The sequence below is a fragment of the Cherax quadricarinatus genome, chromosome 24 (assembly GCF_038502225.1).
Source record: "Cherax quadricarinatus isolate ZL_2023a chromosome 24, ASM3850222v1, whole genome shotgun sequence".
Lineage (NCBI taxonomy): Eukaryota > Metazoa > Arthropoda > Malacostraca > Decapoda > Parastacidae > Cherax > Cherax quadricarinatus.
In genome coordinates, this window is record NC_091315.1 from 9,917,477 (window position 1) to 9,989,565 (window position 72,089).

The 72,089-nt window shown below is 40.9% G+C and overlaps 1 protein-coding gene across 2 annotated transcripts; it reads left to right on the top strand.

Moving 5' to 3' along the window:
- The first annotated feature begins 26,863 nt into the window (after positions 1-26,863).
- Positions 26,864-53,096, top strand: LOC128690822 (transcription factor E3). 2 transcript variants are annotated; one of them, XM_053779555.2, is made up of 3 exons: positions 26,864-27,068; positions 28,679-29,431; positions 50,713-53,096. In XM_053779555.2, the coding sequence occupies exons 1-2, from the start codon at positions 26,947-26,949 to the stop codon at positions 29,358-29,360; spliced, it is 804 nt and encodes a 267-aa protein (XP_053635530.1). In that variant the 5' UTR covers positions 26,864-26,946; the 3' UTR covers positions 29,361-29,431; positions 50,713-53,096. The 2 variants fall into 2 exon arrangements, with proteins under 2 accessions (XP_053635530.1, XP_053635528.1); XM_053779553.2 differs by having other exon boundaries at positions 26,871-27,068; positions 28,661-29,431.
- Positions 53,097-72,089: the final 18,993 nt, after the last annotated feature.

Genomic DNA, 72,089 nt, shown 5'->3' on the forward strand with positions numbered 1-72,089 from the left:
CACCTCGGGAAAACAGAAACCATACTCTTTGGCACGAAACATAAACTGAGAAGGGTAAATAATTTTAACGTCCGGTGTAATGGGGAACCCATCACTTCAGTTTCCTCAGTAAAATATATGGGAATCCCTTTCGATCCATGCATGTCAGGAGAACTGATAGGGAACAGTGTAGCAAAGAAAGCGAATGCAAGATTGAAGTTCCTGTACAGACAAGCACAGTGTCCACCTACTGAGGCTCGCAGGACCCTATGTCTAGCCCTTATACAATGTCATATAGGCTACGCTTGCTTTTCATGGTACTCTGCCTTGACAAAAAAAAAAAAAAAAAAAACTGAAAGATAGACTGCAAATCACCCAGAACAAAATGGTAAGATTCATCCTGGACCTGAGTCCAAGAGAACATGTAGGCCAGGATGAATTACAACAATCGGATATGCTGAAAGTTGAAGACAGAGTAAAACAACTGAAGTTTATAAAATTGCTTACAAACAGTGTCCAGAATATCTTGCTGCCAATTTTGTCAAGACTGAGAACCGGAGCAATCATAGTACTAGGGGAAGAGCATAACTTTGTAGTACCCACAGTCAGTGGCCAGGCGTCAAACACCTTTTATTGTACAGCAATAAAGAGATGGAATAGACTGCCTACACATGTCAAAGTCAATCATAGCATGAACCAGTTCAAGAAGAGAGACAAAAGGTGCCTAATGAATGTAGCGACAGAAAGAGAGGAGAATGATTTTTTACTTTTTATCTAACACACATGTAAATATAAATAATTAATTTTTGCCTTATACCTAGTATGTCTCCTTTATAATATAATAATAAGATATTATCTCCCTTACAGTATAATAATAAGGTATTAAAAGGACCCCACTGGAAATAAGTCACTTTGTCTGACTTTTTTGGGTTATCCTAGGTTCTCTACACATACCCTGCTATGTATGATAATCTATGTAACTGTATTTGTGTATACCTGAATAAACTCACTCACTTGCTATAGCGGCACAACATACGTTTCTCATGTCCTTTTTGTATTTGAAGTGAATAAGGTCTCAGGACCGAAACATATCTATTATATAACGTTGTGAGTGTTGTATTGTATCTGTTTCAGCATGATACAAGATCTAACATTTTCCATAGTACATAAACCCAAACCTGAACCCTAGCAAGACTCATAACTGTACCTCACGCCACACTACAGGCACAGTAACTGTACCTCACGCCACACTACAGGTACAGTAACTGTATCTCACACCACTGTATCTGCACAAAATTCAATTTAAACCAGCAAATAATAGAGCCTACTAGACTGGAGAATACACTAGACCTCATATTCACTAACAATGATGATCTGATAAGAAATGTCACCATATCAAAAACAATATACTCAGATCACAACATAATTGAGGTTCAGACATGTATGCGAGGAGCCCCAGACCGACAAAATGAGACTAGTCACGAGGGAGCATTCACCAAATTCAACTTCAATAACAAAAACATAAAGTGGGACCAAGTAAACCAAGTCCTAACCGATATAAGCTGGGAAGATATACTAAGCAACACAGACCCAAACTTATGCCTAGAACAGATTAACTCGGTGGCACTCGATGTATGCACAAGGCTTATTCCTCTAAGAAAAAGGAGGAGTAGATGTAAAATAGAAAGAGACAGGCGCTCCCTTTACAGGCGACGGAAAAGAATAACAGAGCGGCTAAAAGAGGTCAATATATCTGAAATGCGCAGGGAGACACTGGTCAGAGAAATAGCAAGCATCGAACTTAAGCTAAAAGAATCCTTTAGGAGTCAGGAATCGCGGGAAGAACTAAAAGCTATAAATGAAATCGAAAGAAACCCAAAGTATTTCTTCTCCTATGCCAAATCAAAATCGAGAACAACGCCCAGTATTGGGCCCCTACTTAAACAAGATGGGTCCTACACAGATGACAGCAAGGAAATGAGTGAGCTACTCAAGTCCCAATATGACTCAGTTTTTAGCAAGCCGCTAACCAGACTGAGAGTCGAAGATCAAAATGAATTTTTTATGAGAGAGCCACAAAATTTGATTAACACAAGCCTATCCGATGTTATCCTGACGCCAAATGACTTCGAACAGGCGATAAATGACATGCCCATGCACTCTGCCCCAGGGCCAGACTCATGGAACTCTGTGTTCATCAAGAACTGCAAGAAGCCCCTATCACGAGCCTTTTCCATCCTATGGAGAGGGAGCATGGACACGGGGGTCGTCCCTCAGTTACTAAAAACAACAGACATAGCCCCACTCCACAAAGGGGGCAGTAAAGCAACAGCAAAGAACTACAGACCAATAACACTAACATCCCATATCATAAAAATCTTTGAAAGGGTCCTAAGAAGCAAGATCACCACCCATCTAGAAATCCATCAGTTACACAACCCAGAGCAACATGGGTTTAGAACAGGTCGCTCGTGTCTGTCTCAACTACTGGATCACTACGACAAGGTCCTAAATGCACTAGAAGACAAAAAGAATGCAGATGTAATATATACAGACTTTGCAAAAGCCTTCGACAAGTGTGACCATGGCGTAATAGCGCACAAAATGCGCGCTAAAGGAATAACAGGAAAAGTCGGTCGATGGATCTATAATTTCCTCACTAACAGAACACAGAGAGTAGTCGTCAACAGAGTAAAGTCCGAGGCAGCTACGGTGAAAAGCTCTGTTCCACAAGGCACAGTACTAGCTCCCATCTTGTTCCTCATCCTCATATCCGACATAGACAAGGATGTCAGCCACAGCACCGTGTCTTCCTTTGCAGATGACACCCGAATCTGCATGACAGTGTCTTCCATTGCAGACACTGCAAGGCTCCAGGCGGACATCAACCAAATCTTTCAGTGGGCTGCAGAAAACAATATGAAGTTCAACGATGAGAAATTTCAATTACTCAGATATGGTAAACATGAGGAAATTAAATCTTCATCAGAGTACAAAACAAATTCTGGCCACAAAATAGAGCGAAACACCAACGTCAAAGACCTGGGAGTGATTATGTCGGAGGATCTCACCTTCAAGGACCATAACATTGTATCAATCGCATCTGCTAGAAAAATGACAGGATGGATAATGAGAACCTTCAAAACTAGGGAGGCCAAGCCCATGATGACACTCTTCAGGTCACTTGTTCTATCTAGGCTGGAATATTGCTGCACTCTAACAGCACCTTTCAAGGCAGGTGAAATTGCCGACCTAGAAAATGTACAGAGAACTTTCACGGCGCGCATAACGGAGATAAAACACCTCAATTACTGGGAGCGCTTGAGGTTTCTAAACCTGTATTCCCTGGAACGCAGGAGGGAGAGATACATGATTATATACACCTGGAAAATCCTAGAGGGACTAGTACCGAACTTGCACACGAAAATCACTCACTACGAAAGCAAAAGACTTGGCAGACGATGCACCATCCCCCCAATGAAAAGCAGGGGTGTCACTAGCACGTTAAGAGACCATACAATAAGTGTCAGGGGCCCGAGACTGTTCAACTGCCTCCCAGCACACATAAGGGGGATTACCAACAGACCCCTGGCAGTCTTCAAGCTGGCACTGGACAAGCACCTAAAGTCAGTTCCTGATCAGCCGGGCTGTGGCTCGTACGTTGGTTTGCGTGCAGCCAGCAGCAACAGCCTGGTTGATCAGGCGCTGATCCACCAGGAGGCCTGGTCACAGACCGGGCCGCGGGGGCATTGACCCCCGAAACTCTCTCCAGGTAAACTCCAGGTAAACAGGCGCAGTAACTGTACCTCACGCCACACTACAGGCACAGTAGTTGTACCTCACGCCACACTACAGGCACAGTAACTGTACCTCATGCCACACTACAGGCACAGTAACTGTACCTCACATCACACTACAGGCACAGTAACTGTACCTCACGCCACACTACAGGCACAGTAACTGTACCTCATGCCACACTACAGGCACAGTAACTGTACCTCACGCCACACTACAGGCACAGTAACTGTACCTCACGCCACACTACAGGCACAGTAGCTGTACCTCATGCCACACTACAGGCACAGTAGCTGTACCTCACGCCACACTACAGGCACAGTAGCTGTACCTCACGCCACACTACAGGCACAGTAGCTGTACCTCACGCCACACTACAGGCACAGTAGCTGTACCTCACACCACACTACAGGCACAGTAGCTGTACCTCACACCACACTACAGGCACAGTAGCTGTACCTCACACCACACTACAGGCACAGTAGCTGTACCTCACACCACACTACAGGCACAGTAGCTGTACCTCACACCACACTACAGGCACAGTAGCTGTACCTCACGCCACACTACAGGCACAGTAGTTGTACCTCACGCCACACTACAGGCACAGTAGCTGTACCTCACGCCACACTACAGGCACAGTAGCTGTACCTCACGCCACACTACAGGCACAGTAACTGTACCTCATGCCACACTACAGGCACAGTAACTGTACCTCATGCCACACTACAGGCACAGTAGCTGTACCTCATGCCACACTACAGGCACAGTAGCTGTACCTCACGCCACACTACAGGCACAGTAGCTGTACCTAATGCCACACTACAGGCACAGTAACTGTACCTCATGCCACACTACAGGCACAGTAGTTGTACCTCATGCCACACTACAGGCACAGTAGTTGTACCTCATGCCACACTACAGGCACAGTAGCTGTACCACAGTCATGCCACACTACAGGCACAGTAGCTGTACCTCACGCCACACTACAGGCACAGTAGTTGTACCTCATGCCACACTACAGGCACAGTAGTTGTACCTCATGCCACACTACAGGCACAGTAGCTGTACCTAATGCCACACTACAGGCACAGTAGCTGTACCTCACGCCACACTACAGGCACAGTAGTTGTACCTCATGCCACACTACAGGCACAGTAGCTGTACCTCATGCCACACTACAGGCACAGTAGCTGTACCTCATGCCACACTACAGGCACAGTAGCTGTACCTCATGCCACACTACAGGCACAGTAGCTGTACCTCATGCCACACTACAGGCACAGTAGCTGTACCTCATGCCACACTACAGGCACAGTAGCTGTACCTCATGCCACACTACAGGCACAGTAGCTGTACCTCATGCCACACTACAGGCACAGTAGCTGTACCTCACGCCACACTACAGGCACAGTAGTTGTACCTCATGCCACACACTACAGGCACAGTAGCTGTACCTCATGCCACACTACAGGCACAGTAGCTGTACCTCACGCCACACTACAGGCACAGTAGCTGTACCTCATGCCACACTACAGGCACAGTAGCTGTACCTCATGCCACACTACAGGCACAGTAGCTGTACCTCATGCCACACTACAGGCACAGTAGCTGTACCTCATGCCACACTACAGGCACAGTAGCTGTACCTCATGCCACACTACAGGCACAGTAGTTGTACCTCACGCCACACTACAGGCACAGTAGTTGTACCTCATGCCACACTACAGGCACAGTAGTTGTACCTCATGCCACACTACAGGCACAGTAGTTGTACCTCATGCCACACTACAGGCACAGTAGCTGTACCTCATGCCACACTACAGGCACAGTAGCTGTACCTCATGCCACACTACAGGCACAGTAGCTGTACCTCATGCCACACTACAGGCACAGTAGCTGTACCTCATGCCACACTACAGGCACAGTAGCTGTACCTCATGCCACACTACAGGCACAGTAGCTGTACCTCATGCCACACTACAGGCACAGTAGTTGTACCTCACGCCACACTAGAGGCACAGTAGTTGTACCTCATGCCACACTACAGGCACAGTAGCTGTACCTCATGCCACACTACAGGCGCAGTAACTGTGCCTCACGCCACACTACAGGCACAGTAGTTGTACCTCACGCCACACTACAGGCGCAGTAACTGTACCTCACGCCACACTACAGGCACAGTAGCTGTACCTCATGCCACACTACAGGCGCAGTAACTGTACCTCACGCCACACTACAGGCGCAGTAGCTGTACCTCATGCCACACTACAGGCACAGTAGTTGTACCTCACGCCACACTCCAGGCACAGTAGTTGTACCTCACACCACACTAAAGGCACAGTAGTTGTACCTCATGCCACACTACAGGCACAGTAGCTGTACCTCATGCCACACTACAGGCACAGTAACTGTACCTCATGCCACACTACAGGCACAGTAACTGTACCTCATGCCACACTACAGGCACAGTAACTGTACCTCATGCCACACTACAGGCACAGTAACTGTACCTCATGCCACACTACAGGCACAGTAGCTGTACCTCATGCCACACTACAGGCACAGTAACTGTACCTCATGCCACACTACAGGCACAGTAACTGTACCTCATGCCACACTACAGGCACAGTAACTGTATCTCATGCCACACTACAGGCACAGTAACTGTACCTCATGCCACACTACAGGCACAGTAACTGTACCTCATGCCACACTACAGGCACAGTAGCTGTACCTCACGCCACACTACAGGCACAGTAGCTGTACCTCATGCCACACTACAGGCACAGTAGTTGTACCTCATGCCACACTACAGGCACAGTAGCTGTACCTCATGCCACACTACAGGCACAGTAGCTGTACCTCATGCCACACTACAGGCACAGTAGTTGTACCTCACGCCACACTACAGGCACAGTAGTTGTACCTCATGCCACACTACAGGCACAGTAGTTGTACCTCATGCCACACTACAGGCACAGTAGCTGTACCTCATGCCACACTACAGGCACAGTAACTGTACCTCATGCCACACTACAGGCACAGTAACTGTACCTCATGCCACACTACAGGCACAGTACCTGTACCTCATGCCACACTACAGGCACAGTAGCTGTACCTCATGCCACACTACAGGCACAGTAACTGTACCTCATGCCACACTACAGGCACAGTAGTTGTACCTCATGCCACACTACAGGCACAGTAGTTGTACCTCATGCCACACTACAGGCACAGTAGCTGTACCTCATGCCACACTACAGGCACAGTAGCTGTACCTCATGCCACACTACAGGCACAGTAGCTGTACCTCACGCCACACTACAGGCACAGTAGTTGTACCTCATGCCACACTACAGGCACAGTAGTTGTACCTCATGCCACACTACAGGCACAGTAGTTGTACCTCATGCCACACTACAGGCACAGTAGCTGTACCTCATGCCACACTACAGGCACAGTAGCTGTACCTCACGCCACACTACAGGCACAGTAGCTGTACCTCATGCCACACTACAGGCACAGTAGCTGTACCTCATGCCACACTACAGGCACAGTAGCTGTACCTCATGCCACACTACAGGCACAGTAGCTGTACCTCATGCCACACTACAGGCACAGTAGCTGTACCTCACGCCACACTACAGGCACAGTAGTTGTACCTCATGCCACACTACAGGCACAGTAGCTGTACCTCATGCCACACTACAGGCACAGTAGCTGTACCTCACGCCACACTACAGGCACAGTAGCTGTACCTCATGCCACACTACAGGCACAGTAGCTGTACCTCATGCCACACTACAGGCACAGTAGCTGTACCTCATGCCACACTACAGGCACAGTAGCTGTACCTCATGCCACACTACAGGCACAGTAGTTGTACCTCACGCCAAACTACAGGCACAGTAGTTGTACCTCATGCCACACTACAGGCACAGTAGTTGTACCTCATGCCACACTACAGGCACAGTAGTTGTACCTCATGCCACACTACAGGCACAGTAGCTGTACCTCATGCCACACTACAGGCACAGTAGCTGTACCTCATGCCACACTACAGGCACAGTAGCTGTACCTCATGCCACACTACAGGCACAGTAGCTGTACCTCATGCCACACTACAGGCACAGTAGCTGTACCTCATGCCACACTACAGGCACAGTAGCTGTACCTCATGCCACACTACAGGCACAGTAGTTGTACCTCACGCCACACTACAGGCACAGTAGTTGTACCTCATGCCACACTACAGGCACAGTAGCTGTACCTCATGCCACACTACAGGCACAGTAGCTGTACCTCACGCCACACTACAGGCACAGTAGTTGTACCTCATGCCACACTACAGGCACAGTAGCTGTACCTCACGCCACACTACAGGCACAGTAGCTGTACCTCATGCCACACTACAGGCACAGTAACTGTACCTCATGCCACACTACAGGCACAGTAGCTGTACCTCATGCCACACTACAGGCACAGTAGTTGTACCTCACGCCACACTACAGGCACAGTAGTTGTACCTCATGCCACACTACAGGCACAGTAACTGTACCTCATGCCACACTACAGGCACAGTAGCTGTACCTCATGCCACACTACAGGCACAGTAACTGTACCTCATGCCACACTACAGGCACAGTAACTGTACCTCATGCCACACTACAGGCACAGTAACTGTACCTCATGCCACACTACAGGCACAGTAACTGTACCTCATGCCACACTACAGGCACAGTAGCTGTACCTCATGCCACACTACAGGCACAGTAACTGTACCTCATGCCACACTACAGGCACAGTAACTGTACCTCATGCCACACTACAGGCACAGTAACTGTATCTCATGCCACACTACAGGCACAGTAACTGTACCTCATGCCACACTACAGGCACAGTAACTGTACCTCATGCCACACTACAGGCACAGTAGCTGTACCTCACGCCACACTACAGGCACAGTAGCTGTACCTCATGCCACACTACAGGCACAGTAGTTGTACCTCATGCCACACTACAGGCACAGTAGCTGTACCTCATGCCACACTACAGGCACAGTAGCTGTACCTCATGCCACACTACAGGCACAGTAGTTGTACCTCACGCCACACTACAGGCACAGTAGTTGTACCTCATGCCACACTACAGGCACAGTAGTTGTACCTCATGCCACACTACAGGCACAGTAGCTGTACCTCATGCCACACTACAGGCACAGTAACTGTACCTCATGCCACACTACAGGCGCAGTAACTGTACCTCACGCCACACTACAGGCACAGTAACTGTACCTCACGCCACACTACAGGCGCAGTAGTTGTACCTCACGCCACACTACAGGCACAGTAACTGTACCTCACGCCACACTACAGGCGCAGTAGTTGTACCTCATGCCACACTACAGGCACAGTAACTGTACCTCATGCCACACTACAGGCACAGTAACTGTACCTCATGCCACACTACAGGCACAGTAACTGTACCTCATGCCACACTACAGGCACAGTAACTGTATCTCATGCCACACTACAGGCACAGTAACTGTACCTCATGCCACACTACAGGCACAGTAGCTGTACCTCACGCCACACTACAGGCACAGTAGCTGTACCTCATGCCACACTACAGGCACAGTAGTTGTACCTCATGCCACACTACAGGCACAGTAGCTGTACCTCGTGCCACACTACAGGCACAGTAGCTGTACCTCATGCCACACTACAGGCACAGTAGTTGTACCTCACGCCACACTACAGGCACAGTAGTTGTACCTCATGCCACACTACAGGCACAGTAGTTGTACCTCATGCCACACTACAGGCACAGTAGCTGTACCTCATGCCACACTACAGGCACAGTAACTGTACCTCATGCCACACTACAGGCACAGTAACTGTACCTCATGCCACACTACAGGCACAGTAACTGTACCTCATGCCACACTACAGGCACAGTAGCTGTACCTCATGCCACACTACAGGCACAGTAACTGTACCTCATGCCACACTACAGGCACAGTAGTTGTACCTCATGCCACACTACAGGCACAGTAACTGTACCTCATGCCACACTACAGGCACAGTAACTGTACCTCATGCCACACTACAGGCACAGTAACTGTACCTCATGCCACACTACAGGCACAGCAGCTGTATCTCACGCCACACTACAGGCACAGTAACTGTACCTCACATCACACTACAGGCACAGTAACTGTACCTCACACCACACTACAGGCACAGTAACTGTACCTCACACCACACTACAGGCACAGTAACTGTACCTCACGCCACACTACAGGCACAGTAGCTGTACCTCACGCCACACTACAGGCACAGTAGCTGTACCTCACGCCACACTACAGATACAGTAACTGTACCTCACGCCACACTACAGATACAGTAACTGTACCTCACGCCACACTACAGGCACAGTAGCTGTACCTCACACCACGCTACAGGCACAGTAGCTGTACCTCACGCCACACTACAGATACAGTAACTGTACCTCACGCCACACTACAGATACAGTAACTGTACCTCACATCACACTACAGGCACAGTAGCTGTACCTCACACCACGCTACAGGCACAGTAGCTGTACCTCACGCCACACTACAGATACAGTAACTGTACCTCACGCCACACTACAGGCACAGTAGCTGTACCTCACGCCACAATACAGCCACAGTAGCTGTACTTCACGCCACGCTACAGCCACAATAGCTGTACTTCACGCCACGCTACAGGCACAGTAGCTGTACCTCACGCCACACTACAGGCACAGTAACTGTACCTCACACCACCCTACGGGCACAGTAGCTCTTCATCAACCCACGCTACAGGCACAATAGTTGTACCTCAACCCACGCTACAGGCACAGTAGCTGTACCTCAGCCCACGCTACAGGCACAGTAGCTGTACCTCAACCCACGCTACAGGCACAGTAGCTGTACCTCAACCCACGCTACAGGCACAGTAGCTGTACCTCAGCCCACGCTACAGGCACAGTAGCTGTACCTCAACCCACGCTACAGGCACAGTAGCTGTACCTCAACCCACCCTACAGGCACAGTAGCTGTATCTCAACCCATGCTACAGGCACAGGTACTCAAATTTTCTTTGCACTCCAAATCCAAGTAACTACTGTCTGGAACATTATGTGCGTAATTGTCCACGTGTTGAGGAATATATAGACAGTATAATAGCCAATGTGACATGTCAAGATATTTTATTATTTGTTATCTGTTTGTAACATATAAGTGAACTGTACATATAAATCCAAATGTACTCCTGTTAACCCTTTTGGGACCTAGTTCCTGGGCCTTTCGTGTATCCATATGCTCTTGCGCTACCATCCACAAGATGGATATTGGATGCACAATAAACTAGCCACTTCGGTAGCTAAATCTAAAATTCAATCTACCGCAATAATCATACCTACTACAACAATCATACCTATTACAATGATCCAAAACTTCGAGTACTGAAACGTACTGCTCGTAGGCTACGTCTAATCTATAGAAAAAGTCGGACTCCTGAAATGCTGAAGTTCTTTTAGACTGTCCTTGCTGCTGCCAGTGAGCGCATGACAGACCTTTGGCACACAAGACTGCCAAACATCAATGGTCTCAGTACTCACGTCCAACTTAGCCGGGTATGGAGCGATATACTAAAATGAGGAGGAACAGTACTGGTGATCAGTACTGGTGGCCACAGTACTGGTCACAATACTGGTGGTCACAGTACTGGTGGCCACAGTACTGTTGGTCACAGTAGTGGTGGTCACAGTACAGTACTAATGGTCACATCACGCACCTTCATTCTCTATACAGCGAATGAATTAGTGCTGCGGCTGCTACATATAGCTATGATCAATCAATCAATCAAGTTTATTCTATATAAAGATTACAATGTGGGGTTTACATTTTATACGATATTGAACATAAGAACATAAGAACATGAGAACGAAGGAACACTGCAGAAGGCCTACTGGCCCATGCGAGGCAGGTCCAAGTCCCTACCGGCTTAAGCCAATGCACCCAACCTAGTCAGGTCAGGTCACATTGACTCAAGGGAGGAACACGGCAACCGACCCGTTAGCACAAGCTATCAGGTCTAACTCACACCCACCCACATCTACTCATGTATTTATCCAACCTATTTTTAAAGCTACACAACGTTCTGGCCTCTATAACGGTACTTGGGAGTTTGTTCCACTCATCCACAACTCTATTACCAAACCAGTACTTTCCTATATCCCTCCTGAATCTGAATTTTTCCAACTTAAAACCATTGCTGCGAGTCCTGTCTAGGCTAGATATTATCAGCACACTATTTACATCCCCTTTATTTATTCCTGTCTTCCACTTATAAACCTCAATCATATCCCCCCTAATTCTACGTCTTTCTAGAGAGTGCAGTTTCAGGGCCCTTAGTCTATCCTCATAGGGAAGGTTTCTGATACATGGGATCATCTTTGTCATCCTCCTTTGTACATTTTCCAGAGAATTTATATCCATTCTGTAATACGGTGACCAAAACTGTGCAGCATAATCTAAATGAGGCCTAACCAAGGATGTATAGAGTTGAAGAACAACCTGAGGACTCCTATTATTTATGCTTCTTGATATGAAGCCAAGGATTCTATTAGCTTTATTGCGAACACTTATGCACTGTTGTCTTGGTTTCAGATTACTGCTAACCAGAACTCCTAAATCTTTTTCGCAATCCGTAATATTAAGATCTACATTATTTAGTTTATATGTGGCATGGTTATTGTCCTGTCCAACATTTAGAACTTTGCATTTGTCTATATTAAACTGCATCTGCCACTTCTCCGACCACTGCATCAGTCTATTCAAATCTTCCTGGAGTGCTCGAATGTCCTCGTCAGAATGAATTCGACGGCCTATTTTGGTGTCATCGGCAAACTTGCCGATGTCGCTCTTTATGCCCTCATCTATGTCGTTTATGTAGATTGTGAACAGCAGGGGGCCCAACACTGACCCCTGTGGAACACCGCTCGTGACGCTTCCCCACTCTGATTTCTCCCCATTTATGCAAACTCTCTGCTGCCTATTTGTCAACCATGCCTCTATCCAGGAAAAAATTTCTCCTCCTATTCCATGTGCTTTAATTTTCCTCAATAGTCTCTGATGTGGGACCCTGTCAAAAGCCTTACTGAAGTCCATATACACAATATCATATTCGTTACCATGATCTACCTCCTCAAATACCTTAGTGAAAAAAGTTAATAAATTCGTAAGGCAGGAACGTCCCTTTGTAAAACCATGCTGAGATTCGTTGATTAATTTATGCTTTTCAAGGTGGCTACGAACTGCCTCGGCAATTATTGATTCCATAAATTTTCCCACTATGGAGGTTAGGCTTATTGGTCTATAGTTCGAAGCTAAGGACCTGTCACCTGTTTTGAAAATAGGTATCACATTTGCCATTTTCCACTTATCTGGCACCATGCCAGTTTGTAGTGATATGTTGAAAAGATTAGCCAAAGGTGTGCTAAGCTCCTCTTTACATTCCTTTAGAACCCTTGCATACAGTTCATCAGGGCCTGGGGATTTGTTAGGTTTTAATTTATCTATTTGCCTAAGGACCATGTCACTTGTGACCCTAATAGTGCACAGTTTATTATCGTCCTGTTCTACATAATTTATCATTACTGGAATATCACTGGTATCCTCCTGTGTAAAAACTGAGAGGAAGTATGTGTTAAAAATTCTACACATTTCCTTATCACTGTCAGTGAGCTGACCCGAGGAACTTTTGAGTGGGCCTATCTTGTCCCTGATCTTACTTCTGTATACCTGAAAGAATCCTTTTGGGTTAGTCTTCGATTCTCTTGCAACTTTAACCTCATAATCTCTTTTTGCTTTTCTAATTCCCTTTTTTATTTCTCTCTTTAACTGAATATATCGATTTCTTAATTGCCCCTCTCCTCTTTTGATTTGCCTATATATGCCTCTCTTTTGACCAATCAGATATTTTAATCTATTGTTCATCCATTTAGGATCATTTTTGTTTGATCTGATTTCCCTATTTGGAACATAATTTGACTGAGCAGCTAGAACTATGCCCTGGAAAGCATCATATCGGCAACCATCACCACCTACCTGACCCCTAGTCAGGTCATTCCAGTTCAGCCCACCTAAGTAATTTTTCAGTCCTATGAAATCAGCCAAGCGAAAGTCAGGGACGGAGACTTGATTGCCATTATTAGGGGAATTCCATGATATGTTAAAACTGAGTGATTTGTGATCACTCTCCCCAAGCTCATCATTAACCTCAAGATTATTAATTAGTGTTTCCCTACTGGCAAGAACCAAGTCAAGGAGGTTATTTCCCCTAGTTGGCTCTGTCACAAACTGTTTTAAAAAACAATCCTGGATCGTATCAAGAAAGTCACCCGACTCTAAATTTCCTGTCAAATTGCTCCAGTCAATCTGTCTATAGTTGAAATCTCCCATTAGCACAACATTTTCGTATGTAGATGCCTTACGAATTTCGTCCCATAGAAGTTTACTGCACTCCCTATCAAGATTTGGGGCCCTGTAAATCACACCCAAAATTAGTTTTTCTCGGCCCTCGAGAAGCTGTAACCAAACAGATTCAGTGGCTGACGCTTCTAATTTAATATCTTGTCTAACACAACAATTTAAATTGTCTCTGACATACATCGCTACTCCACCACCTTTCCTGTTGACCCTGTCAGTGTGGAATAATTTATAGCCTTGTATGTGACATTCAGATGGCATCTCTCTATCTTTCAGATTGAGCCAGGTCTCTGTTATAGCAATAATATCTATGTTTCCTGCACTTGCAATTAATCTTAGCTCATCTATCTTATTTCTAACACTCCTGCTATTAGTGTAGTAAACCTTAAGGGAGCTAGTCCCTTGCTGCCCTCTGCTGTCCCCCTTTGTTTTCTGACCTGTTCTATTGTCTTTATTTATAACTTCATGCTGAATGCCTTTTATACATTTACTGTTTCCAACCCTAGTGTTGCAACCTGCTTGTTTCCCACACACACCCATACCTCTATCTTCCATCAGTTTAAAATCATAGGCATTTCACCAATGGCCTTCTCAATCGAGTCTGCAAGTGCTACCACCCCTGCCCCAGAGAGATGAACCCCATCCCTTGCATACATATCATGTTTGCCATAAAAGTTGTTCCAGTTGTCAATGAATGGGATTGCAAGTTCCTTGCAGTATCTGTCTAGCCAGCAATTTACACCAATTGCCCTAGACAACCATTCATTTCCTACTCCCCTTCTAGGCAAGATGCTACATATGATTGGGATCCCTCCCTTAGACTTAATGAAATCTATAGCTGACCTGTACTTATCTAGCAGCTCTTCTCTCCTACCCTTCCCAATATCATTTCCACCAGCACTGAGACAGATAATGGGCTTGTTCCCATTACCTGACATGATATTATCCAGTCTGTTGACAATGTCCCCAACACCAGCTCCAGGGAAGCACACTCTATCTCTCATCTTCTTATTCCTATTACAAAAAGCACGGTCAACATATCTTACCTGAGAGTCACCAACCACAAGAATGCGCTTACCTTCATTAGCAGGGGCAGTAGTACCCTTACCTTCACTGGCCACTGAAGTACATTCATCCTGGAGAACAGAGAAGCGATTTCCTACCTTCAGATCTTCACTCTTAACTTTCCTTACTCTGATGCGCCTCCCATTACTGTGAACAACTCGCCACTTGTAGCAGGTGCTGGGCTGCACCTCACTTGTGTGGTTCACATATTATAAAATACTAATTACAGAGAGGGTTACTATCACACCTAGCATGACTAGGCATTCCAAGCAGACTAAGATTAATTCAAAACTATATTGGTGCAGATTATGGAGCGTGTTGATATTAAGGCTAAGTAACTACATTACAGTTGGTAAATTTAGCAGTATGAATGGTTTTGTCTTGGTACGATACATAGTTTCTATTGAAGCTCCTATATTAGAGTATCTCAGGCAAACTTATGACTAGTTTAAGATGCATTAGGTAATAGTTTTATTACGTATTTCCATGTTTATAGTCAATTGGGTGAGTGTAGGTGTGAATTGTGGAGAATCACAGATATCGAGTGTAGGTCTAGGTTGTTTTTTTATGTGTGTATGATACAAGAGATTGGCAGTTTTCATGTAGTTAGCTGACGGTGGGGTGTGTCAGGGAGATAAGATGTTTCCTACGGTAGTTTTGAAAGTGATGATTGTGTCTGCAGTTCTAGAGTTTTCAGGTAGGTTGTTCCAGACTTTAGGTCCTTATATGTACATTGAATTTTTGCATAGGTTTAGACGGACACAGGGAATATCATAGACATTTTTGTGCCTGGTGTTATGCCTGTGGGTCCTGTCACAACTATCAGTTGTTAGTTAGTTTAATATGTTTATTATGCACCCCATACCCATCCTGTGGGCGGTAGTCAAAAGATTACAGAGGTACATAATTGGTCCAGGGACTGGACTCCAAAGTTTTGATAGCTGAGCAAGTTACAGAGGTAATGAACTCACAATTTACAAAGGTAATGAACTCACAATTTACAAAGGTAATGAACTCACAATTTACAAAGGTAATGAACTCACAATTTACAAAGGTAATGAACTCCAGGTAAGTCTGGTCACAATCATGACAAGTTACAAAGGTATTTACAGATTACAGAGGTACGTAATGGGTCCAGGGACTGGGCCCCCAAAGTTTTGATAGCTGAACTAGGTACAAAGGTAATGAGCTCACAAGTTACAAAGGTAATGAATTCTGTAGAATGGTTACTTACGTTTATACTTTGGCTACAATCATGAACAAATTATAGAGTAATGAGCAATTCACACTTCCACACCCGGTCACAACTGTAATGAGTTATTGGTGCAAATATTGATTGTTGAGTCACACACACCACACACGCACACACACACACACACACACACACACACACACACACACACACACACACACACACACACACACACACACACACACACACACACACACACACACACACACTTTAGTTTAATATCTTTATGCACCCCATACCCATCCTGTGGGCGGTAGTCAAAAGATTACAAAGGTACATAATGGGTCCAGTGACTGGACCCCAAAGTTATGATAGCTGAACTAGTTACAAAGGTAATGAACTCCAGGTAGATCTGGTCACTAATCATGGCAAGTTACAGAGGTAATGAATCAGCTTCACTCCTATACATGGTTACAGTCATGAACAAGAAAGTGTTTTAGGTGAAGGTTATTACTGGAATTTAAGGTTCTGTAAATGTAGGTTGCACGGTAGTAAGTGTGGATGTTCTACACAGTAAGCTTAGATCTTTAAAGAGTGGGGGGATGGGGTTGCCTGGAATTGGATTGTGTGATTATTCTTACTGCGGCTGTTTGTTGGGTTATTATTGGCTTTAGGTGTGTTGCTGCAGTTGATTCCCAGGCACAAATAGCATAGGTGAGGTAGGGATGAGTGAATGGTATAGTGTAAGAAGGGCTGATTGTGGCACGTAGTAACGTATCTTGGAGAAGATCCCAACCATTTTGGATATTTTTTTTTGTTTTGTGTTGGATATGGGTGCTGAAATTCAGGTTGTTGTTGAGGTGTAGGCCCAGAAATTTGCCTTCATTATGTTTGGCAATAAGAGTGTTGTCGGACTTAGTGTTAAGTTGTGCAACACTTGCTCTGTTACCAAACATAATATAGAAGGTTTTGTCAGTGTTAAGTGTAAGTTTATTGGCTGTCATCCAGGTAGATATTTTGAGTAGCTCATCGTTAACAATGGTGTTGAGGGTGGTAAGATTTGGGTGGGACATGACATAAGTCGTGTCGTCAGCGAAGATAATGGGTTTCAGGTGCTGTGATACATTGGGGAGATTATTGATGTATAAGAAGAAGAGCAGGGGACCAAGGACACTTCCCTGTGGCACTCCAGTATCAAGTGGTCGTGTTGATGAGGTTGTGTCTTTAATGGTGACGTACTGATACCTATTAGTAAGGTAGGATTTGAAATATGTAAGTGCATGGCCTCTTACACCATAATGGTCAGGTTTGTAGAGAAGGATGCCGTGGTCTACTGTGTCAATAAAAAGCCCTAATGGATATTCTATGGATAATCTACGTATTACATACAGATGAAATTAAAGGCCAAACATCATGTCAGGGAGAGACTGCTCTGTTTTATGCTTAAAAAGGAAGAAGACTAACATTCCTTTCGCTAAGTTTGAGCTCGATGCTGCACTCTCTGGATTGCACCAGCCTGGAGAGGATGAATTACTTACATCATATTCAGGTTGCTTTGTCAAGTACCAGGCAATCATTTACTTTACCTATACAATATGAGCTATGTAAATGGGGAGCTCTTCATTCTCATTCCAAAATCCAGTCAGCAAAATGCATTTCGGCCACCATCTCTTGCTAGCCCCTTGTGTAAAACATTTGAGAGGATGCTTCTAAATCGTCTCATGTAAACAACCGAACTATTTCTGTCTCCCCAGTTGTATGGCTGAATGACCTCAAATCTTATTCGATATAGCTAACTGACATGTAATCATTTGTGAAATTGTCAGAATGTAGAAGAATGGCGTTTCCGCTAGATTAACCAATTTTCCAACAAAAAATCTGGTGTTGTTCCAAGGGCATGAAAGTGCAACTATATACTCTTTTTTTATTCAATTCAAAGTTTATTCTCTATAAAGATTACAATGTTGAATTTACAGAATTTGGTTGTTGTGTGGTTTACATGTAGTTAAATAATGATTACAGAGTGTACCACTAGAACGCCTAGCATGGCTATTAAGAACCCCCACGAGGAGGTGTCCTTATCACACCTTACCTGTAGGGGGTTTCGGGGGTAAACGCCCCCGCGGCCCGGTCCCTGACCAGGGGGGCGTTGACCCCCAGAACCCTCTCCAGGTAAACTCCAGGTAAACCCACTTTTCTTGTTATTCATTTATCGTGCATTTTGTGTGCTGTTGCACCATGATCGCACTTGTCGAAGGCTTTCTCAAAGTCTTTGTATACTATTACTACATCTGCATTGTTTGTCCTCCAGAGCATCCAAGACCATGTCATAGCGGTCCAGTAGTTGTGAGAGGCAGGAACAACCTTCTCTAAACCTATGCTTTCCTGGGTTGTGCAACTGATGGGTGTCTAAGTGGTTGGCGATCTTGCTTCTCAGACCCCTTTCAAAGATTTTTATGATGTGGGACGTTAGTGCTGTCGGTCTGTAATTCTTTGCAATTGCTTTACTGCTATCTTTGTGAAGTGGGGCTATGTCTGTTGTTTTTAGTGACTGTGGGATGACCCCTGTGTCTAAGCTCCCTCTCCATAGAATATTTAAGGCACGTGAAAAGGATTTCATGCAGATCTTGATGAACACGGAGTTCCACGAGCCTGGGCCTGGGGCAGAGTGCATGGGCAAAGTCCTGTGGTGGTAGGATAATATCAGAAATTCTTGAATTAACCAAGTTTTGAGTCTCGGTGATAAAAAAATTAGTTTAGATTGTCGACCCTTGGTGTGATTCACGGCTCACTAAACACACAGTCATATTGGAACTTCAGTATCTTTCTCATTTCTATGCTGTCATCTGTGTAAGTCCCATCTCGTTTAAGCAAGGGCCCAGGGCCCAGTACTGGATGTGGTTTTTGCCCTGCATTTGGCATAAGAAAATAAATATTTTGGATTTCTTTCAATCTCATCTATTGCTTTAAGTTCTTCCTGTGTTTCTTGGCTCATGTACGATTCCCTAAGCTTAAGTTCAATATTTTATATTTCTCTGGCCAGTGCCCCCTTCAGTATTTCAGAAAGAGTGTCCCCTTTTAGCAGTTCTGTAATTCTTTGCCATCGCCTGCATTGGGAGCATCTCTCCCTTTCTAGTTTACATCTTCTCTTCCTTTTTCTTAGGGGAATGTGCCTTGAGCATACCTCACGTGCCACAGAGTAATTCTTTTTAGGCAAAAGTTTGGATCTGCGTTGTTTAATACATATTCCCATCATGTTTCATTTAGGACATGGTTAATTTGATCCCTCTGGAAGTTGAATTTGATGAAAGCACCCTCATAAATGATATCATTTTGCCGGTCAGAAGCCCTATGCATACACGTACATACTTCGATTATGTTGTGGTCCGAGGTTATATTTCATAGCATATATTTCATTAATGAAAATAAGGTCAAATGTAATTCCCAGTCTTGTTGGCTCTACTATTTGCTGGCTTAAGGTGAATTTATTGCAGAGATTTATAACTCATGTGTATGTGAATTTTCATGTGAGCTGCCGCCTGGGGTTATCTTTGCTGGGGTTGGAAGACTTTCCAGACAGTAGTCAATTTTCTAAAACTGTTCCTTGAATTGTTGGGAAGTTGCATCTGGTGGCTTGTATACAACAACAATGACAAAGTTTTAGTTTTCAGTCTTTACTGCCAGAACTTCAACTACATCATTTGTGGTGTTTAGAAATTCTGAGCAAATGAGCGACTCTGTAACATACAGGCCAACCCTCCTTTGTTGCCTGTCCTTTCTGTGGCATCTGAATAAGTTGTACCCTGGTATCCATATTTCGTTGTCAAAGTGAATTTTTGTGTGGATTTCTGTGAAAGCCACAAACATTGCATTTGACTCTGAGGAGTCTACTGCTGAAAGGTATGTTGTTGTTGGTTGATGGCTTTAGAACCTGCATATTTGCAAATACAAATGTCGTATTAGTTGCATGAAGCTTTTTTTTATTTGGTGGCACTAATTTCTGTTGCTCCGGAGTGGGAGACATTGACTGTGCCTCCACTCGAGACGTGAACCGAGGTGGTGTAGTATTTCAACCATCTCAATCCAATTTTTCTTCTCTCCCTGACACTAAATTTTTTTTTCTCTGGAGTGGTTGTAACTATCATAGTTTGTTTCCCAAAGTTTGTGGGAAACAACCTTAGTGATAGACACTTTTCAATTTGAATGCAGAAAACACACTGTATTTTGCAAAGTTGTAGACTGTGTCATCTTTCCTCGGTAATGGATAAGGAACTAGTTCTGTCTATGTATTGATTAATGTTTTGAAATTAATTAATATATAGTCTATTCCTTTGTCTCTTAAGAGGATCCTTTACCACAAAAACCTGAACACGTTGTGGAAATTTGTGCAAACTCCAAATTTCCACCATTTGCTAGTAAATATTAAGTGTTTAATATTTTCGTTGCATGCCTGGAGCAGTGCGGTGTCCCTTTACTGTGACTCACGAAATCGTAATGATACGATTACAAACAAACCATACCTAGTTGGACGAATCTTATTGTGGCTAGCTGGTCCAGTGGCTAAGGCGACGGTCTGGAGTTTTGAGACTCTCTGACCGCGGGTTCACTCCCGCCCGTGGTATGGTTTCCCTTTACTGTCTTAATGAATCCCCAAACGAAAGCTCACTACCCTTCTTAACGAATCCTTAAACGCAGTACAGCATTTTGGGGAATTTAGGCCTTAGGAATAATTTAAGGAGGCTTGAATCATCATTAAATAATATTAGGATTATTATAGTACACTAAGATATTAGGTAATCATATTAGGAAATGAAATTAGCAGTAAAGCGTAGCTGACTACTCAGCCGGGTGCTGGGGCCAGTGTAACAGCGTTCTTGTGATCACAGGAGAGATATGATGTAAGCGAGTAATTGCGAGTTCATTACCATTGTGGAAAATACTGTATATATTTTCCGGAAATACGGTAATTTATAGATAAATAGATGGCCTATATTGTATTTAATAAAATTTATGTGATGGAAAATGAGAAACTGAGCCTGCGCCTGCGCAGAATGAGAGTCGCCATTTTGTTAGAATTGAATAACACGTTGTGAATAATGGGAAGAATTTTTCGTGCTCTAGAGGTTAAAATCGGGCTGACACCTCTCAAATAGGAGGCGAAATTGTTGGATGTGCATTCCTGCATAATTTGAGAATCAGGCGACAGGACAGGACAACTCCAGGAACTTCAGATAAGCTGTCTAAATTATGTTTAATTTCTGGCCAGTAAATTCTTCATAAATGTAGGCAAAAGGGGGGGTCCTGTACATGACATTAATCTCCAGTAAAATTGGTGAGTGTTATGATTAAGATATTTTCCTTCTGTTATGTAAATGTATTTATATATAATAATTTTTTAATTTAATATACAGTCCACAAATTTATATATTTACCAGCATTCCTGGAGATGTATAATTCATTTAATTAATAGGTCCAGAGCAACTTGTGGATATGACAGTGGTAGGTATCGAAGGGGGACATTTTTTGCGACCTAGGTGTCCCAAATTCCTACTTGTCTAACTGATAAATAATAATTATCTAAGTTCATTTACTGTTATGTATATAATGATACATTCAGATAAATGCAATTTTCCACAACCATTGTAATTGTGAGTTCATTACCTCTGTAACTTGCTCAGCTATCAAAACTTTGGAGTCCAGTCCCTGGACCAATTATGTACCTCTGTAATCTTTTGACTACCGCCCACAGGATGGGTATGGGGTGCATAATAAACATATTAAACTTACATAGTAATTGCTGGAGAGTTAGTTTTAGTTTAATATCTTTATTATGCACCCCATACCCATCCTGTGGGCGGTAGTCAAAAGATTACAGAGGTACATAATGGGTCCAGGGACTGGACCCCAAAGTTTTGATAGCTGAACAAGGTACAAAGGTAATGAACTCACAAGTTACAAAGGTAATGAATCATGTAAATAAGTAAGTAAATTTACTTGCTTACGTTTATACATGGCTACAATCATGAAAAAATTATGTGAGGGAATTTACCAGCCAAGTCTACTTTCCGACATAAACTGAAATATGCTTAACTTCAGTGATGACTGACTTCTTGCTGCCGCAGTCAAGTTTCCTTCGCTTGAGTCGTGGTCGCCTCACCTCTGAGCTGTAGAGTGACGAGTATAGTTAAGGTGGTTAAAAACCTAACATACATATTTTCAAGTATAAGAATTTACTGGAGTGTGGTAAGCTACTTGCCTGAGTTTTGTGGATGACTTTCACATTACAACCTAGAATAGGTCAGTCGTAATCACCTTGTGTTTACCTATGGAGTGCAGTGCATTATGGTGATACAAGTGAGAGCAGGACTTACCTTGTTCGTGTAACGTGAGCTTGTGGCATTGACTGCGCCACGTAGGCCGAGATTGTTGTCTTGTGGATGAATGCAGAGGTAAATAACTAAAAGGCACAATACCATCCCTGTTTGATGGCCTATATATATTGCTCCCTTCTCTCTGTTAGTGTGACTTTGTAAATGGTCCAAGTCGGACCGAAACGTCGTCGTAAGCTCCTCTCTTCTATGTGCGGGTTATTTGTGTAATGCAGAGGTGTTACGTGGAGAATGTTGCACTTGTGTTCGTCACAACACGTAGGAAATGTACGTTGCAATCCCTCGTAAAACCGGTTACGTACGTCATTCAATACCATCACTTGTTCATAGTTTCGTGGAATTATCCACAGTAGGGAAAAAGCTGAATAACACTGTATACTTCAGCACTCCCAATGTTCAATCGAAAAAGTCACACTTAGATGCTATGAACATTACATGATTAGTTCTACCACGAATTTCCTGACTTGAATAAGGGAACTAGTGTAACTTTCCTAGTTACCTGAGACTGTCGGAATGAACAAGTCAAGAATGCACTGGTCAATACTCTTTGTCCTTTAGCGATAAGGCAGCAATGCCGTCTTGATTCACACGCCTCGTTCGTTCCTTGAAGCAATCTGCCCCCGAACAGCGGGCCCATCCTCGAGTTCCTCTTAAGTACAAAGGAAATACTGAACTCAGCTTTATATACATTCGTTGCTAGTCTGTGCAACAGAGTTTAACACAGGAGGGTAGGTTTCTTGTTATTTAGCTGTAGACTAGAAGTCATAATGTCCCTGACTTATAATGGGGCACAAGTTTTCTCTTAATTTTCCTACCATGAGGAAAGAGTAATGACTCGGTTTAACCTCGTTGTATAGTTGATCGGAAATTCTAGCTACGAGAGGGCATGCCTGGAGACGCTATGGTACATACATCTGGTTCTGCTAAAAGAAGTGCGAGGAAGTCGTAGTCCACTAGTCCTTTGTAAGAGGGCTAAGTCCTTCAGAGGGCTGAGGGGGGCTGAGATATACTCCCATTTAAACTGGAGATTTTTCTCCACAGAGAGACCTGAAGTACAGTATGTGTCGACACCATCCAGACCTCCCCTCAGCCTACAAAATAGAAGTCTGGCAGCCAAAGAAGCAACAGCAGAGGCCCGGTGGCTATAGCTCCTGCTTCACGCACGGAGGGCCCAGGTTCGATTCCCGGCGGATGGAAACATTTCGACACGTTTCCTTACACCTGTTGTCCTGTTCACCTAGCAGCAAATAGGTACCTGGGTGTTAGTCGACTGGTGTGGACATATGCAAAGTTCTAAATGTTGGACAGGACAATAACCATGCCACATATAAACTAAATAATGTAGATCTTAATATTACGGATTGCGAAAAAGATTTAGGAGTTCTGGTTAGCAGTAATCTGAAACCAAGACAACAGTGCATAAGTGTTCGCAATAAAGCTAATAGAATCCTTGGCTTCATATCAAGAAGCATAAATAATAGGAGTCCTCAGGTTGTTCTTCAACTCTATACATCCTTGGTTAGGCCTCATTTAGATTATGCTGCACAGTTTTGGTCACCGTATTACAGGATGGATATAAATTCTCTGGAAAATGTACAAAGGAGGATGACAAAGTTGATCCCATGTATCAGAAACCTTCCCTATGAGGATAGACTAAGGGCCCTGAATCTGCACTCTCTAGAAAGACGTAGAATTAGGGGGGATATGATTGAGGTGTATAAATGGAAGACAGGAATAAATAAAGGGGATGTAAACAGTGTGCTGAAAATATCTAGCCTAAACAGGACTCGCAGCAATGGTTTTAAGTTGGAAAAAATCAGATTCAGGAAGGATATAGGAAAGTACTGGTTTGGTAATAGAGTTGTGGATGAGTGGAACAAACTCCCGAGTACAGTTATAGAGGCCACAACGTTGTGTAGCTTTAAAAATAGGTTGGATAAATACATGAGTGGATGTGGGTGGGTGTGAGTTGGACCTGATAGCTTGTGCTACAAGGTCGGTTGCCGTGTTCCTCCCTTAAGGCAATGTGACCTGACCTGACTAGGTTGGGTGCATTGGCTTAAGCCGGTAGGAGACTTGGACCTGCCTCGCATGGGCCAGTAGGCCTTCTGCAGTGTTCCTTCGTTCTTATGTTCTTATGGTGTGGGTCGCATCCTGGGGGACAAGATTGGAAATAAGTTAGACAGTCCTCGATGACGCAGACTTTCTTGGGTTATCCTGGGTTCAGGCTAACCCTCCGGGGTTAAAAATCCGAACGAAATCTTATCTTAAAGGATACCCCATCTGTACGCCAGACCCCACCCATAAGACTGATCATATATAAGTTGGTAGAATTACCGACAATATGTAAAGTAAAAGGGCACAAGTCCAACTAAAGTGATATTTTAATGTGGCAACGTCTCGCCCCCCAGGAACTTTATCAAGCCGTTACGACCTAACAAAGCTCCTGAAGAGCGAAACGTTGCCACAATAAAATATCACATTAGTTACACTTGTGCCCTTTTACTTTACAAGATTGATCATAGTCTTTGCCATAGTAACTACACTGGCACTGAGCGCTAGTAAGGGTAAATGCTGCGATAGTTTAGTGTTTCAGTTATGAATGGGACAATACCCCGCCATAGGGTAGGTAATAGTAGTGCCTGCACAGTGAATTAGACCCTATAATTTATAGGGTCTAACACTAGTTTCTGGCACTATGTTTATAGTCTATAAACATTGTGCCAGAAACTAGTGACTCCTGAAACATATATTGATACTAGCTTAAGGCAGGCCCAAAAATCTAATGTAGCTTAGGCCCTAAGCCAAAGTTACTAACATTGTTTGCAGGCACCATTCTCCTCTTGCACGTGACCATACCTGGAGTTTACCTGGAGAGAGTTCCGGGGATCAACGCCCCCGCGGCCCGGTCTGTGACCAGGCCTCCTGGTGGATCAGAGCCTGATCAACCAGGCTGTTGCTGCTGGCTGCACGCAAACCAACGTACGAGCCACAGCCCGGCTGATCCGGAACTGACTTTAGGTGCTCGGAACTGAAGGGTACGCTAACCTGGGATAGTTGCCGGAGAATCTAACTAGGGACAGACTCCATATCAACAAACCAATGATAAGATCTATTAAAATTTTAATGGGGAGTCCTGAACCTATAGGGGTCATATACCGCATAAGGAAAAGATAATGGTAGGCTCATCAATTTTAATTACAGAGAAGTGTAACTGTAGATCCCTGGATCAAGAGCCTTCACCGGCACCAAGGCGCCTCCCTTGAGTTGAAGGGTTATAACTAAGATACAAAGCAGGAGCAGACATAAATATAAGATGTCTTGTGCCCTTGTAAATCTTGCGCAAACCCACAGCTAATTGCTTCTTGGCTTCACATATATGATGCCACTGTCTAATTGTAAGGCTGCAGGCACGTTTATAGCTGAATTTACTAGATCTGAGCTGATTGCTCTGGTTAGTGTAGGTTGCGGGAATGAGATGAGGCTATCCACAATGTAGATTATTAGTCATGGAGAAGCGCTAAACCCATAGGGGTCATGCAGTGCCGGGGGAATTGGAAGCAATCAGCTTCGATTGAAGAAAAGGAACAGATGAACTCCTTCCTATGCTCAAGAGCCCCTCACCGGCATCAGAGCACCTTTCTTAAGGAGTATCTACAGAGTTGTAATGTAGAAATACTGCAGGTTTGGGGAAGGCGAGTCAAGCGCGTGTCTTCCTGGCTGATGATTGGATGTCACAGAAGGCGTGGTGGCAGCCAGCCAATCGCTGCGCGTCATCTTATGACGTCACACACCCCATGATTTAACATATGGTTTACAGGAAAACAAATCCCGTTTAACTTTTTTCGCCCACATCGGGATAATAATTATATATATTTATCCCTGAAGTACTTAAAAACAAGGAAATATTTGTATTAATTATATAACTGCGTTTAGCTTATGTATTGTATGTGGGAGAGGTTGAAACACAGGAACTAAAGTTATTATACTGGAGGTGTCAGGTAGATATGGTGGCAGCAAGCAGCATGTCACTAGTAAACACAGTGTTGCACACTGCAGGAAACATTACCATCACTACTATACTCGTCTCTGCAACCTACATACACCCCTGCCTCTCCATCTCACACAGGTAAGTATCACGCACTCCTGTATCCTAGTGTTATCATGTGTGTTCCAACAATTATACATTTGCATACTCACACCCGTGGCTGCTGTAACTAATGTTAGTTCATGCCCTTGAACAATGTTAATGCCCATGCATAATAATAATGTGTCGCAACAAATTTCAGACACTACATCGTGTCAAGATTCAGGTTTAAAAATTCACAGATACTAATCTGTTATGGTGACTCGCGCATCTTACAATTTTAAATTTTTCGTGGCAGTTTATTGCATATTCACAAAGGATTACCTAACTATATATATATATATATATATATATATATATATATATATATATATATATTTATATGTATATATATATTTATATTTATATATATATATATATATGTATATTTATATATATATATATGTATATATATATATATATGTATATCTATATATATATATATATATATATATATATATATATATATATATATATATATATATATATGCAATAAGATGACAATAAACAGGTGATATCAGAATATGCAAAACAACCACTGTGAGAGGATAGTGAACTTCCAAGCGCTTTCATGACTTCTCACATTGTCCTTATTTCAAATTATTTTTGGTTATAATACATTATTTTTATGTTAATTTAGGTGAATTTACATGCAAATAAATAAAGCGGGAAGTATGCTATTTTATGGTGACGTCTTCATTAGTTAATAACATTCGTCAGTTACAGTAGGAGGATGAGCAGCCTAACTAGGATTATCTTCTGGTAGGGAGGCTGTAACTCCTACATATTTGACTCTTAATAACTATTACCCATGAATATAACAGTAAATATAATAACCTTCAAGAATGGAATTTCAAAATATGAATGCCTTCTCAAAGTCTACGTGACAATTTTGTGAATATTCATATTGTAATGTAATTCAGGTGACGTGTGCTGCATATTAATGTTTTTTAATTAAAATTTATAAAGCCTATAGGCTTCTTGTCACTTGTATATTGTAAGTTACTTTAGACTAGGAAGGGGGATCAGGTTAATAGATCTATAGCAAAAATGTAATTTAACTAATTTACAATTTCATTTGAGATAAAACGTTGTGTTTAAATTTTGTTTTAATATGTCATTTACAAGATTAACTATTGAAAAATAACAAATTTAAAACCTGAATGACCTAATTAAAGTGTAGCTGTTGCTACATTGTGAAGTTAAGAACCATTTTATTGTAGTCTTAAACTATAATAAATGTTATATGAAATTTTAAATTGTATTAAAATATATAACTGATACCAAATGATGGTGTTATTATTATTATTTACTATAAAAAAAACCCAATAGATTATGGGTACTGAAAGGATAAGTCATTATTTGAAGAAAATTATTTTTGAAAATGGTTGATAAAAGCGATGCTATAGTATTTAGTATAAGTATTAGTCCGTTTGGTACTACAGTACTATGATGTGAGTTAAGAATACTTGAAACTTCAAAAGTATATGTATGATAGATGAAAATTTCCACTGTCTGTTCTTTATTGTATTTAGCTGAAGTACTTCAAATAGCAAAACAATATTAGCTATTCCACTCATGTACTCCATTCTTAGTCAAGTGGTGATTGTCAGACCTCGGGAAGCAGTGGCACACTTCCTGTTATACCTGCTACTGATGAAATCTCTGGAACATGACATCGTGGAGGAAATTCTCAAGCTGGAGGAAGAGATGCAGGTCGGTGGAAGCAGCCAGCGCAGAGCCACCACCATACCAGCAGTGTCTCTGGCACTGCTGGCTCAACCTGACGTGGCACTACCAAGTTGTCTTTATGGTACCAGTGCTGACTTACATACAGCATCCACTTCTTATGCACATGTACCTGAAGTGACGAGTGAGGCGTCTGCTAGTAGTTCTACGGCTACGGTCTGCATGAAGAACAAACGACGGAAAGAAAATCGCAACATGTTTGAGCGAAAGAGAAGAACCAACATCAACGAAAGAATCAAAGAGCTTGCTTCTCTGCTGCCCAGGAGGAACGAACCATATTTTGAGGTTGTCCGTGATCTTCGACACAGCACTGGGCAAATATTGAAAGCTTCTGTCAACTACATACGCAGGCTTAAAGTGGATGTAGAGCACAGCAAGAAGATAGAAGCACAACGACTCTCTTTGGAACAAGAGAACCAGCGACTTCTTGCACGAATTAAGGTGCTGGAAGCAAAGCTGCAGCTCCTCAGTGTTACAACGCAGGACGTCACCTCTCACCCAGGTCCTGCCACAACACCTGAGAGCAAACACGATAGAAGGTGCTAAACATCTGAAGGATAGTCAGTAAATAAACAGAGCTTCGATTGCACAGTTGGTAGTGTTACAAACAGCTCCAGGTTAGTATATTTACAAACTACTATACTCTTGGTTAGGTAAGGCGCTCAGTAAATATAACTATTATTGAAGATTGAGACACTTATGCAACATATGGGAATCTTTATTGAGGAAACGTTTCGCCACACATTGGCTTCATCAGTCCAGTACAAAGTAGAAAGGTGGAAGGAGAGGAGGAGTTTGAGGTAATCAGTCCCTTAGTCTGGAGTCGATGTGTTCTGTCCACTATTCTAGGTGAGGTTAAAACACAACGTTTTTATACTGTTTCAGGGAAAGCACTTGTTGAAGATTTGGATGGTTCACAAATATTCAGTTGATACATTTTACTTAGGAGCATGAGTGGAACTTTAGTTGGCCTACTAGTTCATGGTAAGGTACAATGAAAAAAATACCGACAAATGTTAAATAAGACGCATTGGAAGTGTTAGATATATATATATATATATATATATATATATATATATATATATATATATATATATATATATATATATATATATATACTATAATATATATATATATATATATATATATATATATATATATATATATATATATATATATATATATATATATATATATATATATATATATATATATATATATATATATGTCGTGCCGAATATGTAAAACTGGTCAATTAGCAAGAACTCATTTAAAATTAAGTCCTTTCTAAAATTTTCTCTTATACGTTTAAAGATATATTTTTTTCATTAATGTTAATGTAAAAAATTTTTAAATTTGCACCAAAAGGAACTTGGAAAACTTACCTAACCTTATTATAACAAGAGCAATTTATTTTAACCTAACCCAACTAAATATATTTTATATTTGTTTACAGTAATTTAATACTAAACAAACACAGTGAAACATATTTTTTTCGTTAGGTTCAGAATGATTTTGGCGAAATTATTGCATACACAAATTTTCACTTGTCCTATATGGCAAGATGAACGTTGCTATTTAAGCCAAGATCGCAAATTCTGCTTATTCGGCACGACATATATATATATATATATATATATATATATATATATATATATATATATATATATATATATATATATATATATATATATATATATATATATATTTGTTTTTCCTTTTGGGCCAGGAAAAGTTTTGCACGCATAGCTTCTTCAGTTCTCCAGTCCAGTGCCAATGGTTATTCCTAGGACTGAAGAAGCCATTCATGGCGAAACGTTCCCTCAGTAAAATATCCTAATACCACACACATCTTATTGTATATTTACTGGTCTATGCTAGGCGGATCCATTCACAACCACTTACGTACCCGTTCAGCCTGTACGTAAGAACATAAAGGAGGAGCAGTGCAGCTGGCCCATTCATGTACGTAACCATGTCTAATCTACAATGATGCTACTCGGGAGTTTGTTCCACTCATCCACAACTGTTACCAAACCAGTGTTTTCATGTGTCTTTTATAAATATTTTTTTCCCCAACTCGAACCTATTGCTGCTAACCCTGTCTTGGTTAGATATTTTTTTAGCACATTATATCTCCTTTATTTATTCCTGTCTTCTACTGATACATCTTAATCATATCCCCCCTAATTCTACATATTTCCCGACTGCAGATTCGGTGCCCTCAGTCTGTCCTCGTAGGAAAGATTTCCGATATATGGGATCATCTTTGTTTTCCTCCTACCCAAAGTTCTCGCTTCATAGACACTCTTTGGTGGTGTGTTCTACTAATCTACAACTCTATTTTCAAACTAGTGCGTTCCTATAGCCTTTCTAAATTAAAATTTTTTCCAACTTGAATCCATTGTTGCGAGTCCTTTCTTGATTAGACAGTTTCAGCACGTTATTTATACCCCATTTATTTATTCCAGTTTTCCATTTGTACACTTAATCATATCATCCCTAATTCTGTGTCTTTCCAGAGGGCGCAAATTCAGTGTCTTCATACTGCCTTCATAATAAAGATTTTTTAATTCATGGGATCAAATTTATCCTTCTCTGTATATACTATATAGTATTTTCCAGTGCATTCTTCTCCATTCTGTAATACAGAAACCAGAACTGAGCAGCATAAATCTACGTGAGGCATTACCATTTGAAATATAATCTTATGACTTATTATTTATACTTATTAAAATGAAGTCAGAAATTCTATTAGCATTATTTCAAACACAGTATGCACTAGTCTTGGCGTTATATGTCTACTAACAAGGACGCCTAAGTCTTAATTTCCTATTCAGTTTGATTAAGTTCTATTATTTAGCTTATAAGTTCCATAGCTATTTTTTCCACAGGATTAGACTCATTTGCCACTTCTCCAATCAAATCACCGTATCCAGATCATCCTGTATCTCTCAGGTGTCTTCGCAATAGATTGGCCGTATATTTTAACATTATTAGTAAACTTCCTCGAGTCGCTATTTATTCCATCGTCGTCATTTATAGAAATTGTGACCAAAGGGCAAAAAAACTAACCCCTATAAGCTTTTTGTAGCCTATCGGTCAACCATGTCTCAATCCAGGAGATAATTTCTTCTATAGTACCATGTACCACTCCTTTCTTCATCAGTCTCCTGCATGAAACTTTATCAGAGGCCTTAATGAAGTCCACTTCAACAATATATTATTATGTTTTTTCCTTGTCAAATACCTTTGTGAAAAAAAAATGGGTATTCGTAAGGCAAAACACTCTTTGTTACACTGCTGAGATTCACTGATCAAATTATATCGTTCAAGATAACTCTGAATTTCGCATGCAGGTATTTATTTCATCATCTTTCCCCACAACTGAGATTAGGAGTGGCGCATTTGCAGACACTTAGGACATGCATTAGGAAACGTTTAGGTCTTGCAACTAAGTTCAGTCTTATGATTCAGATGTAAAAGAAACACAGTATATAAAACCATAGTGCAAGTGTGTGAAGAGAGGTCAGGTTAGATGTTACTAGTCAAGTTATACTGAGTGGAAGCCCGGCCAACTGACGGTCGTGTCATGAAATGGGTGGAGCCCAGTGTGGTATAGCATCGTTATTTGCTTAATAGTATTGGAAGGTTTTATGGCCTAACATTCTATAAGAGTGTGACAGTGGTAACATTTATGAAGGGATTCAGGAAAATCAATTAGCCGGACTTTAGTCCTGGAAGTGGGTAGTACAGGGCTTGCACTCTTAAGGAAGAGTGAAGGCGAGGATATTGCATTTCAGAGGGAGGGTTATCTGAGTTGTATTTCCGCCCACATCGTGACACTGTCATCAGGTGATTTGGTTTCCACTCAGCTTGACCTGACTTGACTACTGCTTACACCTAATCCGACCTCTCCTCATTCACTTGCACCAAAGCTTTACATATTGTATTCCTTGTACCCTTCGAATCATAGGAGTGAACATTGTCCAAGAAGTGAAATGTTTCCTTAACAAGTTCCCAGGACTGAAACTTTCCTAAACAAGGTTCCAGGACCGAAACGTTTCCTAATAAGTGTTTAGAATGTGTCATTTCCTCACTTGGTCAGTATCATATATCTGTTTTTTTTATTACCAACTGAAGCTTTAAAAGTAATTTGTTAGAGACAAGCTCATAGGTAAAGTTCCTCCTTACTCTCCCTTAGAACCCCTGAAAATAGTTTATCAGGGGTCTGGTGAATTGATTGGTTTCGAACTATCTAGTTGTCTGAGGACCAGACAACTAGATAGGTCAGCGCCCCCGCGACTCGGTCTGAGACCAGGCCTCATGGTGGATCAGAGTCTGATCAACCAGGCTATTACGCAAGCTGACGTACGAACCACAGCCCGGTTGGTCAGGTGCTGACTTTAGGTGCCTGTCCAGTGCCTTCTTGAAGACAGCCAGGGGTCTATTGTTAATTCCCCTTATGTATGCTGGGAGGCAATTGAACAGACTTGGGCCCCGGACACTTACTGTGTTGTCTCCCAATATACTCGTGGCACCCCTGCTTTTCATCATGGGAATGTTGCATCTCTTGCCGAGTTTTTTTGCTTTCGTAGGGAGTGATTTTCGTGTGCAGGTTTGGTACCAATTCTTACAGGACCTTCCAAGTGTATATTATCATGTATCTCTCGCTCCTGGGTTCCAGGGAATACGGATCAAGGACCTTCAACTGTTCTCAGAAATTTAGGTGCCTTATCGTTCTTATGTGTGCTGTAAAAGTTCTTTGTACGCTCTCCAGGTCTGCAATGTCGCCAGCCTTGAAGGGCGCCGTTAGTGTACAGCAGTATTCCAGCCTAGAGAGAACAAACGATTTGAAGAGTGTCGTCATGGGCCTGGCGTCCCTAGTTTTGAACGTTCTCATTATCCATCCTATCATTTTCCTAGCCGATGAGGTAGATACATTGGTGTGGTCTTTGAAGGCGAGATCCTCTGACATTATCACTCCCAGGTCCTTCACATTTCTTTTTCGCTGTATTGTATGGTTAGAATTTGTTGTATACATTTTTAATTTCCTCAAGTTTTCCATATCTGAGTAGTTGAAATTTTCATCGTTGAACTTCATATTGTTTTGATTGACCCATTTGAAGGTTTGGTTGATGTCCGCTTGGAGTCTTGCAGTCTTCGATGGAGGTCACTGCCATGGTGATCCGGGTGTCATCCGCAAAGGAAAACACGGAGCTATGGCTTACATCTCTATGTCCGATATGAGGATGAGGAATAGAATGGGAGCGAGTACTGTGCCTTGTGGAACAGCTTTTCACTGTGGCTGCCTGGGACTTTACTCTGTTTACTATTACTCTTTGTGTTCTATTTGTGAAGAAATTACAGATCTATCTACCAGCTTTTCCTGTTATTCCTTTATCACGTATTTTGTGTGCTATTACATCATGGTCACACTTGTCGAAGGCTTTTGCTGTTTGTGTATACTACATCTTTATTTTGTTTATCTTCAACAGTATCCAGGACCTTGCCATAGTGGTCCAGGAGCTAGGACAGGCACGAGCGACCCGCTCTAAACCCGTGTTGCCCTGGGTTGTGTAATTGATGGGTATCTAGGTGGTTGGCGATCTTGTTTCTTAGAACCCTCTCAAAGATTTTTATGATTTAGGATGTTAGTGCTATCGGTATGTAGTTCTTTGCAATTGCTTTACTGCCTCCTCTGTGGAGTAGGGCTATGTCTGTTGTTATTAGTGTGTGTGGGATGACCCGTGTCCATGCTCCCTCTCCATACATGTCTGTACCTCTATTATGTTGAGATCTGAGTGTATTATCTTAAGTACGGTCATATTACATATCAGATCGTCATTGTTAGTGAAGATGAGGTCCAGCGTATTTTCTAGTCTTGTAGGCTCTAATATTTGCTGGTTTACGGTGAATTTGGTGCAGAGATTTAATAGTTCGTGTGTGAATTTTCATCTGAGCTGCCTCCTGGTGGTGATCTCTGCTAAAACATTATTTACTACACTCCTCCATTTTAGGTGTCTCAAGTTGACATCTCCTAGTAGTAAGATGTTTGGGGCAGGAGTTGGGAGATTTTCCAGACAGTGGTCAATTTTCTCAAGCTGCTCCTGGAATTGCTGGGAAGTTGCATCTGGAGGCTTGTATACCACCACAATGACAAGGTTTTGGTTTTCACTCTTCACCGCCAAAACTTCAACTACATTATTTGAGATGTTTAGTAGTTCTGAGCAAATGAGCGACTCTGACGTACAGGCCAACCCCCCCATCCCCCCTTGTTGCCTGTTTAGGCTGTCACATCGGAATAGCTTATAACATGGGATCCATATTTCGTTGTCATAATGATCCTTTATGTGGGTCTCTGTGAATGCTGCAAACACTGAATTTGACTCCTTGAGCAGTCCCTTGATGTAAGGAATTTTGTTGTTTTTCGACCGCTTTAGGACCTGTATGTTTGCAAAGTTAAATGTCGTTATATTGGTGGAATTTGGGGGGTTTTATTTGCTGGCTCTAATATCTGTTGTTCTGGGGTAGTGGCCAATGTCCGTGCCTCTGCTCCAGAAGGGTTTTCAGGTGATGTAGGATTACTGTCATTTCTTACCAGTCTTTTTTTCCTCCTGTCCCTAAAAAAAAAAAAACTCTGTCCCTGGAGGGGTTGTGGCTCCCCCCATTTGTTTCTCATAGTCTGGCTGGTCTGTGTCTTCTTGTCCCCCTTAGATGATGTGACTGGCAGTATGTGTTGTAGCAGTTTCTTTCATGGATTGATGAGTGACACATTTCTGGGTGAAATAAGTTACTGATGTTGTGTAATATATTTTTGCCCTGGCCTTCATAATTATTGATTGATGGGATTTCTGTATCTTTTTAAGTAAAAAACAGAGGAAATCAATGTTAGAAATAGTATACATATCTTCACCACTAACATTTAAGTGGGCTTATATTTTCCCTAATCTAATTGCTATATACCTGAGAAAAACTCTTTTGGGTGGGTTGGACTTTGATTCCCTGGCAACCTTATTTTCATATTTTCTTTTATTTTTTGGTCTTTTTTTTGGACTTCTCTCGTCAATTGAATAAATTCGTATATAAGAGGACCCTCTCCTATTTTATCCACCTGTAAATGCCTCTTTTGTTTTTATTCAGGAGATGATTTAGTATATTGTTTTTCCATGTAAGATCATTGATGTTTGATTTAATTTCTCTGTTAGGAATATATATGATTTGGACAGCTAGTTCAGTGCTTTTCCAATCATCTTTATCTGTCCAGCGTCCCTCATCGTTGTTCCCTAGTTAGGTTACCCCCGGTCTACCAACTCGGGTAATCTGTTAAGCCCATGTAATCTGCAGCGCAAAAATCAGAGCCCTTAGTTTTATCATTATCAAGGTACTTCCGTGAGGTATTGAAACTAGTATGTGATCGCTTCTTCAAGTTTTTCATTAACCTGAAGATTATTTATCAAAGCTCTTTTTTTTTGTCAGTACCAAGTGAAGCAGGTCAGTGAAGCAGGTCAGTGAAGCAGGTCATTTCTTCTAGTTGGCTCCATCGCAAACTGTTTAAGAAAGAAGTAAAATTGCTCCATTAATTTTTCATGGTGTTCGAGAAACTGCAGCCAGACTCCGTATCACTCCCATCCGCTTTTATATCGTTTCTAGTGCAACAGTTTTAATTTTACCTAACATACAAAACTCTGGCCCCTTTCCTATTGGAATAATTTATACACCTGTATGTGGCAATATTTGGTTCAGTTTGGTACAATTTTTCAAACTGTAGGAAGTTTCGGTTGCTGCAGTATTATTTGTTTCCTGCATATACATTTAGTCTCAAGTCATAGTTCATCTATTTCATTTCTTTTACTCCGAAGCATTATACAGTAAATACTAAGGAAGTTTTTGCCTTGCCTCTCTCCTGTTATTATTTTTATCAGTAACTATTTTATGAGTTATAACGTTTTCTGAACGTTTTCCTAACGTATCTTGGCAATTCTTGCGATTTCCATCCCTAGTAATGCAACCCCCTTGTGGTTCCTACACACACCCATACCTCTATCTTCCACCATTTTTAAGTTTTATACAATCCAGCAATGACTTCATCGACCGAATTGGCTAGCGCTTTTACCCTTGTTCCAGAAAGAGTTGCACCATCTCTTGCATACAAACAATATTTGCTAAAGAAATAATCCCATTTGTCAATTAATGGAAGTTCAAGTGCCTTGCAGTACTTGTCTAACCTGCAATTTACACCACATGTCAAAGAAATCCATTTAGTGCTGATTCTGCAAGATGCTACGTATGAATGGGATTCTTCTTCCCTTTGACCTAATTATATCCACGGTTGTCTTGTACTTTATATTAATGGTTTACAAAACCGAGAAGTAGAAGAATAAGACACATGTGAAACACCGAGTTTTATTCTCTGTACTGGAATGATAGTCACTGGACGGCGAAACATCTCCATGATAAAGATACCCACGTCTTACACGTATGCCTTATATTTCTGTCATGTACTTGGCCAGCAATTTTTCTCTTGCATTTCCGAGAACTGAGGCAGATAATGTGGTTATTTTTATTACCTGACATGATGTTATCTAACCTGTCAACTATATCACACACACCAGCTCCCAGGAAACGCATTCTCTGTCTATAGGATGCTCTGTTCATATATCTAATTTACAGTCTCTGATCCATGTTAGGCATTCGTCCTACCATTCTCATTGTCAACAACTGCTGTACAATCGTCCCGAAGGACAGCAAATAGATTTCTTCAACCATCCTTAATGTCATCCCTCTCCCACTTCTAGAAACCAATTTCCATTTGTTATATACAATATGTATCCCTTCATTATTGCCAATCAATTCACATTCTATATTACACTTATTCGTATCCAGTCGAGATTTTAATTTCCCATTTTCCTTGATAATTAGAACCTCCTGCTTTACAATTCTTACCTTTGCATTTAAAATGCGACAACACTCCTCAAAGCTTATTTAGCAAGCCATTGTTAGCAAAGACCACTCAAGATTTCCCAAAAGTCATACAGCTCTGGACAGGTCCTCACAATTTTCCCTGACCATTGGCCTGAGCCATTTATCAGGTAAAATGTAGCATTTTTTCTCGATTTAAGCTCTATATCCCTAAATGTTAGGCCGTCTCTTGGGCCTATGCGGGGTGACCCAAAGAATCCATATACAATATTATAAAAACTTGGAAGTTTATATAATAGTTTTACTCTTTTGACTTGATGATTAAGCAGCCTTCCTTCCCTGGAGTTTACCTGGAGAGGGTTTCGGGGGTCAACGCCCCCGCGGTCCGGTCTGAAACCAGGTCTCATGGTGGATCAGGGTCTGATCAACTAGGCTGTTACTGCTGGCCGCATGCAAGCTGACGTACGAACCACAGCTCGGTTGGTCAGGTACTGACTTTAGGTGCCTGTCCAGGGCCTTTTTGAAGACAGCCAGGGGTCTATTGGTAATCCCCCTTATGTATGCTGGGAGGCAATTGAACAGTCTTGGGCCCCGGACACTTATTGTGTTGTCTCTCAATGTACTCGTGGCGCCCCTGCTTTTCATCGGGGGAATGTTGCATCTCCTGCCGAGTCTTTTCTTTCATAGGGAGTGATTTTTCGTGTGCTGGTTTGGTAACAATCCCTTCAGAACCTTCCAAGTGTATATTATCATGTATCTCTCTCGCCTGTATTCCAGGGAATACAGATCAAGGACCTTCAACCGTTCCCAGTAATTTAGGTACCTTATCGTACTTATGTGTGCCGTGAAAGTTCTTTGTACACTTTCCAGGTCTGCAATGTCGCCAGCCTTGAAGAGGGCCGTTAGCGTACAGCAGTATTCCAGCCTAGAGAGCACAAGCGATTTGAAGAGAATCATCATGGGCTTGGCGTCCCTAATTTTGAAGGTTCTCATTATCCATCCTATCATTTTCCTAACGGATGAGGTAGATACATTATTGTGGTCTTTGAAGGCGAGATCCTCTGGCATTATCACTCCCAGGTCCTTCACATTACTTTTCCGCTTTATTGTATGGTTAGAATTTGTCGTGTACTCTGATACATTTTTAATTTCTTCAAGTTTCCCATATCTGAGTAGTTGAAATTTCTCCTCGTTGAACTTCATATTGTTTTGAGTGGCCCATTCGAAGATTTGGTTGATGTCCGCTTGGAGTCTCGTGGTGTCTTCGATGGAGGTCACTTTCCAAAATAATTATCTAAAAATGACTAAAACCACGTGAACAAGTTATTTATTGAAGCATCATGTTACATACGGCAGCACTATGACCAACAGTTTAGGGCTTCTATGTAATATATCAACAATTCTCGCATATGACTTGGATTTATTTAAAGATCCGTATAGTGGACGCAATTTGTAAGTAATAAGTTTATTCAGGTATACACAAATACAGTTACATAGAATTATCATACATAGCAGCATATGTGTAGAGAACCTAGGATAACTCAAAAAAGTCAGAGTGACTTATTTCCATTGGGACATGTTTGTAGAAATGCCCTCGCCAAGGGTTGTCTGAAGCTTTATTTCATTAATTTATATTTTAGGTAATAAAGTATCCTTGACAGGCGGCCTTACTGGCCCTAATGAAATCGATAGGCTTTAAGCTTAATAAACTAAACGGAGTCAGTTTCTAAAACACTTACTGTTAAACGCAGTACAATATCAGATTGCAGATTGGTCCATTAAACAGAGACAAAAAATTATTTTATGAAACGATAAGGTATCTAATAAGGGAAATCTTAAAATATGTTATTTTAAATGTGAGTAGATAAAAGGCAGGTTGGCGTAACTTTGAAATCAATAGTGGTTTATGTGCTAGGAGAAAAAACAGGTTCAGTATCTCCTAACACGAGGCTTGGTCAAGTGATGACCCTCGGATAGTTATGAGGCGCCAGCTGGCTTACCTCAAGTTTTACATCCCATTTTAAAAGCAAACGTCTGTATAGTCCTTGTGGCTTAGCGCTTCTTTTTGATTATAATAATTTAAAAGCAAACAGTTGCTGCCTAATACGTTTATTGAGGTGTATGTATATGATATACAACACAGACAAGATGATGAATTAGGCACACGTGCAACATCTGAGTATCTTTATTTGTAGACGTTTCGCCATCCAGTGCTTTTATCAATACAAATTCAAGGACTTAATTGAAAGACAGTAGAATTTGTATTGATAAAGCCACTGAAAGGCGAAACGTCTACAATGAAGATGCCCAGATGTTGCACGTGTCTAATTCTTCTTCACGTTCATCGAGGCTGAGTACAGATGTATAGATTTCTATAAATGTTTTACATAGTAGGCCCTTGATCTGTATTCCCTGGCGCGCAGGCGAGAGAGATACATGATAATATACACTTGGAAAATCCTAGAGGGATTAGTACCAAACTTGCACACGAAAATCACTCCCTGTGAAAGCAAAAGACTCGGCAGGAGATACAACATTCTCCCAATGAAAAGCAGAGGCGCCACGAGTACACTGAGAGACAACACAATAAGTGTCCAGGGCCCAAGACTGTTCAACTGCCTCCCAGCATACAGAAGAGGGATTACCAATAGACTTCCTGGCTGTCTTCAAGAAGGCACTGGACAGGCACCTAAAGTCAGTACTTGATCAACCGGGCTGTGGTTCGTATGTCAGTTTGCGTGCGGCCAGCAGTAACAGCCTGGTTGATCAGACCCTGATCCACCACGAGGCCTGACCTCAGACCGAGCAGCGGGGGCGCTGACCCCCGAAACTTTCTCCCGGTAAACTCCAGGTATGTCTATGAATTACCAAGGACAACTTATCAAAATCACAGTAACAGTTTTGTTGTAATTCTTTTATTACAAAACTATTAGATAGAGTAATGTTATAATTATTATCAACAGAGTTTATCATCTACACGAAAATTATTTACGTATGAGAGTAAAAATGTCAGTTACTTAAACTGTGGGAAATTATGGAGACGAGGTTCACGGCACATTCCTGAAATATTTCATCCACATAATTTGAAGTGGGTGTGGAAATTTTTTACATAATTTCCTAAATGTAGAACATGTGAATGAATAATATAATAATTGTGTAATAAAATATGATGCTGTTTGGACCCTTAGAGAAATTGCGAGTGGGGAGGGGGGGGGTGGGTTAAAAAACCAATAGGGACGCCTGGGGACGCGTCATATTGAATTTAATGTGTGAGGACTGATCTTAATCATGCGATGTAATTCGGCGTTCTCGGAGGCCTAATGAAGTGTATTGGCCTCAATTTGTAATTTAGAAATGTTGACACGTTCCTGCTGAAGAACTGAGACAGGAGAATGGTGGTGAGAATGGAAAATTAAGGATGCGGACATCACTCGCAGTCTTTGCATTAGATCTAGCTGGCCAGTGTAGGTTCTAGATGTTAGGCAGGAGTTGTAATCCATCTACAGTAATTGAATGGTAAGTGGTAATACAAAGTTCTTTTTAATAATACTAATAATTTATGTTTAATAATTACATGTGTAGCCAGCATCCCCCAATGGAAATAAGTCACTGACTTTTTTGGGTTATCCTAGGTTCTCTACACATATGGTGCTATGTATGATAATTCTGTGTAACTGTGTTTGTGTATACCTGAATAAACTTACTTAGCAAGCCTAATACTCTACAGTCTACTTAATTGTAATTATCAGAGTAGCTGGTTTTAATATTGTAATTATTAATTTAATGTTAGGTCTAGCTTTTTGTGAAAGTAGTGAGGAAGTGGGCACTCAAGGAAGTTGCAGTTCAGTGACCTACTGTGACTTAAGTCCCACTTACCTCAACCAAATTACTTGCAGGTAATAATTGAGGCAAAGCCCTCTAAACCTCCTGCATGTGATTTGCTAATAATAATAATTTTTCACAGTGGGCAAAACTCAGCAGCAATTTATTGTACTTACCAATGTTAGTTGTACCTCAGGGCCAGGTGAGATTTTAGAGACACTAAGCTGTACCATGTCTCTTCTGAGACCCACACACACACACTTTCCCACCCACAAAGGTCTATCAGATTACAACATTAATACCAATAATATTGGAAAATTACAAGATGTTGAGTGGACTGTATGATGGTTTGTAACTTGAAAATAAAGGGGGGGATCTGTTGAGTATACAACATTTTACAAATATATATATATATATATATATATATATATATATATATATATATATATATATATATATATATATATATATATATATATATATATATATATATATATATATATATATATATATATGCACAATAAGATAACAGTAAACAGGTGATATCAAAATATGCAAAACAATCACTGTGAAAGAATAGTGAAATTCCAAGTCCTTTCGTGACTTCTCACATTATCAAGGTAAGCGCTTGGAATTTCACTATTCTTTTACAGTGGTTGTTTTGCATATATATATATATATATATATATATATATATATATATATATATATATATATATATATATATATATATATATATATATATATATATATGTAGGAGTGGTAGGAGAGTTTCAGTGATGGGAAATAAATGGGATTAAATCTGGAGTATCTGAGAGAGTTAGAGCAAAGGAAGGGGTAGCAGTAATGTTAAATGATCAGTTATGGAAGGAGAAAAGAGAATATGAATGTGTAAATTCAAGAATTATGTGGATTAAAGTAAAGGTTGGATGCGAGAAGTGGGTCATAATAAGCGTGTATGCACCTGGAGAAGAGAGGAATGCAGAGGAGAGAGAGAGATTTTGGGAGATGTTAAGTGAATGTATAGGAGCCTTTGAACCAAGTGAGAGAGTAATTGTGGTAGGGGACCTGAATGCTAAAGTAGGAGAAACTTTTAGAGAGGGTGTGGTAGGTAAGTTTGGGGTGCCAGGTGTAAATGATAACGGGAGCCCTTTGATTGAACTTTGTATAGAAAGGGGTTTAGTTATAGGTAATACATATTTTAAGAAAAAGAGGATAAATAAGTATACAAGATATGATGTAGGGCGAAATGACAGTAGTTTGTTGGATTATGTATTGGTAGATAAAAGACTGTTGAGTAGACTTCAGGATGTACATGTTTATAGAGGGGCCACAGATATGTCAGATCACTTTCTAGTTATATCTACACTGAGAGTAAAAGGTAGATGGGATACAAGGAGAAGAGAAGCATCAGGGAAGAGAGAGGTGAAGGTTTATAAACTAAAAGAGGAGGCAGTTAGGGTAAGATATAAACAGCTATTGGAGGATAGATGGGCTAATGAGAGCATAGGCAATGGGGTCGAAGAGGTATGGGGTAGGTTTAAAAATGTAGTGTTAGAGTGTTCAGCAGAAGTTTGTGGTTACAGGAAAGTGGGTGCAGGAGGGAAGAGGAGCGATTGGTGGAATGATGATGTAAAGAGAGTAGTAAGGGAGAAAATGTTAGCATATGAGAAGTTTTTACAAAGTAGAAGTGATGCAAGGAGGGAAGAGTGTATGGAGAAAAAGAGAGAGGTTAAGAGAGTGGTGAAGCAATGTAAAAAGAGAGCAAATGAGAGAGTGGGTGAGATGTTATGAACAAATTTTGTTGAAAATAAGAAAAAGTTTTGGAGTGAGATTAACAAGTTAAGAAAGCCTAGAGAACAAATGGATTTTTCAGTTAAAAATAGGAGAGGAGAGTTATTAAATGCAGAGTTAGAGGTATTGGGAAGATGGAGGGAATATTTTGAGGAATTGTTAAATGTTGATGAAGATAGGGAAGCTGTGATTTCGTGTATAGGGCAAGGAGGAATAACATCTTGTAGGAGTGAGGAAGAGCCAGTTGTGAGTGTGGGGGAAGTTCGTGAGGCAGTAGGTAAAATGAAAGGGGGTAAGGCAGCCGGGATTGATGGGATAAAGATAGAAATGTTAAAAGCAGGTGGGGATATAGTTTTGGAGTGGTTGGTGCAATTATTTAATAAATGTGTGGAAGAGAGTAAGGTACCTAGGGATTGGCAGAGAGCATGCATAGTTCCTTTGTATAAAGGCAAACGGGATAAAAGAGAGTGCAAAAATTATAGGGGGATAAGTCTGTTGAGTATACCTGGTAAAGTGTATGGTAGAGTTATAATTGAAAGAATTAAGAGTAAGACGGAGAATAGGATAGCAAATGAACAAGGAGGCTTTAGGAAAGGTAGGGGGTGTGTGGACCAGGTGTTTACAGTGAAACATATAAGTGAACAGTATTTAGATAAGGCTAAAGAGGTCTTTGTGGCATTTATGGATTTGGAAAAGGCGTATGACAGGGTGGATAGGGGGGCAATGTGGCAGATGTTGCAAGTGTATGGTGTAGGAGGTAGGTTACTGAAAGCAGTGAAGAGTTTTTACGAGGATAGTGAGGCTCAAGTTAGAGTATGTAGGAAAGAGGGAAATTTTTTCCCAGTAAAAGTAGGCCTTAGACAAGGATGTGTGATGTCACCGTGGTTGTTTAATATATTTATAGATGGGGTTGTAAGAGAAGTAAATGCGAGGGTCTTGGCAAGAGGCGTGGAGTTAAAAGATAAAGAATCACACACAAAGTGGGAGTTGTCACAGCTGCTCTTTGCTGATGACACTGTGCTCTTGGGAGATTCTGAAGAGAAGTTGCAGAGATTGGTGGATGAATTTGGTAGGGTGTGCAAAAGAAGAAAATTAAAGGTGAATACAGGAAAGAGTAAGGTTATGAGGATAACAAAAAGATTAGGTGATGAAAGATTGGATATCAGATTGGAGGGAGAGAGTATGGAGGAGGTGAACGTATTCAGATATTTGGGAGTGGACGTGTCAGCAGATGAGGTGAATCATAAAATTGATGAGGGAAAAAGAGTGAGTGGTGCACTTAGGAGTCTGTGGAGACAAAGAACTTTGTCCTTGGAGGCAAAGAGGGGAATGTATGAGAGTATAGTTTTACCAACGCTCTTATATGGGTGTGAAGCGTGAGTGATGAATGTTGCAGCGAGGAGAAGGCTGGAGGCAGTGGAGATGTCATGTCTGAGGGCAATGTGTGGTGTGAATATAATGCAAAGAATTCGTAGTTTGGAAGTTAGGAGGAGGTGCAGGATTACCAAAACTGTTGTCCAGAGGGCTGAGGAAGGGTTGTTGAAGTGGTTCGGACATGTAGAGAGAATGGAGCGAAACAGAATGACTTCAAGAGTGTATCAGTCTGTAGTGGAAGGAAGGCGGGGTAGGGGTCGGCCTAGGAAAGGTTGGAGGGAGGGGGTAAAGGAGGTTTTGTGTGCGAGGGGCTTGGACTTCCAGCAGGCATGCATGAGCGTGTTTGATAGGAGTGAATGGAGAAAAAGAAAAACTTTCACTATCATTCACTCCATCACTGTCTTGCCAGAAGGGTGCTTTACACTACAGTTTTTAAACTGCAACATTAACACCCCTCCTTCAGAGTGCAGGCACTGTACTTCCCATCTCCAGGACTCAAGTCCGGCCTGCCGGTTTCCCTGGACCCCTTCATAAATGTTACTTTGCTCACACTCCAACAGCACGTCAAGTATTAAAAACCATTTGTCTCCATTCACTCCTATCAAACACGCTCATGCATGCCTGCTGGAAGTCCAAGCCCCTCGCACACAAAACCTCCTTTACCCCCTCCCTCCAACCTTTCCTAGGCCGACCCCTACCCCGCCTTCCTTCCACTACAGACTGATACACTCTTGAAGTTATTCTGTTTCGCTCCATTCTCTCCACATGTCCGAACCACCTGAACAACCCTTCCTCAGCCCTCTGGACAACAGTTTTGGTAATCCCGCACCTCCTCCTAACTTCCAAACTTCGAATTCTCTGCATTATATTCACACCACACATTGCTCTCAGACATGACATCTCCACTGCCTCCAGCCTTCTCCTCGCTGCAACATTCATCACCCATGCTTCACACCCATATAAGAGCGTTCGTAAAACTATACTCTCATACATTCCCCTCTGCCTCCACGGACAAAGTTCTTTGTCTCCACAGACTCCTAAGTGCACCACTCACCCTTTTCCCCTCATCAATTCTATGATTCACCTCATCTTTCATAGACCCATCCGCTGACACGTCCACTCCCAAATATCTGAATACATTCACCTCCTCCACACTCTCTCCCTCCAATCTGATATCCAATCTTTCATCACCTAATCTTTTTGTTATCCTCATAACCTTACTCTTTCCTGTATTCACTTTCAATTTTCTTCTTTTGCACACCCTACCAAATTCATCCACCAATCTCTGCAACTTCTCTTCAGAATCTCCCAAGAGCACAGTGTCATCAGCAAAGAGCAACTGTGACAACTCCCACTTTATGTGTGATTCTTTATCTTTTAACTCCACGCCTCTTGCCAAAACCCTCGCATTTACTTCTCTTACAACCCCATCTATAAATATATTAAACAACCACGGTGACGTCACACATCCTTGTCTAAGGCCTACTTTTACTGGGAAATAATTTCCCTCTTTCCTACATACTCTAACTTGAGCCTCACTATCCTCGTAAAAACTCTTCACTGCTTTCAGTAACCTACCTCCTACACCATACACCTGCAACATCTGCCACATTGCCCCCCTATCCACCCTGTCATACGCCTTTTCCAAATCCATAAATGCCACAAAGACCTCTTTAGCCTTATCTAAATACTGTTCACTTATATGTTTCACTGTAAACACCTGGTCCACACACCCCCTACCTTTCCTAAAGCCTCCTTGTTCATCTGCTATCCTATTCTCCGTCTTACTCTTAATTCTTTCAATAATAACTCTACCATACACTTTGCCAGGTATACTCAACAGACTTATCCCCCTATAATTTTTGCACTCTCTTTTATCCCCTTTGCCTTTATACAAAGGAACTATGCATGCTCTCTGCCAATCCCTAGGTACCTTACCCTCTTCCACACATTTATTAAATAATTGCACCAACCACTCCAAAACTATATCCCCACCTGCTTTTAACATTTCTATCTTTATCCCATCAATCCCGGCTGCCTTACCCCCTTTCATTTTACCTACTGCCTCACGAACTTCCCCCACACTCACAACTGGCTCTTCCTCACTCCTATAAGATGTTGTTCCTTTTTGCCCTATACACGAAATCACAGCTTCCCTATCTTCATCAACATTTAACAATTCCTCAAAATATTCCCTCCATCTTCCCAATACCTCTAACTCTGCATTTAATAACTCTCCTCTCCTATTTTTAACTGAAAAATCCATTTGTTCTCTAAGCTTTCTTAACTTGTTAATCTCACTCCAAAACTTTTTCTTATTTTCAACAAAATTTGTTGATAACATATATATATATATATATATATATATATATATATATATATATATATATATATATATATATATATAGATATATATATATATAATGTGTATATATATATATGTCGTGCCGAATATGCAAAACTGATCAATTAGCAAGAACTCATTTAAAATTAAGTCCTTTCTAAAAATTTCTCTTATACGTTTAAAGATATATTTTTTTCATTAATGTTGATGTAAAAATTTATAATTTTGCACCAAAAGGAACTTAGAAAACTTACCTAACCTTATTATAACAAGCGCAATTTATTTTAGCCTAACCCAACTAAATATATTTTAGATTTGTTTACAATAATTTAATACTAAACAAACACAGTGAAATATATTTTTTTCGTTAGGTTCAGAATGATTTTGGCGAGATTATGGCATACACAAATTTTCGCTTGTCCTATATGGCAAGATGAACGTTGCTATTTAAGCCAAGATCGCAAGTTCTGCCTATTCGGCACGACATATATATATATATATATATATATATATATATATATATATATATATATATATATATATATATATATATATATATATATATATATCAATAACAACACTGCAACTAGCCAAGGAGTCGAACCCATGCAGCTTTGCCCTGCCTTATGGTGGGCGAAAACTCGTGACGCGTTAATACACGGGACCACAATCCTTAAGAGCAGGGCATCCAGCGGTGTGGATGACTCTATGCTAATTTCATTCTACTCCCTGTTTGGTGTACTAGTACAACAAACAGTATTTTATATTGTACCACGAACAAGTGTTATTGATCAATAACAACACTGTGACCAGCAAAGGAAGTCAAACCCATGCTGCTTTGGCCTGCCTCGTGGTGGCCGGAAACTCATGACGCCTTGGCCCACCTAGGCAGAAGGTTGGTAGACAGCATCCTCCCAGGGAGGTACTACCGTCCTGCCAAGTGAGTGTAAAACGAAAGCCTGTAATTGTTTTACATGATGGTAGGATTGCTGGTGTCTTTTTTTTCTGTCTCATAAACATGTAAGATTTCAGGTACGTCTTGTTACTTCTACTTACACTTAGGTCACACAACACATGCATGTACAAGCATATATATACACACCTCTCTGGGTTTTCTTCTATATTCTTACTAGTTCTTGTTTATTTCCTCTTATCTCCATGGGGAAGTGGCACAGAATTCTTCCTCTGTAAGCCATGCGTGTCGTAAGAGGCGACTAAAATGCCGGGAGCAAGGGGCTAGTAACCCCTTCTCCTGTATATATTACTAAATGTAAACGGAGAAACTCGTTTTTCCTTTTGGGCCGCTCTGCCTCGGTGGGATATGGTCGGTGTGTTAAAAGAAATATATATATATGATCCAGTAATTAATGGTGAGCGTTCAGGTTAAATTTTCCTTTCTAATAAATAAATAAATATATATATAAGATCGCAGTCAGCAGGATTCGAAACTGGTGGCTAAAGCTCCCGCTTCACACACGGAGGGCCCGGGTTCGATTCCCGGCGGGTGGAAACATTCGACACGTTTCCTTACACCTGTTGTCCTGTTCACCTAGCAGCAAATAGGTACCTGGGTGTTAGTCGACTGGTGTGGGTCGCATCCTGGGGGACAAGATTAAGGACCCCAATGGAAATAAGTTAGACAGTCCTCGATGACGCACTGACTTTCTTGGGTTATCCTGGGTGGCTAACCCTCCGGGGTTAAAAATCCGAACGAAATCTTATCTTATCTTATCTTAAGATTCTCAGGAAGCGCTCTAGACCACTCGGCCACACAAATGCCACATAGACTGGGCAGCCTGGTTCACAAGCCATGGTTCTGCCTGAGAATCTTGACCGTTCTCAGTATTAGTTTCGAATCCTGTTGACTGCGATCTTTCTTTGTATATACCAGCTTGTTTCTGCGTGGTGCATTGATATAAAAATCGCTTGAGAGGTCAGAACATACAGGAGAAGATTGAAATAGCTTGAATCCATGCTTGAGGGTCACTGACATGCCCGGGCTGGGAAAGAAGTATGGCTTGTGAACCAGGCTGTGCCCAGATTATGTGGCATTTGTGTGGCCGAGTGGACTAGAGCGCTGCCTGAGAATCTTGACCGTTCTCAGTAGTAGTTTCGAATCCTGCTGACTGCGATCTTTCTTTGTATATATCCGCTTATTTCTGCATGGTGCATTGATATATAAATATATATATATATATATATATATATATATATATATATATATATATATATATAGAAAGGAAAATTTAACCTGAACACTCACCATTAATTACTGGATCATTATTTTTTTAGAAATACACCCTAACATTACCACTACAGCTAGAATTTAAATTGGCCAATGCAGAAACTACTGTACATTATGTGTAAGCATCAGTTAGCTAAGGTGTGTTGCTGGAAAGGATTGAAGACCTTTATTTTTCCGCTCTTGTTGTCGAATTTTAAGGGTTTTCCACACTATCCCAATTCTTCAGTGCTAACATGTCAGCAATTTCTAAATTACGGATTGAGGCCGATATACACCAATTGACCTTCGAGAACGCCTGATTTCATTGCACAATTCAGACCAGTGTTCACACATTAAATTCATGATGGCATCTCTTATCTGCGGCGTCACTCCTCCGGCTGTTCTGCCTCCCCCTTCACTTGAAATTTCTCAAATGGTCCAAATAGCATCACATTTTAATACACAGTTATTATATTATTCATTTATATGTTCTACGTTTAGGAAAATTATGTAAAAAATCCACAAATATGTTGCAAGACAATAACAATTTATTAGTTATTCACCTGCTACATACAGAGTTACAAAGACACTTAGGCACATACATGCGTTTTATCCACTACCGTTCTTAGTATTAACAATAAATGATACAAATAAATATTTTAGATCAAGGTTATTAACAATACAAGAAATCACTTTCTACCGTTTCTGTTGTTTCATTCGTTAGGTATTATTTAGCTCTATTCTTAAAATGGCTTATACTAATGCTGGCCTTCACATGATCAGGCATTATTCTGATCTTCTGTTGCTGTGTGGTGTGTGTCTAAGGTCTGGCCTTCTGTGGGTACAACGAAATTGTGTTCACTTCCTGTAGTACCATACTGGTTTTGGTTTCTAACTCCGACCAAGTTTATAGGAAGAGCTGGACACATATTGTTTACATGGTGGAATTTCATTTGATTTATCCCGTCCCATTATTATACACTCACGGTATCTTTGTTAATTTGCATAACAAATAAGCTCAACAAACGATGTCGCTAAACTTACTATATTTGGTAATATGTCATCATTTTTTAAATGCCATAATTACATATTGCAATCAACGTAATGCCCTGGTAACATTGTAAATTTAGAGCACATACACTAATTAGTTGAATACTTTACCTAATACTGTAAAATAAAATGTTAACACATAATAAAAAATTTACATGAAAATAACTAGTTAACAGTAAAAAAAAAAACGATATTTCATGAGCAATAAACATATACGTATTGAAGAATAATGTAAGTTGATAAACAACCAGTCGAGTAAATAAACATTTTAATTACAGTATTTATTTGTTAATGTGTCAGAAGTGATTTTTATATTAAAATATTTAAAGCATTTCACATGGATAAGTAAAACTGTGCTATGTTTCCAGTCTGGCTACGTAGGCCTAGCAGTTTGAAGTACATCAGGTAGCAAAACATGACATGCTATCTCCGACCAAGTACTTCAGTCTCAGTGTAGTGGTGGACGTCTCACTTCGTGGGTCCTGTGACACGGTTCTCTATTGATGGTTGAAACGTGTAAGACATCGTTGATGAGTTTTCAAGCACGAAGAGACGAACTTGGGCGATACACCGATACTCTACCATTACAGCGTCAAATCTCTGGTAGTAACATTATAACAGCTGAACCATCTAACAGGTCCTTTTTATGGGCTTTTAGGCCATAAAACAACTCATCTACTACATGCCTACCAGATTTCACCCAAGTGAAGAGCGAGGCTTTTACAAGTAGTCCTCTGGTGGAGGACTGTATGAGGAAAAAACGAAGAAAAAACTACAATAATTTCAATGAAGTTGCAACATCGACTACACAATTTGGGAGCTTGTCATCTTGCTGCGCAGAACTAAGGAATCGTATTATGAGGAGGAACGTGGTCTGCGATGTGATACCGGGCACGTTCTGAAGGCCTCGATGAAATATATGCAGAGGCTTAAGATGGAGAAGAACACAACAGGAGAGTGGAAGAAGAACATCGCGTTTTTGGACATGTGAACGAAACTGCTAATGAAAATTGAGGCATTGGAGGCAAGCTACGAAGCCTTGATAATCTGAAGATAAAAAAAAAAGACAATTCTTTGCCTACAATAGTCACAACTGATCCACAAATTGGAAATGAAAATGAACCAGGACGGACTGGAACGTCGTCTAGGTTTTCATTTCCAATTTATGAGTTAGTTGTAAACTGGTATAATGTTGGGAGAAATCAGCTACCACAACAGTTTGTGCTATAGTTTCTCGGGCCAGATATTTTTAGTAAATGGTAATTTGTATGCTATTATGCCAGTGCCGTCATCAACACTACTCTTGTGTATATTGCATATCAGTTTACAATAATAAAACCTATGAGAGTAGGAAGTAATAGACAACTGGCAAAGTTGATGAGCATGAGTTTATATATATATATATATATATATATATATATATATATATATATATATATATATATATATATATATATATATATATATATATATATATATAGTAGGTTGGTAGACAGCAACCGCCCAGGGAGGTACTACCGTCCTGCCAAGTGAGTGTAAAACGAAAGCCTGTAATTGTTTTACATGATGGTAGGATTGCTGGTGTCCTTTTTTCTGTCTCATGAACATGCAAGATTTCAGGTACGTCTTGCTACTTCTACTTACACTTAGGTCACACTACACATACATGTACAAGCACATATATACACACCCCTCTGGGTTTTCTTCTATTTTCTTTCTAGTTCTTATTCTTGTTTATTTCCTCTTATCTCCATGGGGAAGTGGAACAGAATTCTTCCTCCGTAAGCCATGCGTGTTGTAAGAGGCAACTAAAATGCCGGGAGCAAGGGGCTAGTAACCTCTTCTCCTGTATATATTACTAAATGTAAAAGGAGAAACTTTCGTTTTTCCTTTTGGGCCACCCCGCCTCGGTGGGATACGGCCGGTGTGTTGAAAGATATGTATGTATGTATGTATGTATATATATGTATGTATGTATGTAAGCATAACACTGAAGGATAACAATATTGGCCCGAGCAAGATTTTTCAAGGTTATTTTTTTCAAATTATACTTTGATAACAAAGACGGCCACGGTGAAGACCTTTTAATGTTTAATTCTTTCAAATGATACTTTGGTAACGGAGACAACAGCAGGGAAGACTTGTTTGTACAACGTTTAATCAAACACTGGGCCTTTTCAAGTACTTAATGTACTTTGTTAATAGTCCAGTGTTGAGTGAAGTGTTGTATAATATAAGTGTTCGCTGCAGTTTGGTCTTAATTACTGAATGTCGGCAGCTTGCCGTGGTCTCCACCTGATACCTTGTTACTAATGAATTTTTAGTTATCATTGTATCTAATCCATTTAACGATTTTTAATCATAGTAACAATGTAGCAAATCCATTCTTCTCTTATTAACTAATGCAGCAGTAATTATTATTATTATTATTATTATTATTATATTCACGGGGAAACGTTAAATCCGTAAGGGTCAAACAGTACCTTGGGAATGGTAATTAAGCAGGTTTGATCGGTAGGGAAGAGTACCTCGAATTTCCTAAATCAAGAACCAACTGTTCACCATTGAGGTGTATACAGTAGTAAGTCTTAATATATATAATTACGCACGATTTGTGTGATTATTTGTAATGAAAAGAACAGAGCTATTACAAGTGTTCCTGTGTTCACTTATATAATTTTTTCCGTTATAACACAGAGTGCCTCTTCTTGTATCCCTTTCAGATAAATAAACTACATTTTTTTATTTACCATTGATTATTCTTATTTTCTGTTGATGCTTTTTTATATCTTGTATTATATTATGATAGGTATGTGATTACCTTTTCTGCTTATAGGCAACTTGGGCAGTTTTAGTGTTTTCATATATAAATTATTACAGTACGTATATGTATTTAATATGTAATGTCAGCAGTTTTTTTTTTAATTTTCCACCTGTATATCTGAAAGCAATTTCGATTGCTTATACAGGGATTACTAGTAGTTCTCTATGTGTGGAAAGGGTGAAACATGAGGTGTCACTGATCATCTAGCAGTAAGTAGGCACAATATCTGAATAATATACTATAGCGCATCTTGCGCTATAGTATATTATTCAGATATTGTTAGGGCCTGGCTTTAAAATAAACAGAAATGTAGGAACGTTGAGTTTTAAAAAAAAAAAGCGTATCTTTAAGATATGCCAGACCTGGTCATCAAGACCGTATCTAACATGGTCATTAACTGCATCCAAATGTTGCACTGCCAACAATATTCAAGAAAAGATCTTAACATCGAAACTTTATTCTAATGTAATATAATTATTATAATCTTTGTGAACGGGTGTTTCCTTCAGCATGGTAGTTAATACAACATTCTAGGCTCATCTGTAGGTTAACACCAGTAAATTAAAACATCTTGCTAAGTTACTTGCACATTTACATTTACCGGATACCTCACACAAACATCCCAAATTTCAGTGAGAAATTAAAGGCACTAATAACAAACAGACAAATGAATAAGCACCACCTTCTCTTAGCTGGAGACTTCAACATCAACCTTGGCTTACTAGATGATCAGCCTGTAACTGATTTCATCAACAATATGAACAACACACTTCTCATACCAACAATAACTAAACCAACCAGGCTCACTGAAACAAGTGCAACCATAATAGACCACATATGGACCAATATACTAGCCCCCCTTAAATCACGGATAATCACAGATAGCACTACAGACCACTACCCTACCTTCCTCTTGACAAACATTAGTAAACCACCACTTGAATACAACAAAGTTTCATTTAGACTCCATGATGAGGCCTCAATAAGGAAGTTCACAGTTGACCTAGAGACTGTTGATTGGCCTACAGAATTCTCCAAGGCCAATGGTATTGATGACTGGACAGACATTTTTCTTAACAAACTACTTAGACTATACAACAAACATTGTCCTATAAAAACGAAACAGATCACAAACAAACGGCTTGGTTGCCCATGGCTAACCAGCACCATTCTGAAATCCATTGATAAGAAACACCAATATGAAAAGCAATATAGACAGGGCTTAATACACAAAGATATTCTTAAACACTATTCATCAGTCCTCACCAAAGTAATAAAGAAAGCCAAACAACTATACTACTCCAGTAGATTCACTGACACTAGAGGAGATATAAAAAGACCTGGAAAACACTCTCTCAGATTCTAGGGACCCACAAACTGAAAAAAAAACAAGAATATTGTCCTAACTAAACCTAATGAAACACCTCCGCAACCCACTGACACAGCTAACAAGATAAACGACTTCTTCTCAACCATAGGTTCTAATCTCGCCAATAAAATCCCACATACCAATGCCCATGCCGGGGACTACCTAGATGGGAATTTCCCAAATTCCTTCTATCTTGCTCCAACTGAGCCCACGGAAGTCACCGAGATTATAAAGTCACTTAAAAATAACTCAGGGAATCTGTCTCATGTCCCACCATTATTGTACAAGAGAGTGGCCCATGTCCTCTCGCATATTATCTCATTACTTTTTAACAAGTCACTAGAAACTAGCACCTTCCCGAAATTACTCAAGACGGCAAGGGTTACACCAATACATAAAGGTGGTGACCCTACAGATTTAAACAACTATAGGCCAATATCAAACTTACCATTGCTATCCAAAATCTTTGAGAAACTCGTGCACAGGAGACTGTATTCATTTATAACGTCACAAAACATACTCAACCCCTGCCAATTTGGATTCAGGAAAAATAAAAGCACTAACGATGCAATCATAAAAATGCTAGATCTGCTGTACACAGCATTGGAAAATAAGGAATATCCACTAGGAATTTTTATTGACCTAAGAAAAGCTTTTGACACAGTAGACCACGGCATCCTACTCCACAAACTTGACCATTATGGTATAAGAGGCCATGCGCTTGCATATTTCAAATCTTACCTTACTAATAGGTATCAGTATGTCACCATTAAAGACACAGCATCAACAACACAGCCACTTGATACTGGAGTTCCGCAGGGAAGTGTCCTTGGTCCCCTGCTCTTCCTCATATACATCAATGATCTTCCAAACGTATCTCGACACCTGAACCCCATTCTCTTTGCTGACGACACGACTTATGTCATCTCTCACCCTAATCTTGCCACCCTCAACACCATTGTTAATGAGGAGCTGATCAAAATATCGACTTGGATGACAGCCAATAAACTTACGCTTAACGTTGACAAAACCTACTACATTATGTTTGGTAGCAGAGCAGGAGATGCGCAAATTAACATTAAGATCGACAACACTCTAATTGCCAGGCATAATGAGGGCAAATTCCTAGGCCTATACCTCGACAACAACCTGAACTTCAGCACCCATATCCAACACATAACCAAAAAAGTATCCAAAACGGTTGGGACCCTCTCCAAGATACGATACTACGTGCCGCAAACTGCCCTTCTCACACTATACCATTCACTTATATATCCATACCTCACCTATGCTATCTGTGCTTGGGGTTCAACTGCAGCAACACACCTAAAGCCAATAATAACGTTAGTTAGTTTAATATGTTTATTATGCACCCCATACCCATCCTGTGGGCGGTAGTCAAAAGATTACAGAGGTACATAATTGGTCCAGGGACTGGACTCCAAAGTTTTGATAGCTGAGCAAGTTACAGAGGTAATGAACTCACAATTTACAAAGGTAATGAACTCACAATTTACAAAGGTAATGAACTCACAATTTACAAAGGTAATGAACTCCAGGTAAGTCTGGTCACAATCATGACAAGTTACAAAGGTATTTACAGATTACAGAGGTACGTAATGGGTCCAGGGACTGGGCCCCCAAAGTTTTGATAGCTGAACTAGGTACAAAGGTAATGAGCTCACAAGTTACAAAGGTAATGAATTCTGTAGAATGGTTACTTACGTTTATACTTTGGCTACAATCATGAACAAATTATAGAGTAATGAGCAATTCACACTTCCACACCCGGTCACAACTGTAATGAGTTATTGGTGCAAATATTGATTGTTGAGTCACACACACCACACACACACACACACACACACACACACACACACACACACACACACACACACACACACACACTATAGTTTAATTTTTAATATCTTTATGCACCCCATACCCATCCTGTGGGCGGTAGTCAAAAGATTACAAAGGTACATAATGGGTCCAGTGACTGGACCCCAAAGTTATGATAGCTGAACTAGTTACAAAGGTAATGAACTCCAGGTAGATCTGGTCACTAATCATGGCAAGTTACAGAGGTAATGAATCAGCTTCACTCCTATACATGGTTACAGTCATGAACAAATTACAAAGTAATGAACCACTGATACGTCCACACCTGGTCACAATTGTAATGAGTTATAAATACAAATATTAAGTGGATCATACACCCACACTAGCGCGCGCGCGCACATACACACACGAGGGCGCACGCACGGACATGTGCACACGAGCGTACAAATATATGCATACACACAAGGACGCACACCCACACACACACACCCACACACACACACACACACCAACACCCACACCCTCACACACACCCACACACACACCCTCACACACACCCACACACACACACCCACACACACACACACACACACACACCCACACACGCACACACACACCCACACACGCACACACACACACACACACACACGCACACACACACACACCCTCACACACACCCGCACACACACCCTCACACACACCCACACACACGCACGCACACACACACACACACACACACACACACACACACACACACACACACACACACACACACACACACCCACACACACACACACACACACACACACACACACACACACACACACACACACACACACACACACACACACACACACACACACACACACACACACACACACACACACACACACACACACACACTCACACACACACACCCACACACACACACACACACACACACACACACACACACACACACACACACACACACACACACACATGCACACATGCACACATGTGGTAATGCTTTATTTACAGCTAGCAAAGTCAGGGTATTTCTCCAGAATGGTCTGCAATATACCACTGTGGATAAAATACTTAGCCATTTCTTGAACACTTCTGAGTGAGTTGTTTCTAAATTCATTAATTTTATCACACTCCAGTACATAATGACGCAAGGTGTGACAATAATCCATCTGGCAAAGTTTACATTTCGTTTGGTCTACATCTGGTGGTGGTGATTTAACCTGCCAAAGATACTTGTAACCCAGCCGGAGCCGGGCAGTAGTGACATCCAAGAGTCTGCTTATTTTGTTGGATGCACCATAGACATGTGGCTCCTCCTGCATGATGGAATGATGATAGATGGACTGACTTGTGTCAATCTCCCTAAGTCTTAAGTCAATAAAGTTCATTTGAAGTTCTTTTCGTATTATTGTTCTCAAACTGCTAAGTGACAACCCAAGATTGTAATCTACCCCCTCTTTGAAAGCATACAGCTTAGCCAATTTATCAGTTCTATCATGCATCTGAAGACCAATGTGAGATGGAATCCACAGCATGTGCACTCTGACTCCACTGTCCACAATCTTACCATATCTATGTCTGGCTTCTGACACAAGCATGCCACAATTTATACTTAATGAGTTGAGAGCATTTATGGATGACAGAGAATCAGTTACAATTAAAGTGTCAACCTTAGATACATGGACACATTTGAGTGCAAGGAGTATGGCAAACAGTTCTGTTTGAAGGGTAGAGGCCCAGTTATTGATGCGTGCTCCAATTTCTTTATGAGAGCCATCACTCTGTGTGACAACAGCAGCACTACCAGCTGCACCAGTGGACTGGTGAACAGAACCATCGACGTAAATAATTTGTGAAAGATTGTTCTGTGTGACTAAGTTATCAATACAGCTTAAGGCATCATGTTTGGCTTCAAGACGAAGCTTTGGTTGTGATTTAAGAAGAGTTTTGGGGGGAAATGGAGGAATGGTAGTTTGGAATGGGGTAATATCCCATGGAGCAGGGAAATGTCTCTGTTGTCCAACTTGATATAGATCATGTAGCTGGTTCATGCGGAGGTCGGTTCCAGTTTTTTCGATCCATCTGGAAGGATGTTCACCAGTGCTGAGGAAAGTTTGGAGGGCTTCTGTGCAGGGGTTTGAATGGGCTAGCCTAAGCATATTGACCCCAATAAGGATATTTCTTTCAGTAACACGATCTCTAATGCTTGGAATATTAAGTTCTTTCCGCATATTTAAAATTTTGGCAGTACGAGGGCATCCTAGGATGATCCTCATTGCTTCGTTTTGCAGTTTTTCCAGCCCTCCAAGCTTCCAGTCAGACACGAGTGCAAGTAGTGGCGCTGCATAATCAACCAATGATCTAATATAAGCAAGATACATCATTTTCACAATTTTAACATTAGCACCATACCTGGGATGAAAACCTGCCACAACTCTAAGTGCTCTCAGCCTTTCTTTGTATTGGCGACAAAGTCTCGTTACAACAGGTCCAAGTAGTGGAACCTCAAAGCCTAGATACCTGTATCTGCTTACATATTCTAGAAGAGACCCATCATGCAACTGGATCTGACGAACTGTGCCTCTCTGCCGAGGAGGACGCCTGTTGAGTATCTTTGTTTTATCCCCTGAGATTATTAACCCCAGGTCCTGACACGAGGCTAAAACATGATTAAGAATGTTTTGGGTGTTGGAGAATCCGGTAGTGTGAATCATTATGTCATCAGCAAAACTAACCATATAATGATGGGGCTGGCTAGGCATGGCATTAAGTAAGGCATTAATCAAAATGTTGAAAAGGGTGGGACTAAGCACACCTCCCTGTGGGGTTCCTAATTCAAAATCTTTAGTTACACTTCTATGTCCCTGGAACAACACAGACGACTTTCTGTTGGACAGGTAACCTTTAATCCAGCGGAGAAGCCATCCTCCAACATCCATTCTGGCAAGTTCACTAATGATTACATGTCTGTTGGCTACATCAAAAGCGGATTTAAGGTCAAGGAACGTAGTGTATGAGCTGTCAGTGTGCAGAGTGAGAAAGGTGGTAATGCAATGATGCACACTCCTTCCATGCATGAAGCCATGCAACCGGGGTGACAAGAATTCCTTAATTCTGTGCATAAGACGATTAAGAATCATCCTTTCAAATGTTTTACACAAGCAGCTAGTAAGGGATATTGGGCGAAATGAGTTTTGTTGATTGGGCTTTGGAATGGGAATAATGAGGCTATTGGTCCATGATTTAGGGAGCTCCCCAGTGACATAACTCATGTTATATAATTCAAGTAAAGGATTACCTGGTACTCGACACAGCAATCTGAGTATGTTGTAAGTAATACCATCCTCACCAGGCGACGTGGAGTTGCCCTTAGTTAGTGCTGCATCAAGTTCATAATTAGTGAAAGGAATGTTGCAGTCATCTGCCTTGCTGAGCATAAAGCAAACAAGTCTCTCCCTTGCATCATATTTGTCCATTAATTTCGCCTGTGTGGTACTGGGAAGACTGTCATAGCTAGATGTAGCAGCCCAAGCACTGACTAACTCATTCGCCCTATGCAAGGGATGAGGGTGCGCGATCTGCCCAGTTCTGTTACCCTTAATTCTATTTATGTCCCTCCATGCCCGGCTAAGTGGGGTGTGAGCATTGAGACCATTGACAAATTGTTCCCAGTCTGTTTGCCGCAGCTCTGTCATACGCTCTCTGGCAGCAGCAAGGGCAGTTTGGAAGAGGCTCAGCATTTCAGGGGTACGATGGTTTCTATAGGCTAGGCCTAGTCTGCGAGCAGTACGTTACAAAAAGCCGCAGTAAGAATAATCACTAAATCTCATCCCTGGCAACACCCCCCCCCCCCCCCCCCCCACTCTTCATAGATCTAAACTTACTCCCTGTTCAGTACATCCACACTTACTACTGTGCAATCTACATCTACAGGACCTTAAATTCTAATATTAACCTTGACCTAAAACGCTTTCTTGATAGTTGTGACAGAACCCACAGGCACAACACCAGACACAAACATCTCTATGACATTCCCCGTGTCCGACTAAACCTTTACAAAAAATCAATGTATGTCAAAGGCCCTAAAATCTGGAACACCCTACCTGAAAATTCCAAAACTGCAGACACATTCATCACCTTCAAAACTACCATCAGAAAACATCTTATCTCCCTGATACACCCTGTCAACTAATAATACGAATACCACCTGGTGGTTCACACTTGCACTCACTCACCCATTTGACCATAAACAGAAATATCAATCTCAATCTCAAAATAATGAATCTTAACTAGTCATAAGTTGGCCTGTGATACTCCAATACTGAAACTATGTATAGTGCCAAAACAAAAGCATTCACATTGCTAAACTCACACTAGTATTTAGTCACTTAGCCATAATACCAACTTACCTCATAATTTTGTAATATTTTAAACTTAAGATTTAATATAAGTCTGCCCGAAATGCCTAGCCATGCTAGGTGTTCTAGTGGTACACTCTGTAATTATTATTTTACTACATGTAAACCACACAATAACCAATTCTGTAAACTCTGCATTGTAATACTTATAGAGAATAAACTTTGAATTGAATTGAATTGAATTATAAGTGTATCACATCCAGACACATGACGTACTTTGTCAGAAATACTTAGAGCTGTACACAATATTTGTGTTGAGCACATGTTTGGTGTTCCGGTGTTACATAGGAAACATCCCATGCCAGACGTGTCGAGTTTGTATTATTATTTTATTATTTGTAATTTTTCTTATAATAAAACAAATGGAAAAATTATTTTTTACATTTTTTGTAAATTGTGTTTTAAATGTGAGGTGTTTGTTGATAAATTTATATTCACAGTTTCTGTAATACTGAGAGAGATGTTGAAAAAAGTGCGAAATGTTTATAAATGTTCAATTAATTTCACCATTTATAATAATAATAATAATAATAATAATAAATCTTTATTTCTATGAGTACATGTATAAGGTATATAGAAAGCTGCTTGTTATGCAGAACATTTCGGGCAAATTAGGTTAGTTTTGTCCCAGGATGCGACCCACACCAGTCGACTAACACTCAGGTACCCATTTTACTGATGGGGAACATACAACCGGTGTAAGGAAACACGCTCAGTGTTTCTACCCTCGCCGGGAATCGAACCCGGACCCTCGCCGTGTGAAGTGAGAGCTTTAGCCATCAGGACACGGGGGCCACCAAAACATAATACGCCCCGGCGGGGAATTGAACCCCGATCTCCCGCGTGACAGGCGGGGATACTCACCAATATGTTTCTACATCTAGTATAATGTTAGTAGTTTTTATCCTCATATGTAACTTTTGTCGTTGTCTCTAAAATGACGTCAGAAATTTGCTTCGCCAAAAATCCCCAGTTGGAAGAGAAACCTTATGACGACGTGACGGTCCATCCTGTAACATTGTGGAATCACACCTGGGGCGAGAAGAGTAGAGAAAGCCTAATTGCAGGTGTCTGGTAAATTGTTCTAGTCACAATATTGTCTTTGTTCTCTCTACTTTCTACTTTAGCAACAGATCATTTTAATGTCACAGTAAACGAGGTAATGCTCAGTGAATTAGGAAAAAATATGACACGTAGATTTGCCCTTACGGTGCCCCGTGGCCTGGTGCCTAAAGCTCTCGCTTCACACGGTGAGGGTCCGGGTTCGATTCCTGGTGAGGATAGAAACATTGGGCGTGTTTCTTAACACCAGTTGTCTATATTCCTCATCAATAAAATGGGTACCTGGGTGTTAGTCGACTGGTGTGGGTCGCATCTTGTGACAAAACTGACCTAATTTGCCCGAAATGCTCTGCATAACAAGCGGCTGTCACTGATATCAGCTAGGCCTGTATACCTTGTACATGTACTTGTAGAAATAATTGTTATTGTCACTCCTTTCTGTTAGTGTTGTTGCATGACTCCATGTGTGTACTGCTCCCTGTGAGTCTCCATATGTGGACATTTTTCCTACTAGTTTCGTCTTGATGCAATGACCTGAAATATTCCTCCCTTTCCTTGAACTAACCATGATTTCCTCCCATTCCTTCAGTGCTGTACGACCCCTACAGGTCATGAAATAATTTTGAAGATGTAGAATCCAGGAATTATTAGTAGTTATAACTGTATAACATAAAGTTATCACTGGTGTAATGAGAAATTGAAATTGGGCCGTTAATCATGCACAGCCAACCTGAGGATTTTACATGCATTTCTGCTAAAAGAATGGAGAAAACATCATTCTATTTAATAATTCCCCTGCTCTACAGTTCCTGACGAAGCTCCGGTGAGTGCAAAAGGCCTTGAGCTGCTACATCTACCCTGTCAGACTTGTGCATTGCTTCATTAATTTTCTCTCTCTCTCACACAAACATATATATATATATATATATATATATATATATATATATATATATATATATATATATATATATATATATATATATATATATATATATATATATATATACATGTATATATATATATATATATATATATATATATATATATATATATATATATATATATATATAATGTGTGTGTGTGTTTGTGTGTGTGTCGTGCCGAATAGGCAGAACTTGCGATCTTGGCTTAAATAGCAACGCTCATCTTGCCATATAGGACAAGTGAAAATTTGTGTATGCAATAATTTCGTCAAAATCATTCTGAACCTAACGAAAAAAATATATTTCATTGTGTTTGCTTAGTACTAAATTATTGTAAACGTATTTAAAATATATTTAGTTGGGTTAGGCTAAAATAAATTGCTCTTGTTATAATAAGGTTAGGTAAGTTTTCTAAGATTCTTTTGGTGCAAAATTAAATTTTTTTACATTAATTTAATGAAAAAAAATATATCTGTAAGCGTATAAGAGAAAATTTTAGAATGGACTTAATTTTAAATGAGTTCTTGCTAATTGACCAGTTTTACATATTCGGCACGACATATATATATATATATATATATATATATATATATATATATATATATATATATATATATATATATATATATCGCAAACGGGCGAAATTACAAACATCTCTAAATCCACAGTAGAATTCGAACCTGCATACTCTGCATCAGAGTACGCAGTCCTTTAACCACACGACCAAACCCCAGGTTTGTTAATCATTCCAAAATCTCTTTCGAGGTTTACTGCATGTGGCATGATTAGATGAAATAACTAGCCACAGGCTTGGTACTCCGGGGTAAGGGATTCACCGCTTAGCTTCGGCTAGGTGCCATACTTATTTAGGGTCTGGCGGTGTGGCTTAATCAAGTACTGCGTACTTTGATGAAGTGTGAAGCCTTGAGTCTTGCTCTGGACTGAGAGATAATGTTTGATAGTATATAAATATACTTGTAGAGCAACTTTCAGCATATATTTGGGTTATGGTTCTTAATATGCGGGAAAATTGCTGACCTGTTGGCCCTGGGGGGGGGGGGAGAATGACAGTAAAACTGTGGCGTCTAAGGACACGTGAAGGTCTTCATTTAATATTAGGTATGTGGATATACCTATGCGCACCACTTGAACAGTTCTAGCAAGTACTGGAGATTTCTTACAAGACCAATGCTTTCTTACAAAGAATACCCCTCAAGGAAGGTTCCTTGATGTTGGTGAGGGGCTCTTGATTTAGGAAATTGGATCTGTGCTCCAGTTCCCCGAATTAAGCCTGAATGCCTTCCACATCCCCCCCCCAGGCGCTGTATAATCCTCCGGGTTTAGCGCTTCCCCTTGATTATAATAATAATAATTACAAAGAATATGACATTCCAGCATGACCGAAATTTTCTAACAATTCCCTGGATGTGACCCAAAACAGTCCAGTAATACACATACACTCCTTTGTACTGCTTGGTAGACGGGCAGCATGGGTGTATGGAAACAACCCATATGTTCCTCTTCACTAGAAAATTGCACCCGGGACCCTGGAATTATGAGTCGAATGCTCGCACTAGTGATCTCAAGCACAGACACCCTGGCCGGGAACCACCCGGCAAACCTGAACACTGAAGGTGGGGTGGTCTGTGATACAACGATTGGCCACGAGCAGCAGAAACAGGGGTCTGAGCCACATATTGGCAGTTCGTTCAGCTAACACCTTTATAAAGGACCCAGATTCACCCCTGGCTGATGGAATATATGCATGTCTTCTAACACTTGCGGCCTTTGTTTTCCTAACAGCAAACAGGTTCTCTGCTACATTAGCCGACTATAACAGGGTTGGCAAGGGTATTTATGTCGTAGTGTAACCCTGGTATAGCCTGCCTGGTAAAACATTTGGATAAATCCACGGAAAAGCTCTGAAATGCCCAGAGCCCTAAATGATTTATTAAACATTATTTATATTTGAATAAGTTTTGTATCTGGGCCCCTCAAGGGAGGTTCCTTGACAGTGGTGAGGGCCTCTTGATATAAGGAATTGGATATGTGCGCTAGTTCCTTGAATTGAGTCTGAATACCTTCCCCCCAGACGCTGCATAATCCCTACGGGTTTAGCGCTCCATTATAATAATTTGTATCTGGTATCTTCAAGAGTATAACTATCACTGTAGCAACAATAAGGTTATTCCAGAGTAGGATTCTACAGAGTTCTCTGACAAAGTTTTAATACACTAAAGTTCTAACACAGTTGGTCCTTATGCAGTTGTGTTATATCACCGCAGGGTTTTAATGCAATAGGGTTCTATGACAGTATAATTCTAACATTAGTAGGGTTCTGCCAAAGCAAGATTCTTCCACAGTAAGGATGTATGTACCACAGTAGGGGTTCTGTCAAAGTAGGACTTACAACAGTAGGTCCCACCGATTCAAAAACAAAACCGAATTTTTTTTACGGGAGTATTTATTGGATACACTGTATATGAAATAGAAATAAAGGAAGTACTATTTCTGTAATTTGTATAGACTGTTCCTAAGGTTATCAGATTTTCTTGTAGTTTTTGTTCATTTTATTGTGATTAAATGTGGTAAAGTTCAAAGCGTCAATTAAGAAATAAACGGAGTGGTTACCAGGTTTCTACCATGTCTTGCTAGGCCACGCTAGCTAGAGATTCGTCTGTAAAAACTTGCATTTGTGGTCACAGTGGTGCCTGTGCTAACCTTCCTATGGTGTAGAAATATACCTAGTTGGATGAGTCTTATTGTGGCTAGCTGGTCTAGTGGCTAACGCGACGGGCTGGAGTTTTGAGACTCTATGACCGCGGGTTCAATCCCGGCCGGGGGTATGGTTTGGTAGGCTTTATCATGTTTTACTAGGTTTTATGTTTCACCATTTTGTTGGGTTTAATTATTCATTTTTAATAGGTTTTATTGTTTTGCCATGGTTTACCAGGGTACCAATCGATGCTTAGTTGAAACCTGGCAAAACGATCAGCTTTAACCTGATTAAATCTGGTTGTGGGTCGCATCCTAAGGAAGACCAAAGGATTGCATTGGAAATCAGCCACACTTTTTGGCTTATACTGGGTTACTAAACCTTCGAGTCAGGACTTGTTCCCTAGTGACTGATGTCAGTACCGAGTCATTTTTAAGGCAGTACAGACTTTTTTAACGCTACTTTCCCTGTTTCTGAGCTAGGTAGAATTGTACACTTGTGTCCCGTTAAACTTTTTTTTTTTGGAGAAAAAATGCAAAATTAGCATATATTTTTTATATGTAATTACAGTAATCTGTAAAAAAATATCTGAACATCGTGCTAATAAGTTGCTGGAACACACATGAATGTAACGCTGTAGTGCATGTGCTTGTCGAACGCTTATGTAGGATATTGCAACACTATAATTATATACTCTTAGTGTATTTTCTAATTAATGTAGTTTTGATAACCAGATATTTTTGCACAATGTTTTATTTCAGAAAACCAATAAATATGTAAATTTACTTGTAAGAGCATGCTAATAAAGACCTTGGTACCAGGTTTTATGCCATTTACTTAACCTGATGTAACGACTCACAAACATGTGCATTGCATTTCCCCTCGTGTCACTGTCCTAGTTGGCATCGTCAGGCGCAGTGATCAGGTGTTTGGCAGTCAGTTGTTGGTACAGTCAACTGATGGGTCTGCTCGTGTTCTGGTCTCGTGTTTGGCCCACTGCCCACGTTGGCTGCTCAACCCTCCCCCACGTCACACTAGAACAGTGGTTCACGAATTTTTGTCATGTACCTCTTGACGTCTTGTATTATTTGACGTGTACTCATTTGTAGGAATATGAAAAATATCTTTCTACAAATAATAACGATATACACGTACACCCAGAGCAACATTCTCCTACATTTTAGGAGTACAGTGGAACCCCGGATTTCGTACTTAATCCTTTCCAGAAGGTCGGTCTAAATCCGAAACGTACAAAAACCAAAGTAATATTTCCCATAAGAAATAATGTATATACAATTAATCCTTTCCAGACACCCAAAAATATTAACAAAAAATACATTTTTTTAAAGAATATAGTTTTACACACAGAAAACAATGATAAATAAATATGACTAATTTTAGTGATAAATGAACATTACATACCTTGAATCACTGAAGAAACCATTTTCTCCCCTCTCTCTTCTCCTCTGAAACACTTCTACCATGTTTCTCACCTTTACCAAAGGGCTGGCACTAGGAACTTTCTTTGGGCCCATGGTGGCTTATTTTGCAATCACAATCAATAAACAAGCACAAAAATTGTGAAATGTCTCGGATGAAAGCTCACTCAACGAGTGACAAAGCCAGACTGAGACATGTATGCATGAGTGTTGGTGTCCGGGAGGACGCGTCTGATACAGTCTGATACGTAGGATTTCCGGATGGAGGTACGAAATCCAGACCAAAATTTCCCCCCAAAAAGTGGTCTAAATCCAAAACATACGATATTTGGTGAGTACAAAATCCGGAGTACCACTGTATATAACTTCACTGTTGTACAGCAAATTTATTTACTCCTTTTTTATATTAATGGTTTATAAAAACCGACAACTACATGAATACGACACATTCATTTGCAACACTTGGGTTTCTCTATTGCAGAAACGTTTCTCCAACCACTGGTTTCATCATTCTGATACTTAAAGTAATCCTGTAGTAGGGGGGAAACATACAAATAGCTTGAGGTGGTCACTTCAAACTCCTTCAAGTTTTCCACTGTCTTCATCAGATTCATCAATATCATGTGGGGGTTCGAACACGTGGATAGGGTAAAGTAATACTCACGTAGGCTGGAAGTACGTATAATTATGGATAATGTGGGAAGCGCCCAAACAGCCGTGACCTGCCTCCTTGCTCACTCTCGTATAACTGACCGCCCACAGTACCCATATGTGGGGGTCTTTGAATACTGCTGAGGTCAGCGGCAATATGAATACAGACAGTGACTCAGGCAGAGACGGTTGGTAGTGAGTCATCTACTGGTACACTGGTAACTGGTTACTACTACTGAGAGCTCGGCGATGCTAACGTATGTCGTCCCGACATACAACTAATACAAACTGGAGATGGCAGGTATACGGCTTGGGCTGATTCTATACAATGTCAAAGTACACAACAATTGAACATTATAACATACATAAGTAGAACATTGGAATGGAAGCTTACGTAACCGAAACTGTAATGCAATACAAGGTATAATATAACGCAACTCATTGAATGAAACTCATCGAATGAAATTACACAATAGAAGTGATAAAAAAAAATTTGATCGATCAATCTGTATTCATGTGATCTACGGATTCTGAGGAAGGAATATATACAAAGAAAGAAGTGTTTAACAGAAAGGCAGATTCGGTGCACTCAAATCTAGACTGTTAACTCTCAGAATTCGGAGAGAACGTGAACACAAAAGTGGCTTGGGCTGATTCTATACAATGTCAAAGTACACAACAATTGAACATTATAACATACATAAGTAGAACATTGGAATGGAAGCTTACGTAACCGAAACTGTAATGCAATACAAGGTATAATATAACGCAACTCATTGAATGAAACTCATCGAATGAAATTACACAATAGAAGTGATAAAAAAAAATTTGATCGATCAATCTGTATTCATGTGAAAAAAAATTCTTGAATACTGATAAGTTGATACTGTAATTATTCATCTATACAGGTTATTTACATTTAACCCCAACTCTGCTAGGGTAAGATTGACATATGCAGAATGAGTGTCATCTCTGGGAGGATCAAACTCTGTTGCATTGGCTAACTCATGCTGTATTTGAGGCAAATCTGAATTGGAAGTTACAAATGATACTTGAGGATTTCTCAATACCTGTCGTGTACGTAGGGAATAACGACATTCAGGTTGATCGTCTGACTGAGTATCAGAGGAAGAGAGTACAGGATCAGGAGGATTGTCAGAGTCTGTCACATTAGTCTGGGTTGGAACATCATTATCATCACATACTAACTTCATATGATCTAAATGCGATTCTTTATACTGACCAGTACTAATCTCTCTAACCTTATACTTATTACCAGTGATATGTTCAACTACTCGATAAGGACCAACAAACTTTTGATCAAGCTTTGGCATTGCAGACGTTTTGTTAAAGTTAATCAGCATAACTCTCGAACCTACTTTGATTTTGGATGGCTTTGCTCGAGTGTTTGCGACTCTTGTAAATTCTGCTGTTGATTTATGAAGTGTTTCACGGATTCTTCTAAAAACACTTTGAGCTAAGCTGGTACGAGTTGCTATGAAATCATCAGGGTTGTAATTTGGTTTCGGATTAGAATATAACAACTCATAAGGCAAACGTTTATCTACACTGTATAATGCATAATGTGGAGTGTCACCTATAGAAACATTGTAAGCAGAATTTATAGCACACTGCACATCAGGTATAACTTCATCCCAAGTTTCACTGTTGGGATTGATAGTGGCTCTCAAGACGTCAAGTACTTTCTTATTGGTTCGTTCCGCTAACCCATTGCTGGCAGGATGATGAGGAACAATGGTGGATTTAGAGATCTTGTACAAGGTACACAAATTTTCAAGAATCTCATTACAGAATTCACCTCCATTATCTGTTACTAGGGACTTAGGGGTGGTATGCCTGCAGATAATGCGTTCTTTAAATGATTTAGCTACTGTCTCGGCAGTCTTATCTGCAATAGGAACTAACTCACAATATCTGGTGAAATGGTCTACCATAACACACAGATGTTTGTTGCCTTGGAGGGAACATTGGAAATTAGTTAACAAATCTAGCGCAACTCTTTCCCACGGTTCGCTAGTAGTTGGATACACTTGGATTGGATTAGGGCCATTAGCATTACCTTTATGTTGCATGCAGACACTACATTTCTTAACATACTCAGAAATATCAGTTGCCATATGAGGCCAAAAGTATTTCAATCTGGCTTGTTTTACTGAACGATCCATACCAGGGTGTGCAACACCTGGTACATCGTGAACTAGCTGTAAGGCTACATTCACTAGTGACTGTGGAATTACTAACTGGTATACTCTTCTGCTAGGAGTACCCAACTCGGCTGTTCGATACAGTAATTCTTGGTTCATGACAAAGTCACTGATGGGTGCTGGTGGCTTCACAGTCAGAATAAGATCTTTTTGGAGCAGGAATCGAATCACACCAGACCACATGGGATCTGTTCGTTGAGCATTCTTTACATCTTCAGCACTAAATGGAGGGTCTGCAGTTACTGTACTAACATGTCATGATAAGGCATCTGCGACTACATTTGACTTGCCAGGTAAATGCTCAAAGGTGGGATTGAACTCTTGGATAGTCAAGGTCCATCTGGCTAACCTTCCAGTAGGTTGTTTGTTCTGGAATAAAGGTATCAGTGGAGCATGGTCTGTCAAGACATGAACAGAGTACTGATAAATAATGTCTCAGAAGTGCTTTAAAGACCATACTATTGCTAAAGCTTCTTGCTCAGTTACTGTATAATTACGTTCAGCCTTTGTAAGGACTCGGCTAGCAAATGCAACTGCGTTGTACTTGCCATCGGTCTTCTGAGCTAGTACGGCACCTATGCCAATAGAACTAGCATCAGTTGTCAGATAGAAGGGCTTAGAAAAATCTGGAAATTTCAAAATTGGAGCAGATGTTAGCTTATCTTTTAGAGTTTGGAATGCTCTTTCTTGACGGAAGGTCCAAACAAAAGGAGCATCTTTCTTAAGCAACTCAGTTAGAGGAGCAGCTATGGAAGAAAAATTGGCAATGAAAGATCTATAAAAACCTGCTAAGCCCACAAAGGATCTTACGGCATCAGCAGTTTTGGGAGTTGGAAAATTTAGTACTTACTTTACTTTACATTGGTCAGTCGTAACCCCTCTAGGAGTTACTACGTGACCAAGAAACTTAATTTCTGATCTGAAAAATTGACATTTAGACAGTTTGATCTTTAAATTGGCTTCTTTAAGCTTACCAAGTACTACATCAAGTCTTTTCAAGTGTGTATCCACGTCTTTAGACATGACGATTACGTCATCTAAGTACACCATAAGTGCATTACCTATGAGACCTCTAAAGATATTAGTCATGAGCCTTGAGAACGTGATAGGGGAAGATCGTAATCCAAATGCCATACGGAGGAAGTGATAATGACCTGTAGGAGTGGAGAATGCAGTTAGCTCTTGGCTGTCCTCGTGAAGAGGGACTTGCCAAAACCCTTGTAACAAATCCAGGGTTGAAAAGACTTTGTTATCTCCGATGTTACGTAAAAGATCACCCAGTACAGGAAGTGGGAAGCGATCTGGAATAGTTTTCGCATTTAACTTCCTAAAGTCAATTACTGGGCGCCAAGTACCATCCTTCTTAGGTACTAGGATCAAGGGTGCATTCCAAGGTGAATTGCTAGGTGCAATAACTCCATCATCAAGCATTTGATTGATCAATTCTTCTGCAACAGCAACTTGTGAATGAGGCATTCTGTACGCAGGTATGTAGATAGGTCTAGTACCAGGTTCAAGTGGAATACGATGGGACAATAAGTTCGTTATACCCATCTTCTCACCTGGTAAGGCAATGGCTTTACGACGTTTGTTCAACAGAGTCAACAAACGCCTGACTTCATCTGGGAAGTCAGTGGGAGCTAAGTCTTTCTCCTCAACTGGTGGAACAGATTGATCCAGTGAAGTGGATGAGGTCTCCCCGGCAGAAATAGCACCGACCCACTGGTCAGGTGACAACTCATCCTCTACCTGAACAGGGTAAGGATAGTGAACAAGGTCAACAAGATTGGTATTTGCTCTGAGGCGAACACTGTGACCAGAAGTGTTGGCCAGGAAGAAATGGATCTTACTATCTCTTACAACATGTAAGGATGGTTCAACAAATAGACCTTTTACTTTGCAGGAATCACTGTCAACTAGGATGTTACCACCATCTGGAACACTAACAACAACAGACACTCTAGTGAGGGCACTAGCTGCGACAGAAACGTCTTTCTGCAGACGGCATGTGACATCAACAAGAGATGGCATTACTAGTTGCAAGTAATTGTTTTCCGACAAGGCGTCCCCTGTGGAGAAACTACTACTTGAACTAGCAGACATTGCAGGGATAGGCTCAGCACTCAAGGTAGTCAGAGCGTCCTCGGACACTTGAGGTAACTGGACACTATCTTGCAAGTCTGAAGTTGCAGGAACACAGACAGAAGTGACAGGATCATCAGTGCCTGACCGCTTGGGTACGCTACTGGAAAATGCACTGGCCTGTA

Excerpts from the sequence above, each read along its gene's own strand:
- LOC128690822 (XM_053779553.2), top strand. The coding sequence starts at position 26,947 with ATGGTGGCAGCAAGCAGCATGTCACTAGTAAACACAGTGTTGCACACT. Across the intron at positions 27,069-28,660 it reads TGCCTCTCCATCTCACACAG|TCAAGTGGTGATTGTCAGAC; the intron begins GTAAGTATCACG and ends CTCCATTCTTAG.